Source organism: Mercurialis annua, linkage group LG2 (genome assembly GCF_937616625.2).
Source record: "Mercurialis annua linkage group LG2, ddMerAnnu1.2, whole genome shotgun sequence".
In the NCBI taxonomy this organism is placed as follows: domain Eukaryota; kingdom Viridiplantae; phylum Streptophyta; class Magnoliopsida; order Malpighiales; family Euphorbiaceae; genus Mercurialis; species Mercurialis annua.
The window spans coordinates 38,015,737-38,087,825 of record NC_065571.1 but is presented as its reverse complement, the minus strand read 5'-3'; the positions used below and the strand labels follow the sequence as shown (position 1 = coordinate 38,087,825).

Genomic DNA, 72,089 nt, shown 5'->3' with positions numbered 1-72,089 from the left:
TTTGACTAAATTGCAATATGTTAGAAGTTTATAAGCCAATTTGCAAGTTTGACAGGATGAAATTGACCATACCCTAGTCTCTAGGACCCTAGGAGAGTTTTTAAGAACTTTCAAGCACTAAAACAGACTCTTTGACACACTTTGCTTAGCCTTAAAGAATAAATCCGAATTTAAAAGAGGTTCCACCTAATCCTAACACTAAAAGAGTTATCATTTCACACACATGAACACTCCTGACCAAAATCAACCTCTAGCTAACCCTAGGTCACTCGCCACCACTATAAATACCACCCATAGACAGCCTAGCCACATGTCGACAATTTCAATCCATTAGAGCATGCACGAAACCCTAGAAAAATAGAGTATTGTCCGAACCCCTATACACAAATACACAAACACCAGTCGATCAAACTAAGCTTGAACGCATTAATTATTCAGGAACAAGCTACTACGCACTAATTCGAAGCTGGATTCTACATCCACTTTGCTAGTTAACGAGCCAAGGACTCAGAACAGTACTTCTGAGGACCCTATTATCTCTAAGTCACTTTTTATCATAACTGTCAAATCATTATACATGTTTAGACTAATTTATTGTTTTGCTATAACTTCTATAACTACTTTGCTAATGTATTTGCCAAGAAATTGATTTAGAAAGAACATTTTAGGTCCGCCTTAATATTTCTATTCATTGAAATTCGAAACTGTCAAATTCTAGCACTTAGAAAGCATGTTAGAATTAAAACAACTTCTTTATATGTTCTTGATGAGCATGTCGTCTTTTTCATTACAATTGCCTTAGAAAAGTATGATTTAGGGTGTTTATTGCTCGTTTAATTACCTTATATCAATTCCAGAATGTTTGTATATCTATCTCTATGTGTTTAATGTCTTTTTACTGTTTTTGGCATGTAAACCGAATCGAAATGAATGAAAATGACCAAAATGTTGCCTTCTGACAAACCGGCGCCGCAACTGCAACCAGCGCTGCCGCTTGTGTGGACTTGCACCGTCACCAATCTGAATTGGCGACGCCGACACTGCAATCGCCGCCAAGTTTGTCGCTCCCCCTGTTTCTAGAATTGTTCCCGGATCCTTCTAGCTTCAATCCGAATTTGCTTTTAAGTTTCCGGGCTTGTTTGAGCTCGGAATTCGGTCCAGTTTGAACCAGATTTAGGGATTTTAATTTTCTTTTACATTCTGCTTTGTAATGGGCCAAACGAGTGTAATTAGGGCCTTGAAGCCCAAACTTGTAACTGATAGTATAAACTGGGCCCATGAGCCCACAATCGGCAAACCCAGCAATTTCTAGACCAGATTTCGGGTTCACCCGAACTTGGAATCAACCTCGGTTTGAACCAGTTAAACCGTACACGGACAACTTCCGCGTTCTGCTCAAGAACTGATTCTGACCACACCAATGGGAAATGAGGTGAGCATTAGACGCTTTAGTTAGCGAGGAATAAGAGTATTTCTCACCTTGTATGTTTATCCAACTGCAGATGAGCATGTCGATAATGTTTATTGCTTTCCAAAAGCATGCAAATCCAAATATTAGCAAGCTAATGTAATAACCATATAATTTAGAAATTAAATCAATTCCAACCAATCACCTAGACATCTTAGGATTGCATCGAAATTTTAATTAGATGTTGTATAGGTTTTTTCAAGAATAACCTAATAAAATCAATCAAACTTAGACATCCAATGTTAGGCTTTGTGCATGTAATCAATCTAGACCGACCAGACTTATTACTTGTTAGAAACCGCCAGGTTTAGGTGAATGATAGGAGTAATTGCTACTTGTTAGTCCAGATCGAGTCATATGCGCGTCCAACGTGTTTACCGCTTTCATAAGTGTTTACCGTTTTTATAAGTGTTTAGCGCTTTCATAAGTGTTTACCGCTTTCATAAGTGTTTATATTTCCAGCATTATATCATTTGAGTTGCAATGTATGTTGAGATTATATGGATGCATCTAGTAAGTAAAGAAAATAGAGGTTAATAAGTCAAGCACATAAGTCTCGATGAGGTCCACGAACCCGATTTTTGGTCGGCGTACAGTAATCTTACCCATAAGCGAGTAAGGTTATCGAGTCGATACAAAAGGCATTTCCTAGCTGAGCTAGGTGGCGACTCCACACTTATTTCAAAACCTGTCCAAAATAGAGTCTTACCATAAGCCTAGCGAACGGGAACCCTGAAACCCCCGCTTCCATTCACACCAAGGTAGGAAATGCTTTTTTCTACCGAGTAGATAGCCTCACTCGCTTATGGGTGAGATTATCGTGCATCAGACAGAAAAACCGGGTTCGTGAACACTATCAAAACTCTTATACTTGGCATATTGAATACTTTGAATATTTGAGTGACATATCCGGTTATATCATCTTAACACTCATGCAGATGCAGACCACAAGATATAGTGCTGAAATATAAACACTTCTGTAAGCAGTAAACAAGTAAGACGCACATATGGCTCGATTTGGAATGGCATGTGAGACATGTAAGATGTACTCCTAAACATTCATCTAATCCTTGTGGTTTTTATCATATAATATGAAGTGGTGGGTGTAGACAACTATTTTTCGGACAGGTAAAAAGTAATAAGGGACATAAGCGTCCAATGATGATTTCCAAAGAAATTCGTGTGGGCGACGAGCTATCGGTTTTGCTGTTTGAATACAAGTAGGCGAGATCAATGCACAGTTGTAAGCTTGAGGGGTTAAAATGTAACTAGCCATAAATAGCTCATAAAAATAAAAAGAAATTGTAGTCTAAGTCGGAAATTGAATTAATTGCAATATCTTAGAAGTTTATAGGCCAATTTGCAAGTTTGAGGGACCAAATTTTACTATATCCAAACCCATAGGGCCCTAAGAACTATTGTTAATACATTTGGGCACCAAAAATGACTTTTAACTTTGTTTTATTTAGCCATCAAGCTTATATCCGACTTTAATATAAATAATAGTGGTTTTAACTAATCCTAATACTTAAAAACCTATCACTTCACACACTTTCAACTAGCTAAAAACTCTAAAAATCCTAAACATAATTCACCTCTATAAAAACAACATTAAGACAACATTAGTGGGGCGTCGGCAATCTTTGCATGACCCAAATCTGTGAGTTAAGACCGGTGCTAAGAAATCAGAGTGGTAACTCTGAAACCAGTAGCAAGCCTAAAATCACTATAAACTTTTCGCTTTATAAAACGCATTTCCAGAAAATATCTTTTAACAACATAGTAATAAACGTAAAAATCATTTTTTGAGAATCATTGCTTAACACTTTGGAAATCAGGGTCTTACTCAAACATTTCATATCTTATGCATTGCCTAGATTTAACATACAACTCATATCATAAAAACTAGTATACGTTCAAACGGTTGTCAAAACAAAGGAAATTTTATTCAAACATAGATATCATATTAGAGTTAAACATAATATAAAATTTCTTAATACAGACTGGGTCAATCACTACTAACTACTACAGCTCCAGATAGGAACAGAAGCTTTCCATAAATACTTTAAATTGAGACTTTTGGAACAAAGAATGGAAGCTCAACCATTTTGAATCAATCTAAATCTGAAAGAGAAACATTGAGGAAGGGGGGTCACTCGACATTGAATGAGTTCGTATTTACAAAAGTTATTATAAATATAAATCGCACATACATAAAATATACATCAAAACAAACTAAATATTCGATCCGATAGAAACCTTAATCCTAAATCGTAACACAACTACTTCTACTAATACTAATTTATCATATCATATCCTATTTTATTCATATTATAAAAAATTAAATCAATCCATGTGGTACGGACCCGAGATAATTCCACCGAGTTAACTGATACCATCGCTTAATCCCAAGTTGTGAGTCTCGAGATAATTCCACCGAGTTAACTCATTAGATACAGGTCCTGAGATAGTTCCACCGAGTTAACCTCGTATCTATCATGCATAATCCTCTCTCGTTTTCACAACCGAAATCATATCGAACTCAGATTGAAATATAATCAAACATATAGACATATACGACTCATGACGGTACCAGTGATCACAAAGTCCTATTGACGCCCAATAGGTAACACGTTTTCTCGGTTCGTCACATCAAAATTACACTGTACAAACAAACTATTATATAACAAACATATCACAAAATCACATAATATGCAATATGTTTAATATGCTGATAACATAAAAAAAACAACTTATAATAATAATACACAAAAGTAAATTGCAAACTCACAAACACCGTTATTTCCAATCCACCACGTATATTTAAACTGTCAAGCTCCTGATCCGTTAACTAGATGACCCGTTGAATCCTTAGAATTCAATTCTCTAAATTTTGGAAAATCTACCCAAAAGATTTTTGAGATTAGAACGGCGAGAAAATCGGCCGGAGCACGACAAACCAAACATATCGTTTTGGGCTAAAACTTAAGTCATGGATTTGATCTATTTTTAGGCTAAACTTTGCAAACAGAACCAGTATATTTGAAGAGTACTTTGATAGCTTCCATTTGACATAAAGAACGTTGAATTCCATATCGGAGTAGAGAGATATCAACCAAACAAACTGGACGTATCAAAACTGCTTTTTTAGAGAATATATCGATCAGAGAAGAAAAATGTAAAACGTTTCCTATATATAGACAAATACATTATCACATGCCACTACGCATGTGAGCGACATGGGTCGCATGGCCACGTGTCGTTATGCATGCGCGCCATGTGTCGTTGTGCATGTGTGCCACGTGTCAATGTGCATACTCGCCGCATGTCTTCGTTCATGCATCACCGCGTGTCACCACTCCTGTATCCCCACGTGTTCATAATCGTTATCTTCTGTATCCTTCAATTTTTATGTCCAAAATTCTGTATTTCGACGTTTTAATTTCAGGGTTTTGTCTAAAAAATTTAGCTGTCCATTTAGAGATGCATATTGATATATTAATTTCTTAATTTTTCCGTAGTCCCACTCACACCCGTTTTAACAAATAATAAATATATTAATTTCTTAAGTTTTCCGTAGTCCCGCTCACACCCGTTTTAACAAATAATAATTTCCCAATTTAGAGTATTATTTTGCGATAAGTCAATTAGACCCGCTTCGGTCTATATCTTTAATATCTTAACTTATTGATGGATATAGAACCAGAAAAACACACAAGACCTACAAGATATACGTTGGTCACAGACTCAGAGACCAACCTAATAGGTCCATGACCCAGTACGCAGCAATAACTGTATTTGTATCTGATAAACCAAGAGAACCCCATTGTAATACCCTAATTATTTTAAAATAATTAAATTGTGCCACGAGTCGCAAAACCCGATGAATTAAGTTAAGACAGATTTAATTTAATAATATCGGAAGTTTAGAATAACTTTTATTGAGCGGATTAGCGCGAAATTTAGGAAAAGAATAGAGAAATTAATATAAAACAAAATATAAATCCCGTGATGGATATTATTTAGCCAAGGTCCGCGAAATGTTTAATATTATCTGTGGTAAAAGTTTCGGATCAATCGGAGACCTTTTAAAAATTGGACGCGAATGCGTTTTGGGCTAAATTGCAATTTTTGAAAAGTTCAAGGACTAAAGTGTAAATTAGTCAATTAAACCTCGAATATTGCAATTAAAGGATTATTAACGGAAAATAATAATTTTGGGTTTGTATTATTTATTGGATATAAATAATACGTATACGAAGTAGATAAAAGATTAATTGATTTAATTATGGACTAAATTGAACAAAATAAAAGTTCAAAGGTTAATTTGTAACAAAGAAAGAAAAGAAGGATCAAAACAAACTTTGAGCCAGGATATATATATATATATATATATATATATATATATATATATATATATATATATATATATATATATATATATATATATATATATATATATATATATATATATATGAATGAATAAGAAAGAAGAGAATTAGATGAAGGATCCAGAAGAAGAAGAAGAACGAGAGAAAACGTTCGATCGATGCGGTTTTGCCGTCCAGAGTCAGAATTGAGTGATTTTCGTTCCGTTCTTTTCAGAAACCCGACCTATATCAACCCTAAGCTACGTATCAAGGTAAGATTGACGTTTTGATTATGATTTTTAATAGTTTTGGGGATGATTTCGGTTTCGTGTCGTGATGGAATCGTAATTGCGTTTTTAAAGCCGTTTTTGAAGAGTTTTGATAGTGGGTATTGTTATAAATGGTATTAGGATCATTTTAGGGCATTGAAACGTGTCGGAAACAGCTCGGAATACGAATTACGGGGCTGCACGTCGGCAGCCAGCAGACTGCACGATCGTGCAGACTGCTGCACGAACGTGCAATACTGAAACTGCACGATCGTGCAGTTTGCTGGACGTTCGTGCGGTACTGAAACTGCACGATCGTGCAGCAAGTGCTGCAAGAACGTGCAGTACTGAAACTTCACGATCGTGCACCCTGCTGCACGAACGTGCAGCACCCTGCTACACGAACGTTTAGTCATTCTTGGAGGGGGGATTGAATCGGTTCTTACCCTAACGAGATCCCGATGCTTGACATTCAGACGACTTTATAATACAACCCAATCGGACAATGAAAAGGAAACTCGAACCCCGAAAACGTGAAATTTGGATATCAAACGTGACGTGTTCGATTAGAGTTTTGAAATATAATAAACCTATGTTTAAAAATCGATGAATAAGAGGTATAACAAGTATCTCGACTAAGTGTTAGAACACGATCAAAGTTAAGAGTCGTATATGGAATGCGATCGTGTTAACCTAAGTTTGTAACCTAGGATCTTAGCATTTAAGTTTGCGTTTATAAATTAAACGTACGGTAACTTGAATAGGTGACTGACGTACCGACGAGCTACCAGGCCGGCGAGCTGGAATGGCTACGAGATTAAATGACGTGTGGAACCTACGTGATTGCTTGACGATAATGCAGTTTTGGATAGCGGGTTCTGTGAATTGCATTTTACTTTCGCGTATTGTTTATAAAAGTTATTTTTGTATATTATTATTTTATACATCGCATTTATATAATTTGATTACTTGAATGATTGTTTTGAGCTGAAACTCTAGTATGCGATCCGAGGAAACTAGCTACCTATTGGGTGTCAATAGACTGTTTGATCACCAATATCGAGTCAGTCTAATGTGTTTACATATGATAAATGAGTTGATATACATGATATGATTATGAATATGAATTTCGAAGTTGGACAATGAATTTGATGCGAGTGAGCACTCGGTTACGGTGTAACATGGAATCCCTGTATCTAGTGAGTTGGACTCACACTTTGGGATCGAACGATTGGTCGCGATCAATGTGGTAGATTGTGAACACTCCCGAGTCGGACCATTTGGATCAGTATGATTTGAATATTCGTAAGTCGTGTCATATTTTATGATATTAGTTTTGAACGGATCAAGTACCTGTTTATATGTATTATTTTTATATTATTGCTTTCTTAAATGCGATGTTACGTTTTTACAATAACGTTAGTAACTTGCAAGCTCACTCAGTATTTTCCCAAATACTGACCCCTCACTATTGTTTTTCAGGTTATCGGAGTCGGATCAGATAGACCATCTCCTTTGTGTTGGAAGTCTTTTGACTTGCACAAAGTACGAGTCTTTGTAGGGCTACAGTAGTCAGTAGGTGTCAGTATAAAACTAATGATTGGTTTCAAACTCTGACATGATTTATAAATGAGATTTATTATGAAAAGGTGTTATATCCGTTTGAATTCGATACCAATTGCCACGAGTGGAATTGGTTATGATTGAGACTAGAAACAGGGCACTGCTGGATATGAGATATCGCTCGGTAAGACCCTGATTTCTAAGAAGCGCTTCGAATTTGTTATCAGAAAGTGAATACGAGACGTTGATATTTGTAATTATATTATTAAAGAAGTTTTCTGAAAACGTTTTATTAATAATAATATATTTCATTTGCGAAAAATTTATAATGGTTTTAGGCTTTCTACGGGTTCCGGAGCTACCACTCCCGTTTCCTAGCGTCGGTCGCGGCTCAATTTGGGTCGTGACACCCATTATCCCATAAAATCAGGGATAATGACCAATCTTAGCTATTCTCAACAAAGAGATAGTTCGAATCAACGAAGAGCACTCACACTACAATATAATGACTATGGAATATATATATATATATAGAAGCCTAAGCCATGTATGATATATTCACTTTTCATTATTCTTATCAAGACTCCATTCAAGGACTGACTTAGGCATCGGAGGGTGTTCGAGCCAAACACCGGCTCGAATCCTTCTAACCCGTTTGATCTTGATAGGTTGGAGCTTAGCCACAAAGACGATCATCAAAACCATCACTTATATTAGACCTCCTTAATTTTAATTATCGCAAATTAAAACACGTGGAATAACTTTAATACCTTAAACTATGTAATATTACAATTAGTGTCCTATATTAATTCATAAGAGATTAGCATAATATATTTTATTAAGTTATGAGGTAGTATTATTCATTTGGTTTTGAATAATACGTAAGAAATTGAGTTAAAGTATTTAGTTGGTCATTTTGGTTAAAAAAAAGCAAAAAGGATTAATTACAATAGTTAAATAAGTGAAGGATCGAAGAAGCAAATTGACCAAGGTACATATAGATGATGATATGAATTGGAATTCATATCCAAGAAACAAAACTTCATCACTTTTACATGCTCAACTAAAAAGCCTAGGGCTTTCTCATCTCTTGTTCGAATTGAGCGATTCTCGTTCCGTTGCTTTGATAATTCAATCCTTTGTCATCCTAGGGCTGTAAATTAAGATAAGAATCAAGTTTTGGTTGTGGTTTATTGAGATTAATGGGATGTTTTAGTTTATATTTCATGCGGTTGAATTGAATCTATCGTAACCAAGTTGTTTTGACGTTTGGATATGGTTTTGAATTGAGTATTGTTAGTATATCGATATTTGAGGGTTTTTAAACCTTAAAATGCGTTGGAGCATCTTGGAACATAAGTTCCAGGGCTGTGCGTGAGAACAACAGCGTTGTGGGGGCGCATAGTCACTGTGTGCGGGCGCACAACTAGTCTGTGTGGCTGCACAGTGCATTCTGTGCGACCGCACAGCGACCGAAAGGATTATTTAGGCGTTTTCTCCCTAATTAGTCCCAGGCTATCAATTTTTAGTGTATCAAACTACAAAATTTAATCGAGGACCTTCCGATTTAATAGAAGGACCACCGATACAATAATCAGGCGAGTAATCGATTGATTGAATTACGATTGGTTAAATTAAAGGTTTCATAATTGAATTATAGGACCATATGAGTTTGAGTTGTTAAGAAAACAATGAGCTAAATAAATTAGGGTTTCCGTGTTTCGAATGTTGATGAAAATACGGTAGAGTTTGTCAGTAGAGCTAGAGTTTATGAATTATACGCATTCCGACTTTGTATTATAACAGAGGATCTGAGGTAGTTACTAGACTAACAAGGTTGCTTATCCGAGGAATCGATCATTCGACGAGTATTATCTTTATACCTTCACGTAACGGTCACAATGAGTTTACATGTTACTTATGTGTATTATTATATAAAGTTGTTTATTATATGATATACAATATAAAACGCATTGCATGTTATAGGATTTTAGAGAAATGTTCATCGTATTGTGATTTGCTTAAAAGTATGAAAACTAGAGTATGATCCGAGGGAACGGGCTACCTAATGGGCTTCAATAGGACTGTGTGATCACCGGTGTTGGGTAAGTCTTAGATGTTAGTAACGATTAACTGTATATGATAGACATGAGGTTAAATGGTGGAACTATCATATACATGAGGTTAAATGGTGGAACTATCTCAGGACCTATGTCAAGTGAGTTAAACTCAGTGGAACTATCTCGGGACTCACACCTTGGATTCTAGAAGTGACATGAGTTAACTCGGTGGAACTATCCCGTGACTATATCACATGGTATAGGTTAGTTTGATCGAACTATCTCGGGACCTTATCGTATAGATTGAAGAGATTTGATAAAATACATTATGAATTGAGTTTAGTCTGTTCATGTTGTGATTGTAAGATTAGGGTTTCGGTTAAATCAAATACATGTGTTATATTTATAATCATTTTATTTATATGCAATGTTATTTTATATAATACCATTAGTAATTGTGCATTCACTCAACATAGTCTGACCTCATTGGTATTGAAACTTTCAGATACCTAGAGTTAGGACTGGCAAGACTTCCGCTCCTTGTTTTGGAAGTCTTCTTTTTGCATGTACATTATGTGAATTCTCAGTAGAGCTGCAGTAGTCTTTGGTAGACTAGTTATAGCCAGTTACAGCAGCGTGTTGATATGAGTTTGTTTTTATACCTATTGTTGTTTACATATCTTTTGTAGGTTGCGTTTATGATATCTATATTTTAATCTAGTTACACCAGCTTTTGTATATAGTTACGGTTGGGCTAGTGCGTACGAGGTTACAGAAGTGATACGCCCACATGTGTAGTATCGATAGACCCAGTGACATGTATATTTATGTATGTTTTATATATGCTTCTGTTTTACTTTGTTGTTCTGGGTATGATGGTTTGTGAATTTTTTTAATCGGTTTTAGGCTTACTACGGGTTTCGGAGCTACCATTCCCATTCTCATTCTCTAGCGCTGGTCGCGATTCAAGAATCGGGTCGTGACACCGAACCATGCTGGATAGTCACCCATTACACGGCTTAAACAATTTTAAATTAAAAAAAAGGGCGGGGCGCATCAAATACACAAGACATAATAAAAAACAAAAGAAGAGAACCCTAATTTTCTACCACCCTTGGTCAAACCATATACTACTCCCACACACACATCACATTCGATTTTACACAACAAATCAAGCTATTATGCTTCAATCAATCAAGAACACACTGCTGCACTTCGATCCAGAGTTGGATTCTACATCCGTATTGCTAGAAAACGACCCCAAGACTCAAAACAGTACTTTTGAGAACCCAAATCAGTCTCTAAACACAAAAGTATATTCATATTTTCATTTATATTCAATTTTGATTCATTAGGATGCATGATTAGTGTTTTTGACGTTCTTGAGTAGAATTGCCATATTGCCATGATTTTCATTTTAGAAACATGTTTTAAGATGTTTTTATCTGCTTTTGTGAATATAGTTTGAATATATTAATTTTCAGACCTTTAATCGCGCGTTTTGAGTTTTTGCATGTTTCTCGGACGAATCTCGAAACGGTTTGGTTTTAGAGTTTGGTGGCGCCACCGCCACTCCAAGTGGCGCCCCTGCCATTCCATCTGGCGCCGATGCCATTTCTGCTGGCACCATCATTTGTCGCCTCCAGACTCTTCCAAATCTTCTAGTTCCAAACTTTATTTTTATGTTTCGGGCTCTTTTGAGCTTCAAATTGGGACCCGTTTGAGCCCACAAATTTGTAATTAGTTATAAATTTATCTTCTATAATTCCTCGGACCCGATACCAATCAGATATGCCTACGACGTCAGAATCAGGGGTCTTGCCATACCATTATAAGCTTTGAAGCCCAATCCCGCCGAACCAACAACTTCTTTACCATAATTCTGGTCCGTTTGAATTCGGAATCGACCTCATTTGGGACCAACAGATTCATAACAACCAGAAAAAACTTTTGTGTTTTCCCCAAATCGTGAATTCAACTGTATAGATAAAAAGACGACAGACAACTACCAGATACTCCAGAATTAAAATTTAAAAGTATTTCTAACTTTATATATAGATAGATAGAAATATATAGTAAATTTTTTTTTTAAAATTTTGTTACAAGGGCAGAAATGTCTTTTGCATGTGCGGTGTTAAGTAAAAAGGGGCGGCGAATAGTAAAACCTTATATCTATCTATCTATCTATTTATATATATATATATATATATATATATATATATATATATATATATATATATATATATATATATATATATATATATATATATATATATATATATATATATATATATATATATATATATATATATATATATATATATATATATATATATACACTAGTACAAAACTCTCGCGATGCTTCGGGATAAATAAATTTTCAACTAAATAATAATAACTTTTTAAATAATTTAAATAGCAAAAAATAAACATTTGAATGTATAAACTAATCAAAGTTTAATATCTTATTATAATAAAAATATATAATATTCATGTAATGTCAATGCTAGCCGAAAAAGTAGATAGATCAAAGAAAATAAATGCTTTTCCCGTTTTAACTATCATTTTAGTAAGACTGTTAATATCACAAAGGTGAAAAAAATCGCTTGTATCTCTAACATAAAAAATTAAGTTTAAATTTGAATTTGATCTTCAAAAATTTATTAAATTGTTGAGTTGCTAATACAAATTATGTATTCATAGATATTAAATTCACCATATTTAAAAAAAATAAGAAATTGAAAATATACTTTCTAATTAGGTTTGTTTTAAAAATAATTATATTTTTTTTGGAACTAAGCTACTCAAATTTTCATGTAATTTGTATAATTTTAATATTTATTGATCAAATAAATAAAGTACTGCAATTAAAGGGGATGTTTTTGACATAGTTCTCAAGAAAATTTCTAATTTTGTATATCGAAATAAAATAATTTTCCGGCCATCAGAAATATTTACAATACTTTAAATTTTATATCTTTTAACATAATACTCAATTAAGTGTGGATTATTTTCCAAATACCTGATTTGGGTAAACTATTTATATCATTTTGGCCCATCTTTTCCTCTTATCCTATGTTATATAATGAGCTAACTTATTTACAAAAAATACCTATTATATATAAAGAAGCCTTATCTCATTTTAGGTTAAACCTTTTCATAGCCACCTTTTCTTTTCTCTCTCTTGTCTCTCTTCTTTTCTTCTTCTTTTCTTCTTCTTTTTTATTTGATTTTCAATTTATCTCCTCCGATTATTTTCCCGTTCGTCTTTTCCGTTCGTCTTTCCGGTCGCGCTTCCGTTCGTCTACTTCCGATGGATTTCTCGTCGTTTCCGGTCGTTTTTCCGTTCGTCTTTTCCGTTCGTCTTTTCCGTTCGCGCTATGGATTTCTCGACTCGTTTTTAGATTTGTGTAATTTTTTAGATTTTTTGTAATGATTTAAATATTTTGTAAATAAATTATTGTAGATCTATAATTTTTTATCTATAAAATTGTTCTATTATTCATATAATTATTTATTTTGTCTTCTCTTATTCATAAATTTGTTTATTGCTACTGATTTTGTAAAGAAAATATTGATTTATGGTGCATTTGTAATAATTTTATAATATCTTTACGTTTTAGTGTATTTTTGCTGTATTAATAGTGTATTTCTGTCGTTTTTTAGTATATTTATGGTGCATTTACAGTGTTTCTGGTGTATATGCAGTGTTTATGGTGTATTGGCAGTGTTTCATGGTTAAACCACAAAAACACTACAAAATGCAATAAATACACTACTTATACACTATATATACATTAATTTTACATTATATAAACACCATAAAAACACTACTGTTACACTATAAAAAAATAAAATAAAAATTCGAGGAAAAAAATCTATAAAAAATAAAAATTAACACTATATATACACTAATCTTACACTATATAAAAAAACTGCCGGTCGGTTCGGTCGGTTCAGTCGACCGAACCGAAAAAACCGAAAACCGAAATTGAAAACCGAAAAAGGTATTTATGAAATTAATAAAAAAAAAGGTATTTTTCGTAAATAAAAAAAGTCAAAAAAGAAAAGTCAAAACTTGCAATGTAACGTTGTAAATAAAATGTCAAAACATGTATTTTGAGAAATTACCACAATTAAGTGTTATTCGTAATGTTAGAAACCAATACTGATAATATAATAAAAATATAAAATAAATAATTTTGGAGTGGGTTTAAATAGAGCCCGCTATGCAAGCCTAGGCTGGTAGTGCAAGGGTATATAGGGCTATTCATTGTACAATATTTTTAGATTCTCTTTTATTATATAGCTAGTGCATTTACCGGTGGCCTACTACCCATCACATGGGATACGGCAGCGTTTCGCAATCAATGGCAACGGTAGCATTTTGCAACCAAGACGATGTGAGATGAACTGACGCATTGCCACGAATTACATCAGTTGGCATTCGATCTACAGCAAGTATGACTCACGCACACATTAACGATTAGAAAACTTTCGATTGGCATCTTCTTCATCCGGCCTTTCATGGAAAAGCCATGTTTCATCTTTAACCTAATTTTCTAATCCACCAAATTTCAAATTCCCTATCCCTCCCACCTTCTTTTCTCTGGCTACCCGTTTCCAGCCGACGCACACAACTACAGATCGTCTAAGAATCAACCACGCAATAGAAATTAAATCAAAGCCCAAACAGAAGTCTAATTTTGTTTACGTATTCTCGGAATCTCGGATCATGAAGTCTCTTAGCGCATTCGAAGCATGTTATGATAAGCTCTTAGCTTCCTTTCATTACAGAAACCAAACTGTAACTTAAGTGAAACAAACAGAATAGAAAAACGAAAGAGGTAAGATCTGTCAATCAATCATGGAGTATGAAATAATACATAAAGTGCATGTCAAAAAGTGCATGTGAAATGGCTTCTTTATGTCGCTTTGGACTCCATTCAAATTACTTGTTTGCAATTTGTGATTGTTCTTGATGTTTTGATTACTTTCAGAGTAATGGACACCCTGTTTTTTTCTAGAAATATTTTATTATTATGGTCACTCTCTGTTCATTGTTCTTTGAGTTGAGACATGGTCACTCTCTGTTCATTGTTCTTTGAGTTAAGACAATAATAACATTCTTGTTTTTTCGACAACCAATCTGGGAATTTTTTTTTTAACACCGGCGTTGCTGGATCTAACCATTATGTTTTTCATGAACTGTCTCATCTTATAACTCAGGCATGGAAAACAGTTCAAAGATATCCAACAATTTTAACATTTTCACTTGATTTACAGGGATCTTCTGAAAGGCTTTAAAAATGCAGTCTTGCTCATGGACGACAACAACAGGTGAGTAAATGTTATTTAACAATATCAGTGGTTACATGTTTAAACTACTCATTCTATTTTATTTTATATTTATTCTAAAATAACTCAAGTGCAACATCCATTATTATAATTTTGCAATATTAAAATGAGAAATGCCGTATACATGATCGTAATCACAGGTTTACCAAAACAATAAATGAGAGGTTTATCTGTGCAACAATACGAACTCACCTGAAATATGTAATGAAGTTTATTCAGTTATTATAAAAAATAAAGTAAATGAACTTGCCTATAATAAAAAAATGTACAAAAAATTATGTGAGCTGAAAAGAGCTTACGTTTTGTATCAGCCTGAAAGAAGTATTCACTGCATAGAAGAAATAAAACGATTGAACTTATTTTAGGAAGAAGGCATTAGTTGTGAAGTAGTTATTTATTTTCTCCAAGCATTAATTTATATTGCTGTGTTGTAGGGGCACATATGGATAAGGATAATAAAAATGTGTGGTCATAAAGAAAACACAACAGCTGCTCCAGTATCTGCACTTTTAGCCACTTAAATTGTGCCAAGTGTCGGGCATCCTATGGATGAAAACAGCTTTTACAAAGCTTCCTCAAGAAGCTGCTTCTTCAAGAAGTTCTTTACTCAATCAGTAACGGCATCTTTGTAACGGTGTTTAGAGCTGTTACTTGTAATTAACAGGTGTCGAGCAAATGAGTGAAAAGATTAAAAACAGTCAAAAGTACAGTTCAGTCCATAGAAACAATCAAGATTTACATAGCCATATGCATATTCATATATATATATATATATATATATATATCAATTGTACATAGGCATGTAAAACTTGTTTAAACATGTATGTCCAGATCCATTTTAATAAGCTTAATGAGATAATCACGCTGAATTAGCTTCAAGTTAATCAAATTACATAAAAATCTTAGAAGTGCCATGAATTGTGAGTATAGTCATCCAAGATGACAAAATTAAAATCAATCTCACATATACATTCGGTTTAAACTTTATGCATGTTAATTAAATGAAATTCACTTCTATCTGGTATATGTTAGAAATTCCAGGATTAAATTCTTGTTTAGGAGTATTTGATAAATACTCACATACAAGTCTAGATAAAGTCATATGCGTGTTCTGCATGTTTATTTCCAGTCTTCCATTTTCCATTTTTTAAATTTTTCATATTGTTTACTTTCCAACACTATATAATTTGGACTGTCATACTTGTTAAAATGAGACATTCTAAAGGTCTAATTACTTAAAAACCACTCACCTTATAACTTTTTTTTATTTATAGACCTAGGAAATTTTTAATTGTACCCTATTTTTAATTTTTATGTTTCATCTCTACCATATGAATTGAATTGACCTATTTTTCTTTAAAAAAGAGTTTAAATTAGTCCTTCATTTGTATTTTTCCAAGTAGAAAAAATTATGATATAATTCTTCTATTTAATTTTTTTAATATTTTGTAATACCCCAAAATATTTTAAGGTAATTAAGTCGTTCCACGTGTCGAGATTTCCGATAAATTAAATTAAGGAGAATTTAATTTAATTATATCGAGAATTTAGAATAATTTTTTATAAGTTAATTAACGGGATTTGAAGAAATAACTTCGAAAATTAATATAAAATAAATTATAAATCCCGTGGCAGATTTTATTTCGCCAAAGTCCGCGAAATAATTTATAGTATTTATGGTAAGAGTTTCGAATCGATCGGAGATCGTTTAAAATTTGGACGCGGATAGGTTTTGGACTAAATTGAAACTTTTGAAAAATTTCAAGGACTAAAATGCAAATTAACCATTTATATATATTAAATGAGATGAAGAGAAAGAAGGAACCAGAGCCTTCTTCTCCTTCCTCAGTTTTTTTTTCTTTCCTTCGACGATCATCACCGTTTCCGTCGCACGATTCCGTTTCTCGTCCGTTTCCGACGTTCTATAACTCGAAACGATCGTATTTCAGTGGCGTATCACGGTAAGCTTGACGTTTTATCATTTAAACAGATATATTTTAAGTTATATCGATTCAAAGTTTTAGGCCACGAAACGATTTTATCGTTTTAACGATTTTAGAATCGTATTTAGATGTTTTGAAGTTAGAATAAGCGTTTAGGATGCGTTTGGAGCGTTTTTACGCTAGTAGCAGGTCGGGAGCCCCGGAAAACGATTCCGGGGGATCGTCCACGATACTGCACGATCGTGCACACATGGTGCACGAACGTGCACCCCCCGATCTTCGTACCCCCGATTGAATTAGTTTAATACCCGTGTATGTACGCGTGTTAAATTGGAAATCGAATAGTAATTGATCAATTAACGTGAATAGTTAACCTAATGAGGTTAAACGGGATATGCGTGAGAAGCACGACGGTTAATGAGAGTTTAGTGTGTCGAGTCTTGAGTCTAGAGTCAATCTTAGAATAGGGATTCTGATTTGAGTCAAATGTTTTAAAATTTGTTTTAGATCCAGCGAGGCAAGAAGCAGCTGGACCAGGAGTTCGGGAAGCTTGATGTTTCTAAGCCCCGACGTATTTTTGGATAAGCATTTTCAGTGAGTTTATACATTTTGCTTTTAAAGTATTTATTCAAGCAATTATTTTATATTGCTTTATGTTTAAATTGCATGCTTTATATGCGAAATTTTTATATGAATTGCACATAGGCTTGATTTAAAACCAGTATTGATCCGATGGAACGTGCTACCTATTGAGCGGCAATAGGACTGTGTGATCACCAGTTTTGATTTGATACAGCTGTGAGTTTGATTATAAATATGAATTTCGAGGTTGAATATATGAATTTAATATGAGTGAGCACTCGGTTACGCTGTAACCTGGAGTCCCCGTATCTAGCTGGTTAGACCCACCAGTGAGTTGGGCTCACAACTTGAGATTAATGTTTGGGTTGGGCGATATATGATTAGTATGTTTGAGGATTAGGGTTTCAATCAGATCCTGTACTAGGCTGCATACGCTTTGAATGCTATGGCATTATTTTATGTTTTATTGAAATACTTATTAGTAAACATATGAACTCACTCAGTATATTTCCATATACTGACCTCTCACAGATTTCCTTTCAGGTTAAAGACGCTTTGAAGTAACGGACTTCTATCCTACTTCCAGAAGTCTATATTTTTGAAAGTATGTAAAGAAACAGTACTTTACTCTTAGAGCTGCAGTAGATAAGTGTTTTGTAAATCAGTTTGGAATGTATAGTTTTATGTAAATATAACTTTAATGTTTTAAAGTTTTAAATGTTTACGCTTGCTGCGTTTTGATATTTAAAACTGTCAGAGGATATGTATGCCTGGCAGACGTGTTTCAGCATGACACGTGTTTATGTATGTCATGCATGACGATTATATTTGCGAAAAATTATTTTATGTTTTTAGGCTTGCTACGGGTTTCGAAGCAACCACTCCCATTCCCTAGCGCCGGTCTCGGCCCGTGAGATTGGGTCGTGACATATTTTCATTCTTACATTAATTAAATTATCAAAAATTTTAATTTTAGGTTACAGATGAAACATAAAAATCGATAAAAGGGTATAATTGAAAATTTTCCTAGGTCATGGTATAATGAAAAAAAGTTATAAGGTGTGTGGTTTTTAAGTAATTAGCCTATTTTAAATATGTCTTTTTGAATTGATTTAATCTGTTCAAAATGGCAATCCTAAGAAATATACCTTTTAATAGTCACAAAAAACACACCAAGAATTAACCCTCTTCTCTTTCATCGTTGACTACTCCGATTAAAGTTCATCTCTCTCTACAGGGTTATCCTGTCCTCTTCATTCTCCGGTGAACCGGGGCCTTGACTCTTCCCGTCGTTGTCTTTTCAAACGTCCTGTTCTCCGATACTATCACCTTTCCCCTCTCTGTTTATCTCTTTCTACACTCAACAACCCAAAACTATGTCCAATACCTTCTACATTCAGGTACTTTCAATCTTGACTTTCTCCTTTACCTCCCCACTTTTGGTAGCTGGCTAGCCTCATCATGTTTCCCACACTCAAGCTGCTAGCTACCTTAAATCAGATCACCTTTTTCTTTCCCACCGTTATTTGCAAGAATTCTCGAGGCTACTGCTGTAACAATAAGATAGTTGACTCTACAACTCCCTCCTTTGAAGCTGTCATCTTATCCTCACATTCTTTTACTAAAGGGTTTTCTCTTGGTTGCTTGATCCCAGTCAAAGAACCAAACCCTAACTTCCACTTATCTGGTTCCCCCCGTGCAATACCCCTTCTATTTATTAGGGCTCAGTACCAGCTCCAATATCAGTTTGCTCACTTTCATTACTATCCTCATAGCAAGTATTAATTATACTCTCTACCAAACCTTCATTTACTATAACCCCCACCTACTTCTTTCATTTACTCCCACTTTTCTTACCCTCTTTTTCACCATGTCGCAACAACAAACCACTATAAATGACCTAGCCATTTACACATCCAAACTGCATGTCACAGAACCTGCCTTCAGCTGGAAAATAGGAATGTGGGAGGTCACCTGACTCTTGTGGGCAAATTCTGGGAAAATAAAACCTTTTATCCCTCTTCGGTGAAGAAAACTCTGATAAAGTCATGGAGAGCCTTCAAAGGTCTCACGGTAAGACAGGATGTTTCAGGGGTGTTCATTTTTTTATTTCAAAGTAGAAGAGGTTTTGGTGAGGGCTTGGAAAGAAAGGCCTTGGTGTCTGAGTAATAATCTCCTGGTCTTACAACGATGGGCTCCAGACACTACAAAATTGTGAAGCTAAGGGGACGGGATAATGGGACGACTAATAAAAAAATGTCCCCGAAACTATTCACTTAAATTATTTGGGGAAGAAAATATTAATCGTCCCCTATTCTCTTAAAATTTAACAATTGGGGACGGATGATTAAGGCAACATCCCATATCTTTTTGGGGACGATCTCAGAAAGATTCCAACCCTTCAGAATTTTATAATTTTTTTGTTTTGGTCTCAGTTATTTCTCTCTTACAAATTAAACTCTAGTCCTTCTGAAGTTATCCAATAGAATAACATTAGAAAATCTAGATATCTTAATTTAGAATTAGCAGAAATGGAAGAGAAGAAAGGTTACGTCTCAGATCTATAGAGAATACTATCATTTGACCTCTCTTGCTCACGTCCTTTGAGTCATCATTCTTTTATTTTTCTCTAATCCGGGTACGTATCTGCTTATAAAATTACTTCAGAGATTTGAACTTTTTATGATTGTGATAGGTATGTGTTTAAGTATTTGATTATTGGTATTATTTGGTGACATTGTTTTGTTTTTTCTATAAATTTAAAACCTGTATTACCACTATTGTTTTCTATGAAAAGTAAAGCACATGAGAAGTGAAAATTGTTACTATAAATTTGACATAATTTTGGTATTTATGTGATGTTTTTATAAATTGAATATTTGAGCTTGATTATGTGGAATTTGATAAGTATGATGTTATTATGATTTGGTTGTTTATTTAGTAGTATAGTTTATCAATCTCATTGTTTTTTTGTTAAATAAAATTCTACAATATTGCTCTCTACGTGTTTGGTGGAAGTCCTCAATGAAATTTAAAGCACATGAGATGAGAAATTGTTGCTGTATATTTGACATCTTTTAAAAAAATTGACTGTATATATGATATTTCTATAATATTGGCAATGATCTCCATTAGTTCATCAAAATCTAGCTATCGTTGATGATTCTCTCTTCTATTGTGGCTTGTGATTCTGTCTTTTTCATTTCCTTTATTATCCATCCAGCTTAACTACACAAAAAAATATGATGTTTATTGTTTATTTTGCACCTTAGTACAGTTCATCTCTATTGAAATGTGATAAGGAATATTGAAACTACTCGAATTTTTTATTTTGAAGAATTCCCTAAAAGAGATAAGGTAATAGATTATTGATGAATATTCAAATTTATTCTAGTTCTTTCAAGTGGAATTAGAGAGACTATTAAATTGAATATGAAATTTTGTAAAGGGTTTGCTTGTTGTTTATCTATTGCAAGTAACCTACATGAATTATATACAGGTCGTTTAGAACATGACTACAATCAATTCCTTCTTGCAAATGGCGTTGATTTCGCACCACCAATGGGTATGTACATTGAAACATTTATATCTTTCTGCATAATTATCAACTTTCCTTTCCTTACTCTTAAGTAGATATGACTCTGTCAAAGTTTGATGAATATATGATAGTTGTTTTTTGAGTTTTAATTATATGGTGTAGCTAGTGTCACGACCCAATTTATTAAGCCGAGACCGGCGCTAGGGAACGAGAGTGATCCAGAACCCGTAGCAAGCCTAAAACCACTATAAATTTTTTGCGAATTAAATATATTATTTTATATAAAACACTTTCAGAAAATCTTTTTAAACATTACTATTATAAATATCAAAATACCTTTATTGCCTTCTGAAAACCATCGCGAATCATTCTTATAGACTAGGGTCTTACCGAGCGACATTTCGTGTCCAGCACTGCCCTGTCTCTAATCATAAACGTAACCAATTCCACTTATGGTAATTGGTTAAAGAAATCAAACGGTTAAAATAGGATCTTTATAAATAAATAATATATATACTTTTATATCAAATCAGAGTTGCCCATTTAAATATACCGTTTGAATATAAATCTTACATCAAAACAGACATCTACCGACTACTGCAGCTCTACGAAGAAAACGTCCCTGACATACTCTTTCACCATTGTGGACTTCCAGAACAAGGAAAGGAAGTCCGTTCTTTAAAATGTTTTTACCTGAAAGAAAGACTGTGAGGGGTCAGTATATGGGAATATACTGAGTGAGTTCATACATTTACTAATAAGTATTCTTATAAATCATAAAACAATGCATTAACGTTCAAACCTCATGTAGCCAAGTATAGGATCCAATTGAAACCCTAATTCTCAAACATACTAATAATCAATCGAGCCACCCAATCGTTAATATCAAATTGTGAGTCCAACTCACTGGTGGCCCAGTCACTAGATACGGGGACTCCAGACTACACTGTAGCCGAGTGCTCACTCGTATCAAAATCATATACCCAATCGTAAATTTCATAATCATCAGCTCCCAGCTGATTCACATCAAAACTGGTGATCACGCAGTCCTGTTGTCGCCCAATAGGTAGCACGTTCCATCGGATCAATACTGGTTTCAAATCAAGCATATGCAATTCATAAAAAGTATTCGCGTTGCAATCATGCAAATCAAACATAAAGCAATATAAAATAATTGCTTAAATAAATACTTTATAAGCAAATCGTATAAACTCACAGTGACCGCTTATTCCAAAAATACTCTGGCGCTCAGAAACGTCTAGCTTCCCGAGCTCCTGGTCCAATGGTTTCTTGCCTCGCCGGATCTAAAACTATTTTAAAATAATTGACTCATGTCAGAATCCTATTCTAAGATTGACTCTAGACTGGAGATACGACACACTACTTTATCGATTATCGTGCTTCTCACATGTATCCCGATAAACGATATCTAATTCGTTTACGGATCGAATATCCCTTTTTAAATAAATTCTCTTTTAACCTCGTTAGGTTAAATAATTCGAACTGATCGATTATTAGTCGATAAATTAATCAATTCCGATAATTTTACGCGAGAACGGGTAAATTCCCTAAAAGGTATCATCGGCCAAACACTGTGCGAGCGCACGTCTCACTGTGCGTTCGCACAGTCCCTGACTGTGCGTTCGCACAGTTCATGACTGTGCGTTCGCACAGTCTCTCAAGACTGTGCGTTCGCACAGTCCTGCTGTGCGTTCGCACAGCACTGTGCGATCGCACAGTGTGCCGTGCGTTCGCACAGTTGGACCGTGCGGCGCACAGCTGCGGGTTTTCACCCCGGCTCCGTTTCCAACGTACTTGATATAAAAACGATCCTAACGCATCCAGGACGCTTAATCTATAGTCAAAACATCCAAATTTAATCCTAAAACTATTTAAAACGAATAAATCGTTCCGTGGCCTAAAACTTTAACTCGATATAACTCCAAAAATATCCATTTAAACGGAAAAACGTCAAGTTTACCGTGATTCGCCGTTGAAATACGATCAATTCGAGCTATGGAACGTCGGAAACGGACGAGAAACGGAGATCGAGCGGCGGAACGGTGATATTTGACGAAAGAAATGAAAGAATGGAGCTTATGAGGGTTCTGGAGCATTCTGCTCATTCATTCCTATATGTATATTTGGCTAATTAGCAACTTTTGTCCTTCATTTCTTTAACTTAAACCAATTCTCTATTAAACTTTTTATTTTAACTTAACGATTAATTATTTACTTTAACTAAATTACATACGTATTATTTATATCCAATTAAATAATACGATTCCAAAAATTATTATTTTCCATTAATAATCTTTTAATTTCTATTCTCGAGGCTCAATTGGCTTATTTACACTTTAGCCCTTAAACTTTTCCAAAATTACAATTTAGTCCTAAACGCTTCCGCGTCCAAATTTTAAAAGGTCTCCAATTGACCCGAAACTTTTATCATTACAACTATAAAATATTTCGCAGATCTTGGCAAAATAATTCTTATCTCGGGATTTATAATTCATTTTATGTTAATTTCCGAAGTTATTACCTTAATTCCCGATATCATTAAATTAAATCCTTTTTAATTTAATTTGTCGAAATTCACGACACGTGGCGCGACTTAATTATTCTAAAATATTTGGGGTATTACATTCACCCCCTTTAAAATAAATTCGTCCTCGAATTTAAAACTTTTGCCACGTATCTAAGATAAACTAATACGAATATTCCTAACTCATATCTTCTTCGGCTGCTCATGTGTACTCTTCTTACGGACTAGCTTCTTCTAGGAGCTCTTACCGTAAGTATCTTCTTTATCCGCAACTTTCATACTTGCATACCGATGCTCTTTACTGATTTTTTTTTCATATGACAGGCTTTTTGGTTATTTTCGTCACTTGCGGTTGAATTATTCGAGAAGGATTTGATACCTTTTTCTCGGAATCACTTGCCTTTAGCTGGCCATTCTAATAAACTGTTATTAGCAGAAATGTGTTCAAATGTTATGTCATCCGTTGCATTGCACGCCTACTCCTTTTCCATATATTTGACGTCGTTTAAATACGACTCTCACTAATCTTTTTGGCGTACCGCGGTCGTTCTTTTACTTGAATTACTAAAAATCTTGTTTTTATTCTCTTATTACTTTACTCGCAGGTTCCGACACTTAATCTCTTATGGATATTACAAATTATCGTCCTTTTAACCCCTCATGTTCTTTGAACTTCTGTGTTTGTTGTTTCTTAACGGCTTACTACTTACTTGCATGTAGCAAGGTTATTTGCTTGCATTATTTAATCCAAAGTAATTATCTTCCATATATCCCTGCTAATTTTACTCAAACTTGTATCATCTAAATCCTTATTTCCTTTTCACACTTTCATGATTTCTTAATCTCATGAATTTGAGTGCATCCTTGGCATTACTTGATATGTTTAGCATTTGCTTTCCCTGGCGTATCTTATTTCTCGATCCTTTGACTTCATTCACTTCTCTGGTTAGTATTACTTTCTCTTCATTTGAGATTCTATTCCTAATTTCCAAATTTGTAGACTAGTCTTGTAGCCTATCCTTGTCAATAGCTACAAGCATTCTCCACGTTGCTTTGATCTATCTCTTGAAGTATCGTTGCTCTTTCATATTCTTCTAATAGTTTCTTATCTTAGTAACTTATTGTTTTCATTAGACGTTCCTTATCTAATGATACTTAATGTTAATCCGATCTTAATCTTCACATGGTTATACTCTCGTGTCATTACTGATCTTATAGATTCTTGAATAATCCTGGTTCGATCTTTCATTAACTTTTTGGTTATAAGAAGGTGTTAAACTTAATTAGTTAATCTAGCTATTCATCTCTCTATTACTTTCGATAGGTAATTTACCTCTTTTCTATTCACGTCCTTTGTTAAAACCATTCGCTTCACTCTATATGAATTCTTGGTTTCCTTCTTACACTTTTCCTTGTACTTGAACTCTTTGTAAATACTTTTATTCACGATTTATTCTTATTGCAACCCATTGCATCTTTTTATATCCCTTAATTTCATTCATTAGTACTATCTTTCTTGTAGCTTTCATAATTCTTTCCACATACTTCTTTATCGTTATTCTCCTATTCCACTTTTCGTTGTCACATTTCTAATCATTGATGAAAACCTTAAACGTTACTTCCTCTAAATCACGTTAACATCCAATACATTTGTATTCACTTATACTTATGAGATGCATCCATTACTGACATTTGTTATGTCAATGAAACTAATTTCAATCTTCTATTTTCACATTCCTTTAAGATTTCTCGATTCTTCGAGTAAAATCCATGTTGAATCTTATACTCGACCTTCGTAACACTTTTCAAATATTTTTCTTATACTAGTCATTCTCCCATCCAATTACCTTAATATATCATAGATGTCTCTTGAAACATTCTGATGCTTAAACAAACATCATTGCCACTACCATATTTGATCTCACTCTATCGACCTCTTGAAAGTCGAAATACCAATCATTAACGTTCCACGTATCCTTCCTTTTTATCCTAATTACTTATAAATCGTTAATAATCTTTGGCCATACTCCAAAATGATTTATATCATCATTTGCCCTTCCAATCTAGGTATAGTTAATGTACCTCTTAACCTTGAAACTATATGATGCCAAACTCATCGTTTCGCCTGTTGATACGTTGCTCTCCTTTTATCTTCAAATTAGTATACCTTGAACTTCGATCAACGTCCTTGAATTACGACTTCACTTTTGGTATTCTAATCTTAACTATTCATTCCTCTTCTTTAACTCGTTCGTAATATATCTTTCTATCCACTTGCTCATTTATATCCAATGGATGATACTTCTATACACGTATGCCTAATCCATCGTAATATTCTTCATTCGTTGTCACTTCTCGTATCAAACTTCAGGATCTTTATGTCTTTATTGGCTATTATATCTTTCTTTCTCTTTTGCTTCTATTATAACTTAATTTTCTTTTATACATTAATGTCTTGCTTTCATCATTTGTCATAATATCTGTATTTAGGTATCTTCGTTCTTAATAAGTTACACATCTTAAGTGTTAATTCACTCTGACTTCTTTGTCAGCCCTAATATGTTGAACTCTTAATTTATATATGTCTGGTACAATCTTCATCATGAAGCGTGTGCCATTCTTCCACATGCAGCGTTCATGTCCTCCTTTAAAAATTGTTATCAAGCTTGCATAGCTGTCGTACTATGCTCTTCGCGTTTCATCCTTCTTACCCTTATCCCGTGACCTTATACTTTGTGTACATGTCCTTATCCTTCAATTGGTTGGTCAAAATGCCCAACCGCACAGCTCTTTACACGGATTTCTAACTCCTTAACATATTCCATGCAACATACAATCTGTCTTTTACTTTATTAATCCTATGTGTCACCCCATTCACATCTGACACATCTCTTACGTCCTTACTTATTACACTCTCACAGTGTGTTAGCTAGATTGGTCCTTTCTAGTCGTATTAATCCTCCATCAATATTCTCATGAAAGTTGTTGCTTAATCCTCCGTTCGACGATCGCAGCAGTCAACTCCTAGTCAATCTTCTTAGGAATATTGTACTCCGATATTAAACTGATCTGACGGTTCAATCAAAAGATATGTTGGTTTAACAATCTTCTGACATTGCGTAAAACTTGCGTTATCCATAGATAGAGATTGTCTTCACATCTTTAATATTCAACAATTAATAGCTTTCTAAGTTCAATCATTCTCTTCCACACTTCTATCATCTTATATCACATGGTTCTAATCTCTTTATTCAAAGATAAAGACATCTTAGCTCATCATTCAATTTATTATATCCAGTTATTCCAGCAAATCTTATATTCTAACCTTACAATAGGTCTTAGACCTACGACTATCTTCCCAAAGCATAACTTCTTGTTCGTGTTTTCGTACACGTTCTCTGTACCTTCGAGACTTGCTTGTAGGTAGATCTCGAACATTTCCCCTTCGTTACAGAGTTCCAGTCTAGGTCTACTCACATCAAAACAATTATGGTTGCAACCATTTCGAAATCCTTGAAATCCCAAGAAACTGACTCTTTTACAAAATTCATATTTAAATTCTTTATGTTTTAGTATAATTGTGCACTAGGGTGATGACGTCTCTCATCCCCAAAGAGTTCCCATAACTTACCTTTTATCTGAACATAATGCATATGATGCATGTCCTACTAATGTATGAATTCAGTTATATTCTTTTCATTTAATGTATATGTAGTGATGCAATTCTATTCATGTCAATAGTATATTATTATATCGAATTTAGGCACAATTACACTTTCAAAATCATTAAAACAGCTAATCTTTGTAAATCACAAATCTTTCACCTTGTAAGTTCTCTAAACCTTAAACACTGTAACTTAGGAAATTCTTCCATTTTTCTGAATCCACGCCTTGTTATCTATCATCTCTTAGCGCTTATCTCGCGTGACTTTGATGGTATCGTTATACCATACGATTCTTAGCACGCTAGCCCCGTCGTCGCGTTGCATAATGTCGACTATCCACCTCGTACGTGATCATACGCAACGATCATATAATTCATCGTTCATTCTTACGTAAGCAAAATAATTTCGCAAACGTATATCGTTTAGCAATCCTATCGATCATCCTAACAGACTCAGATCGTAGGGAGGAGAGTTAAAATCTTAAAATCAATCGAAAACTGATCAAGACATGACTCGAATCCCTATGTGCTGCAGTAGTTTCTAGGTAGACACGCACACAAAACAGTGGTATTCTGAACCAACTGTTTGAAATCACATATTAGCAGAGGTAACCGGACCAACTGCTCTGATACCACAATTGTCACGAACCAATTTATTAAGCCGAGACCGGCGCTAGGGAACGGGAGTGGTAGCTCCGGAACCCGTAACAAGCCTAAAACCACTATAAATTATTCGCGAATTAAATATATTATTTTATATAAAACACTTTCAGAAAATCTTTTTAAACATTACTATTATAAATATCAAAATACCTTTATTGCCTTCTGAAAACCATCGCGAATCATTCTTATAGACTAGGGTCTTACCGAGCGACATTTCGTGTCCAGCACTGCCCTGTCTCTAATCATAAACGTAACCAATTCCACTTATGGCAATTGGTTAAAGAAATCAAACGGTTAAAATAGGATCTTTATAAATAAATAATATATATACTTTTATATCAAATCAGAGTTGCCCATTTAAATATACCGCTTGAATATAAATCTTACATCAAAACAGACATCTACCGACTACTGCAGCTCTACGAAGAAAACGTCCCTGACATACTCTTTCACCATTGTGGACTTCCAGAACAAGGAAAGGAAGTCCGTTCTTTAAAATGTTTTTACCTGAAAGAAAGACTGTGAGGGGTCAGTATATGGGAATATACTGAGTGAGTTCATACATTTACTAATAAGTATTCTTATAAATCATAAAACAATGCATTAACGTTCAAACCTCATGTAGCCCAGTATAGGATCCGATTGAAACCCTAATTCTCAAACATACTAATAATCGATCGAGCCACCCAATCGTTAATATCAAATTGTGAGTCCAACTCACTGGTGGCCCAGCCACTAGATACGGGGACTCCAGACTACACTGTAGCCGAGTACTCACTCGTATCAAAATCATATACCCAATCGTAAATTTCATAATCATCAGCTCCCAGCTGATTCACATCAAAACTGGTGATCACGCAGTCCTATTGTCGCCCAATAGGTAGCACGTTCCATTGGATCAATACTGGTTTCAAATCAAGCATATGCAATTCATAAAAAGTATTCGCGTTGCAATCATGCAAATCAAACATAAAGCAATATAAAATAATTGCTTAAATAAATACATTAAAAGCAAATCGTATAAACTCACAGTGACCGTTTATTCCAAAAATACTATGGCGCTCAAAAACGTCTAGCTTCCCGAGCTCCTGGTCCAGCGGTTTCTTGCCTCGCCGGATCTAAAACTATTTTAAAATAATTGACTCATGTCAGAATCCTATTCTAAGATTGACTCAAGACTGGAGATACGACACACTACTTTATTGATTATCGTGCTTCTCACATGTATCCCGATAAACGATATCTAATTCGTTTACGGATCGAATATCCCTTTTTAAATAAATTCTCTTTTAACCTTGTTAGGTTAAATAATTCGAACTGATCGATTATTAGTCGATAAATTAATCAATTCCGATAATTTTACGCGAGAACGGGTAAATTCCCTAAAAAGTATCATCGGCCAAACACTGTGCGAGCGCACGTCTCACTGTGCGTTCGCACAGTGGACTGTGCGTTCACACAGTGGACTCTGACTGTGCGTTCGCACAGTCCTGCTGTGCGTTCGCACAGCACTATGCGATCGCACAGTGTGCTGTGCGTTCGCACAGTTGGACCGTGCGGCGCACAGCTGCGGGTTTTCACCCCGGCTCCGTTTCCGACGTGCTTGATATAAAAACGATCCGAACGCATCCAGGACGCTTAATCTATAGTCAAAACATCCAAATTTAATCCTAAAACCATTTAAAACGAATAAATTGTTCCGTGGCCTAAAACTTTAACTCGATATAACTCCAAAAAATATCCATTTAAACGGAAAAACGTCAAGCTTACCGTGATTCGCCGTTGAAATACGATCAATTCGAGCTATGGAACGTCGGAAACAGACGAGAAACGGAGATCGAGCGGCGGAACGGTGATATTTGACGAAAGAAATGAAAGAATGGAGCTTATGAGGGTTCTGGAGCATTCTGCTCATTCATTCCTATATGTATATTTGGCTAATTAGCAACTTTTGTCCTTCATTTCTTTAACTTAAACCAATTCTCTATTAAACATTTTATTTTAACTTAACGATTAATTATTTACTTTAACTAAATTGCATACGTATTATTTATATCCAATTAAATAATACGATTCCAAAAATTATTATTTTCCATTAATAATCTTTTAATTTCTATTCTCGAGGCTCAATTGGCTTATTTACACTTTAACCCTTAAACTTTTCCAAAATTACAATTTAGTCCTAAACGCTTCCGCGTCCAAATTTTAAAAGGTCTCCAATTGACCCGAAACTTTTATCATTACAACTATAAAATATTTCGCAGATCTTGGCGAAATAATTCTTATCTCGGGATTTATAATTCATTTTATATTAATTTCCGAAGTTATTACCTTAATTCCCGATATCATTAAATTAAATCCTTTTTAATTTAATTTGTCGAAATTCACGACACGTGGCATGACTTAATTATTCTAAAATATTTGGGGTATTACAGCTAGAATAGCTTGAACCACCTTCAATACTTTGTTGATGAGTGGTTTGTTAAGACTACGGCTATAATTTAGAAATTTTTTGTTAGTTTTGTTTTGCAATGGTCTTTGTTTATTTGTCCTTTTCCATTAAATAAAAAAACTTGGATTCTATCACAAACACCACTATGAATCTATGATTAATAATTCTTACAACATAATGAGCAAACTCAGTTCTTTGCATTTATTATACCACTACAAAATTAGAATAAATTTTGTATTTCGTAGTTCTATTCTGAAATTGATAAAAGAAAGAATAAAGTAATTGTACTATAGGCTATTTCATATTGTTTATTTTTATAATCTTTCAATGAAACTGACAAAATGCTTATAAATTAACCTGCAGCCCATCAATGAGGGTCGATCGAGATTCAATTATTTGATTTATGAGTTGAATAAAATAAAAGATTGTAGCATGATTTCACGATTTGCTCCCATTTTCAACAAGCCGGTTCATGTACATACCTATATTTCTGGGAATCTTAACAATTTGCTAGTGAAGACGGACTCATATTGGACATATTTGAGAAGATATATTCTGATAGCGTATGACTCATCTTATCTTGTCAGAGTGAAGAAATATGTGAATTGGTTAGAAATGTTTTATCTCTTAACACCTATTATTTGTACTTTGTTGTTGAACTTAGATGTGTTGGATTTATTGTAGTTCAAGATATTGTATTATTAAGTGTTTTTTTACTTGTTTTGCCATACTTCTGTATTTTGATCTCTATTTTGCAGATTATTGCATTTGATGTGGTTTTACTTGGTATAGTTATTATTTTTATGGCGGTAGGGGTGAAATTTGATTTTTCTATTTTAATCATAATTCTTTTAAATTTTAATATACTTTTATGCTTAACGCATAATATTCTATTAAAATTAATAAAAATTATTATTAAAATAAGAAAAATTAAATTTCATTCCTATTTTTTATTTTTATTTTATAATCATTTGGGGACAATTATTGTCCTCTATTTTTATTGAATTGGGGACCAAAATTATCCTTATTATTTATAGACAGTATTTTTCCTCATTAAATGGATTAAATAGGGACGACATTGATCTGCATCTAAGGGGACGATTTTTGTCTCCAAAGTTGAGGACAACAATCATTCCAAAAATGGGGACAATTTTGCTTTTTTGGTCCCCTAAAGAATAGGGGATGAAGGCAATATGGACAAGTTATGGGGACCAATTTAGTTGTCCTCAAAAGAATAGGGGACTATTTTCTAAGGATTAGAACACCATTTTTTTAGTCCCCTTATCTCTCATTTTTTTGTAGCGAGATGTTGCTGTGGGGAACATTGATTTTACTAAAACCCTGTTCTGGATCCATGCAGTGGGCCTTCCGGCTTCTCAGGTTACAAAATACAATGATGTGCTGATTGAGAACTTATTTGAAGAACTCCTAGCGATGGATTTGTTAGATAACTAGGAGGGCAATATTTGTGGCACCATGAGACTTAGAGTGATGGTTGATGTCTCCAAACCCTTTCGGGAAGGTTTTTTTTCATCGGATGCTAATGGTAATCCCATCTGGATACCGTTCATGTATGAATGTATGCCTGATTTTTGTTTCAAGTGTGGCTTAGTGGGGCACTACTGTGAGGAATGCAAGGAGGTTTTGGAGAGGTCCAAAAAAGACGGATGTCCCGGATTATGGATTGGATATGAAGGTCGGATATGCTCCGAGAAGTTACAGGGCTGTTCCACCAATAAGGTCATCCCTCCCTCCCAAAGTGACGATCGGTGAGAATTTGCCTCAACTCAGGCAAGATGGGACAAGCGATGGGAGACCGGTTCAACTCAATCAAGCTGGAGAAGGAAGTAGTCAAAATGTGCTGGCTATTAACCAGTGGGTCGATAGAGGGAAACAGAAAGTGATTAGACAAAAAGACATGAGAAAGGGAAGTTTTGGTAGGTACGAGGTGCCCTTTGCTCTAGGTCAAAAAAGTATTTCTTTATGCCCATTGGCAAACAAATATAGTACTATCCTGTCACTAATCAAGGAGAAGTTGAAGGTTAAGACAAGTCCACCTGTAGAAAGCACAGAGGGTAACACTGAACCTATCATAGGTAACCAAACCCCATCTTCTCCTAAATATCCTGATATCCAAAATGTTTGTCAAGCCCTAAAAGTTTCTGGCCATGCACAACCTCTCCTGAAAAACCCAGCTACGTACAAAAAATTTCAGTTCGATCCTAGAACTTTTGCATGCGCAACCAGACTTATCCAGTGGTCCTCCTAATAGTATCTTATGCAATCCCAGGGTTCTGGAAGAACTGGGACTTCTTCATTTGTTTGTGAAACAGACTGAGAATCTTGGTAAGGTCTCTCCTTCTCTCAACCAAGCTAATCGTAGGTTTCCCATTAATCTGAATAAGCCATTCTTTGATGGACAACTTGCTGCCCAGCAACCCATGGTTATGGTCCCAAATCCATCTTACACTCAGCCTCTCATGAATCCAGAAGTTACTAAGCCTGAAGGGTATCGCAGTATCCCACCTCCTCCCCCTTCTTCTATTTTTCCTCCTTATGAAGGTATCCCAATTAACTCTAGCCAAAACCCATTGGGGAATACTGAATTTGGCCAACACAATTATGTCTTCACTACGGGTTCTGCAGACCCTATTGTAGTGCATCCTCTCATGCGAACTCGCCGGAAGGTCCAAGCAAGACAACCTCGTCCAGCAGATAATGAGATTACTAAGAAGGCTACTGACAGTGAAATTCCAGTGGAAAGGCCGGCAGAAGGATCTTTTGACAACTTTTCAAAACGAGGTCGACAGGAGGAAGCACAGACTATGGCTAAGAAACAACATTTTGTCCCGGAATCCAAATCGGTGGAGGGTACCAGCCTTAATGGACCCCAAACTGATATATGAAGATATTGAGTTGGAACTATGAGGGTGTGGGGAATCCCTTGACTTTCCAAAACCTGAAAGAGATTGTGAAGTCTCGTTCTCCCGACTTAGTTTTTCTCTCTGAAACCAAGAATAAGGAACCGGAAGTGCAAAAGATTTTCCGTAAGATTGTTTGCGCAACCTCATAGTACATGAACTGATTGGTATCTCCGGGGATTAGGCTTTGGCGTGGAATTCTAGTTGTAATGTTATCCTTGTTTGTTCGAATGTTTTATTTTTTCATTGTAGTGTGACCAATTGTGATGATAATTGCGTGTGGAATTTTATCGGAATCTATTTGGCTGATTCTTATTCGGAGCGTGTTCTTTAATTTAATTTCCTGCATAATTACGTTTTAACTCTTTCCGGTCCTGTTGTGTTAGGAGGTTATTTCAATTGTGTTAGTAACAGTAATGAGAAAAGAGGAGGGAACAATTTTTGTTCTAGAAGAGCTGAGTCCTTTAATGAGTTCATTTTGGATTCAAACTTAGTGAATATGGGTTTCAAGGGATTTCCCTTTACCTGGAACAATAGAAGAGTTGGCCCAGATAATATCTTGATGCAGTTGGACAGGTTTCTTGTTTCTATGGATTGGTTGGCCTCTTACCCTAGAGGAGCAGTAACCAACCTCGAAGAACTAGGGTTAGATCATCGTCCCATCTTGTTAGAATCAGCCCCATTAACCCGGAGGACCAGAAAGCGTTTTCACTTTAACCAACGCTGGAAGAATAATCAAGAGGCAAAGAATATTGTTATGAATGGGTGGATGGGCAATAACATAGGGGGAACATGAAGCCTTGAGGGAGTGCAACATAGTTTAAAGGTGTGTAGACAAAGTTTAGATCAGTGGAGACTGCCAAGAAGTTTAATGCTTGGAGAAACATCAATTCAGTCAGAGATTAGATTGTTGACTTACACCAGCGAAGGTTTGAGTACTATGCAGAGCACATTAAGGAGTTAGAAGATTCCTTATCCTTGGAGTACCAACGGGAAGAACAATTTTGGGCACAAAAGGCGAGAATCAGTTGGTTGAAGGAAGGTGATCGGAACACGTCGTATTTTCATGCGACAATTATTTAGAGAAGGAAAAGAAACAACATTTTGCAACTCCATGATTCCCGGGGTCATCTTTGTATGAATGAAAATCAGGTTGCTAATATTATGGTGGACCACTTCAGGCATATCTATACTTTAGTTAATCCCACCAATATCTCGGCAGCCACATCGGGGATGGAAAGGAAGGTGACAAGAGCTATGAATCAAAGTCTTATCCGTAGTTTTTTAGACGATGAAATACGCAAAGCAGTGTTTGCAATTGATCCTAACAAAGCACCGGGCAAGATGGCTTAATTGTATTATTTTTTCAAAATAACTGGGATGTGATAAACAGAGATATTTGTGTTCGCTTCCTCGTAGCCTCAACCATACTACTATTACGCTTATTCCAAAAGTTAACTCACCATCTTCTATGTCCGATCTTCGCCCGATCAATTTATGCCCAGTTTTTTATAAATTATTTCAAAGATTCTCACAAACAGGTTGCAGCCGCTGATGCCGCATATTGTTGGGGAAAACGAGAGCTCTTTCGTTAAGGGGAGGGCTATATCGGATAATATCCTATTAGCTCATGAGGTGATACACCATTTAAAGATTAGGCGAGGAACTTCCAAATTTGAATTAGCACTCAAACTCGACATGAGTAAAGCTTACGAAAGAGTAGAATGGTTGATTGTTAAGCGAGTTCTTCGAAAATTTGGTTTCCATCATTCTTGGATCCGATGGACGATGAGTTGTATATCCTCAGTCACGTATTCGCTGAATCTCAATGGTGCCACTCATGGGTTTATTGAGCCGTCTAGAGGCCTGAGACAAGGCGACCCATTGTCTCCTTTTTTATTCTTATTATGCGCTGAGTGTTTTTCTTCACTTCTATCTCAGGCTGAATTAAATGGTTCTATAACAAGTGTTCAGATTGCAAGGAGGAGTCCAAGTATTTCACACCTTCTTTTTGCTGACGACTCGCTCTTATTTTTTCAAGCAACTGAATGTCAAGCTGTTCGGGTTAAAGAGATCCTTCGGTTATATGCTTCAGCGTCACGCTGATAGGTGCATTTTACACCTATATTTAGGAGTCATTTTCGCATGCTTTTGTTATATTTTGATACGCTTTTCCCCGTGTTTGTGTGCTTATTGTGTGTGTTAGCGTTTCAGGTAAAACGGAGCAATGCGAGGTGTTTTGGGCTTAAAGAAGGAACAATTCAAGTATCGGGAAAGAAGCGAGTCGAAAAGCGAAGGAACGAGCAAGATGCAAGGAATTAAAGGAAGGGCTCGATCGAGCCCTTCACTTATGAAGAGGGGCTCGATCGAGCCCCATGCATAAATGTGTCCTGAGAATTCCCCAAGGCATAAGGCCCGATCGAGCCCTCACTCTTAAGTGGATGGCTCGATCGAGCTCTCTAAAAAGAAGCTCAGAATTTTAATTTCGAGACAAGACAAGACTCAAGGCTCAATTCCATTTTAGGCCCAACACTCTTTTAATGGGTGTCCTTTGTTTCCTCTTTTGTAACCCATATAAATAGCACTTTATCTCATTTTAGGTTAACGACAAGTTTTAGAAGTTTTTGAATATTCTCTGAGTTTACCTCTTTTAGCTAGAGCAATCATCTTGGGAATTTGGAGATTCCTCAATTGTTGGATATTTGAAGCTTTTTAATATTATTGAAGTTTTATTATTGAAGATTTTTATTACCCATTTCATGTTCTTGCTTTCTAGATCTACAAAGGTAACTAATTCTACCTTAGTAATGTTTGTTGTTCATTTAATTAGTATTATTGTTATTTTTATTATGAGTAGCTAAATCCCCCATGTTTGGGGGTTGAAATGAAGCTTATGAATGCATGATTTGGGGTTAGGGTTTTGGGCCTGTTGTTGTTGTTCTAATTGATATTCCTAATACTTGTTTTAGTTTAGCTACCTAAAGCATGATTCTAGGTTGGTTAACACTTTGAGAGAAGGTTAATTAATTGGATAGATTGATTATGATCCTAATTGATGACACCATGAGAGTGGGTTAAAGATTAGGAAACCTTAGATGGATTGTTAATCGCTAATTGGGTTGTTAATCGTGTTTAGTTCCACGAGAGTGGATTAGGCTTGGTTGGTTGGCTTGGTTGGTGGTTTTGTAGCTCTTTGAGACTCGAGAGAGCGGGAATTATGCTTTAGAAATGCTCGGTTCACGTTTTGAAGCCCTAGACCCGAAACCATTGATTGCATGACCTAAGTGGAGTTTTGACCTCCAAACCTCTTCTATCATTTGAATTCTCGTTTATCGTTAATCGCTTTTAGTCTTTTACAATTGTTAAATTAGTTGTCAATTCTAGTAATAGTTGCAAGTTTGGTGTTAGTTGAATTGTTAGTGTTAAATTGATACTTGAATCTAAATCCAATTGGTTGTTGTGCTAAACGAATTGAATAGCAACTAAAATTCATTCTCATCAATCGCTCTAGATTCACTCCTCGTGGGATCGATATCCGACTTCCGGATTATTACAAGTTGGGTTTTATACCAACACACGCCAGGAAGTGAACTTAGCAAAGTTTTCGCTGCTCTTCAGCCGGAATACGCCACCATTATTATGAACTCAGTTGACATCAATTCTCAACGTTGCAAGCATGGGCAGTCAGGATAAATACTTAGGAATCCCAGCTCTCGTTTCCAAATCAAAGACCGAAACCTTTCGCGAGATCAGTTTAAGGGTGAGACAAAAAGTAGCCAGTTGGAAGGGGAATTTGATATCTTATGGAGGGCGGGAAGTTCTTATCAAGAGTTTAGCCACGACTGTTCCGGTGTTTTCTATGTTGTGTTTTCTTTTACCGAAAGGGATTCATAAGGAAATCAATAAGTTTATTTCTAACTTCTGGTGGGGGAGGAAAAATGAAGAACGCAAGATGCATTGGGTATCATGGAAGAATATGTGCTTAACAAAGGAAGCAGGATGGTTGGGTTTTAGGGATTTGGAGCACTTTAATTTGGTTTTATTGGCCAAACAAGGCTGGCGGATCGTTAACCAGTCAAACTCGCTGCTAGCTAGAGTACTTAAGGGGAAATACTTCCCACATGGCTCATTCATGGAGGCTGAGCTTCATTCGAACAGTTCATTGGCTGGAGAAGCCTATTGCAAGGCAGGAATGTGCTCCAACGAGGTATGAGATTGCAAATTAGATTTAGGAATTTGGTTCAGCAGGTCCCATGGTTGCCTATAAAACCACCGTTCACAGTATCTCCTTCTACGATGCTACCACATAATATTCGTCGGGTCTCAAATTTACTAGCAACAGATAAAAGGCAATAGGATACGGGTTTAGTGAATTCATTCTTCAATAGGGATGATGCTAAGGCAATTCTGAGTATTCCTATCAGCTGTACGGGACATAATGATAGGTTGGTTTGGCACTTCTCCAAATCTGGCCAATTCACAGTTAACTCGGCATATCACCTCTCTTTTGGCGAATCGAATAATTCTGGTACTACTCCGGAGCAGGGTGCTTGTTGGAAGGTGTTATGGAAACTTAAACTTCCTCCAAATTTAAAATGTTTCACGTGGAAGTGTCTAAGTAACGTTCTGGTTTGTAATTTTAGTATCCACAAGCGACTCCCGAATAAATCCAAGCTCTCCGCGATGCTATCATGCTGAATCTATTGAACACCTTTTCTTTTTATGCCCTTTTGCGGAAGCATCTTGGCTTGGTTCTGATCAGTATTCACTGATGGCTGACCTTATGGATTTCCCCATAAAGGATATTTGGTCCAGCTTATTTGTCAAATTGACAGGAGGAGAGAACAGGAATGAAATATTGACAAAGGTAGTATGGATGTTGTGGTCTTTGTGGAGAGCTAGGAATGCTATAATATTCTAAGACAAGGACACCTACCCAATAGTAGTTAATAGGGATGCTTCTGAACTACAATGTGAATTCTCTTCAGCAGTTAGACGGGAAGACGCTGAGATCAGGAGGGCTAACAACTCCCCGCCGTTGCCGAATGCTATTACAAGGACACCACCTCCACAACATATTGTGAAGATAAATTGTGATGGGGCTTTTAAGTCTGAGCTTTTGTGCGGGGTAGGAGCTTGCGTTGCGACACGCCATCAAGGTAAAGTTATTGCATCAATGGCGAGGAAGTTTACCAACATCGCATCTTCCCTTATGGTCGAAGCTATGGCTTTCAGAGAAGCCATTCAGTTTGCTAGGAGAATGCGAGTGGATAACCTAATTTTTGAAGGGGACGCCAAGAGTATTATCGGTTATGAACTCTGCTGGTGCTACCGAATTAAATTGTGTTGTCATTATTAAAGATTGCAAAACTCTTTGTAATAGGTTTGGCTTTAGTGTTTCAATTTGTTAGGAGAAATTGTAATTGGGCGGCTCACTTAGTAGCTAAGAAAGCCCTTAGAGAACATGTTTTTTGTACGAATCCTCTAGCCCAAGTGATGTGGCTAGAATCGAGACTTTGTTAGTCGATTATCAATGAAGATTAATTTCTTTCCCGGTAAAAAAATTGATTTAATCAATAAAACGCATGTCAAGAGTAAGTGGACGTCCACGAACCCGATCTTTTATTCCGATGCACGAGCGCCCCCGAACCCGCTACGCTCATTAGGGGTGAGCACGGTTCGGGGAAATCCGGGGATTGACAAATCTCCGAAACCAAACTAAAAATCGGGGATATCAAAAATTGGATCTCCGGATCCGTACCAATAATCGGTTCGGTTTGGTTCGAAAATTTTATTTTTCGGTACGGTTCGATACGGGCCTTAATGGTTCGGTACGGTTCACTACGGATATCATTAGAACCACGGATATTGTTTTATTTAAAATATGATCTCTACTATATTTATATTATTTTGTTTTTTAAAATTAATTAGCTACTCATTCATTTTTTTTTATATTTTCAACTATCACAAATAGATAATCATCAATAAAATAAAAAGGCACAATATGTATATTATCGTTCGATTTACTATTAATTTTTTTTATTTGATAAAGGTACTTTTATCTATTCTCAAATTTAAAACTATATCATTTTTTGTTAAAACTATATAATTTGGTCAATGAATATGTAAATTGTTCATATCAGTTTTTAAAAAATACTTTTAATAATTATTAAATAATTGAAGAGTTCATATACTTATCATTGAAATATATAAGTAATTTTATTTTTATGTAAATTGATAATTTATATATATACTAATTTTTTTAATATATATTATTTAATTTTATAAAGCAATTTTAATATTTGGTAATTTAAAGTTAAACGAATATAATAATCCAATTAAAAATAATATATATATATATATATATATATATATATATATATATATAATTTCGGTTCTTCGGGTATAAGTTCGGTACTTCGGTTCGGTTCAGTTCGGTTCTCGGTATGGGTAGTTATAAAAGATCTAGAACCGTACAAATAAATTTTTTGGTACGGTTCGGTTTAGATAAAGTCAATGGTCAATGGATATTTTTCGGTCCTGAATATTTTTAATCCGGTTTTCGGTTCGGTTTTGGAGATATCCAGGATCCGTGCTCACTTCTGCCGCTCATAGATGTAAATAAACATTAAATGTTTGTAACTACTTGAGCTAAGAGACACGCCGCTACAAACAAGGGTTTGGGATACAAAAAATTTAAATGTTCCCGTTTACTCGCTCATGTCACAAGATTCAATGCCAATTTGCTCATGAACTCTAATGTTAGGGATGAAATTGCACCCTTTTCCAAAAATTAATCCTTTAACCTAACGACGCTGTCGTTTGAGAAGAGAACCCATGGTGGAAGCCTGTTTTCATATGGAGGCAGTGGAGTAAGAGCCAAATTCCGTTGTTCGTCTCTTGAGAGTGATTAGATCACAGAAGTTTGATTGATAAAAATGAAAGTGAATATTTTGATATTGGTGGTGGGAGTGTTGGGCATTTGCTCCATCGCTAAATCAGGCGTCCCCAGTGATCCATTTCTTGGAATTTCTCCGCAAGGTTCTTTATTTTCCTTCTTTTTCTTTGATTTTTCCTATTTGAAGGTTTTAATACGTTTAATGTTTATACCCAGATGAGAATTACTACAAGACATCATCAAATAGCATAAAATGTAAAGATGGATCCAAAATATTCAGTAAAGCTCAGCTTAATGATGACTTCTGTGATTGTCCTGATGGCACTGATGAACCAGGTCCATTTTTACTCACTCACCTTCTTTTTCAACTCAACCTATGTGTTGACTGTGTTATTTTTGTGAACCATAGGTACATCAGCTTGTCCACTTGCAAAATTCTATTGTCGAAATGCCGGACATTTTCCGCTTACGATATTTTCTTCAAGAGTCAATGATGGACTCTGTGGTAAGTGTGACATTACCTTGAGTCATGACTTCACTCTATGTATGATTCAAAGAGAGGGCAAGAAACATCTTCATTAGTAGTTGAAGTTGCTTAATACAGTATTCGAAACAATATGTCCACACACTAGCATTGTATCATCTTAGTAACCATCAGGACTTTGTTGCATTTTTGTTTTCATGCTGAAACTAAAGATGCTACAGAATCAATCTAGGACCACAGCTTGATTTTCATTTTCTCGTATCTTCAACTAATTTTTAATCCTTTGTTTTTACATGTGCTTCTTTTAGAAGGAATTTTCCGTTCTTTTGGTGGTGAATGTTTATTAATCTAGCTTCTGTCTAGTTCCTTCCATTGTAATCTCATCTATGAGCACAATAACAACAGGGAGCTCCTGTTATATGCAAAATAGTTACCATCTGTTTCACTATTGCAAATGATGAAGATTTATTGGTTCTTGATTTTGAGTGCTGCATATATACAGAACATGCATGTATTGTCATTTTATAGCACTTAAACATATCTTTTAATTTTCCATCCTTTGTTTGAATTTGGGTGAGAAGAAAAAGAATTTGTGGAAATATTCATGTTTAATCATAATCATATAATTTAGATGTCCCCAAATGTCTTGTTTCAGTTACTGTTTTGTTGCTGGATACAGTAATGATCTCTCTGATATAGTCCTCAGCTGTTCCCTCTGCTCTTTGTTTTATTTCATTCTGTTGCAGGCACATGATGCGCATAACCTTTTTCTGTTTTCCCTTGCAGACTGTTGTGATGGGAGTGATGAATATGATGGGCAAGTCAAATGCCGAAATACATGCTGGGAGGCTGGAAAAGTGGCTAGAGATAAGCTGAGCAAAAAGATTGCCACATATAAGGAGGGGATGGCTTTCAGGAAGCAGGACATTGAAAAGGCAAAACAATCAATTGCAAAAGAAGAGGCAGAGCTATCAAAGCTAAGAAATGAGGAGAACATACTGAAAGGGCTTGTTGACCAGCTTAAAGGTATTATTTTGGGCTTTGTTTTCTCTTCAACAGCATTTATAACTAATCTTCTTAATCATATATTATCCTTGTAATCTTTTAAGTCTGTAAGCCACTGACTTGAGCTGCATGTGGTGACTACATTCCTATATGCCTCAATATTCGCAAGATTGAAATGCAGCAATAAGATGTGAACACAAGAAAAGTTGGGTAGATACATGAATATAGATACGCAAGCTCTATCTACACATTACATGAGAATTCATAAGTAAAGGTGATTCTTTACTCTTTGGTTATGTAGAGCTAACATATTTGCTTTGTGCTTCAACTTCCATGTAGAGCGTAAAGAACAAATAGAGAAGGCAGAAGAAAAAGAGCGCTTGCAGAAGGAAAAAGAAGAGAAAGAGGAAAAGGAAGCTGAAGAAAAGGCTAAGAGGGAAAAAGGAGAAATTGGAGAGGACGCCAAGCAAGAAAAAGGACAGGATGTTGAGAAAACCAATGTTGAAGATGAATCCTCAGAAAGTATCCATGAAGATGCAATTGGTGTTTTGGATGATTCTCCTTTGGATCAGGTTAATGATCACTTTTGACACTCCAGCATTTCCAACTTATACATGAAAATGTGCATGCATAGTCTCAATTATTTTGTGATTTTGTTATAGTCTTCTGCATGTTGATTAGTACTTTGGAATTTGGATGCTATTACTTTTGTCTTAAAGATATATATAGTTAGTCTTGTGAAATTAGCATACCCTGACTGCCTAACTTCTCTGAGAAATCAACCTAACTAAGGTGGAGTTTGGTGAGACGAAAACTAATTCAGTATAAAATTAAGCTCTGAAAAACTAAGGTCCTTAATAAATTTAATTTCTAGAAAAATTTAGATCTTGTATAAGCAAAAATCAAAAATCATGGAGGAAAAAAAGGTCTATGTAAAACTGTTTACATGAAAGATGCAACGGTGGTCGGTGTACATCACCGGAAAAATCCTGATGACGCATACTTCAATGCTAATCGTTCTTAGCCTATGATCCGAAATCCATTCACCACAAGTACATGCAATAGCCATCATTTTAAAAAATGAAGACGTTAAACAGATAAATATTCTAAAATTATTGGTAACTTATTACTAATAACTCCATTCTTCTATTGATTCTTATGTAATGGGACTAATGATGATACTGAAAGTTGATTTCACATGCTAATAGACTTTGATGACATGGAAATTATAAAGCTCACGGCTGAGGCATATGGCACAATTCATCATCATTGATAGATTCCATAATCAGAAAACTGAGAAAATAAAAGGAAAAAATTCAAGATTTTTGTTCTTTATTGTTGCTTTGTATTATTGCTTTAGTTGTAAGGCACACATGTTGGCATGCAATTTGAAACAACCCTCAAAAACTTTGTAATACAAATCCTAATTGAATAGGAAACTAAAGGAACCAGGGCTCGTAATGTTGAAAGAAAAGTTCTTCCTCGTGCGCATATAGGTCCCAATTGAATAGACACGTTTGTAACTTCCTGCATATATAATACCTTGACAGAATATTGTTGATTTTTTTTTTTGAGCTTGTTTAGACTTTTAAGAAATGAATTTGTTCATAACTTTTATAGGGTGTGGCAGTGTTGTTTAAGGCGCAAGGCGCTCTCAAGGCGAGATAGCCATATATCGCCCGAGGCGAGAAGCGCTAAAAAAGCGCTCGCCTTATCGAAGTAAGGCGCCAATACCTAAAAATATTAAATATATATATTTATATATATATTTAATAAAAAATCATAAATCATAAATATAAAACTCTTAAATTTCTAAATTTAAACCATAATCATAAAGCTAATAGATCTATAATAGTAGTCCTAACCCTAAATACTTATCATCCAATACCAAAATCAAAACGAGTTTCAACTTTCAACAAAAGACGATCTTACAACTAATCAGAATAAGGAATTAAAGTCAATCACTAAAATATCCATCAACATTTTCATCAAATTCAGCTCCACCACCACTCTCATATCCTTCAATTTCATCCACATCTGAATCAATTTCATTGTTGATCATATGGATTTCCATCCTGGATCATATGGATTTCCATCATTTGCAAGTAGTTGTATTTCCATCCTGGATCCTTCTTCTTTTCAGTGGGTGTTGAACCATCAGTGCATGGTTGAGGTTGGCTATCCATGGCGTGAGAAAAAAGAATAAAAGGCTCTGCTCTTTTTTTTCTACTGAACGTATATTTTAATTTGAAGTTATTGTGTTTTACTTAAACCTAAACACTTAAATAGAGACTTGAATAGACTTTTAGACTTCCTAAAAGACTTTTAAATTTCCTAAGTTAAATCCATTTAAAGCATTAATTAAGGCATTAATTAAGGCTATCAAATAGGAATGTCTAGATTAGAGTAAAAGTCACCTAAAAAACGTAAAAAAACAAAAATTCAATAAAGCGTGCTTTTTCCATCTTCCAAGGCGAGCCAAGGCGAGCGCTTAAGCAAATAAAGCGCTCGCCTTACTGAAGGCGCCTCGACTGGAAGGTCTGGAGGCGCCATCAGTCTGTGGCGCCTCGCCTGAGCGCTTTAGGCGCTCAGGCGAGCGCTTTTAATAACACTGGGGTGTGGCTAATACTTTTTAATATTCACCACATTTTGTAGGATAATGCAGGGGAGTATGTTAGTCATGTAGCTGATGCTGAACCAAGCGATACTTCCAAAAATGAAGGATCACAATTGCATAAAGTGGATAAGGTAAAAAATGGACAGTGCGTTTGTAAATGAGACTTGCTGTCCCTGTTAGAGTGCTGTTGTATTGCTGAGTCATTTTCATGATGTGACAAAAAAATTGCTTCTTAATTTAGCATGTCGTAAAGGAGGAAGAGCCTGTCTTGCCAAAAAGCGTAGCTGATGCTGGACAAAGTGATACTTCGAAAGTTGAAGGATCACCAGCGAGTGAAATACAGAAGGTAAAAACTGGTCAATGAATTTGTTATATGTCGTCTACATTATTGCATTTTCATGTCATGATGTGACCAAGTATTCATTCTTAAAATAGGATGTGGTGCTAGAGAGTGAAGAGGCTGTCTTACCAAAAGGCAAAGATGACTCTGCACTTGTGAGTGACACAAGTCACGATGTTGGTGAGGTATCTGGCGATCAAGCTGTGAAATTGGTATTTCATTTTCCTAACAATTCAAAGATAAAGAAAATACTTGAAATCACATTAGTTTTCTATTCATTTTCTCCAAAACGGATTGAAGCTTCAATCTTAAGAATTTGCTCTCATCTATTTCTTAAGTTGGTAAAAAAAACGGTGTACTTGTTTAGAACATCCAGCTGAAGCCTTTTTTTCTTTTGTAATTTTCTTTCTTTTAAGGCCCTAGTGTTTACTTTTTTCCCTAGAAATTTTATTTGGTTTATCACCACCAATCTATCTCTTGAAAAAATAAGGCTGATAGCTGTTTGTATAAAACCTAAGTAATTTAAATTAATCTCGTAAAATTTAAAAATCTTTTATTAGTAATTTAATCTCGATAATAATTCAAATATTGCAGTACTAAGAAAAAGGCTGCATTTCTAAAAGTTGTGTGTTTTAAAATATTCAGTTAAGACTAGAAGATTATAATTCTTTGTTTAGATTTCAGACCTCTAATATGCAGCTAAATACTCCATGCGTCCCAAATTGATAAGTATATGATAAGTATAATTTCAAGTTTTTTTGCCCCAAATTATAAGCACCCAATTATTACTTAAATAATTAAATATCATTTGTACCCTTATTAATTATAGTAGTGTGCATTAAAAATGAAAATAAAAGTCACTAAAAGACATAAAATTACTAATTAATTGTGATTGTGATTTTTTTAATTAATTAGATCATTTGATCTAGATAAATTAAATTTCTTAATTCTTGTATTCGTCTTTGTTAAGATTATAAAATTACTGCTGGAGCCTCGCCCCACAGTTTGAGCTTTTTGGAATTGATCATTTGACAATATTGCATATCATATTATATGTAAAATAAATATATATACTATATAAATAATATTGATGATTCATTCAATATAAGTAAAATAAGAAGCTCAAAAGAAGTTTGGTTTATTAATATTAATTCCAATAATAAGTTTTAACTCTTAAACATTTCCGATTTGTCCCCTCTTTTCAACTGTAAACAAATGTTGGGACACTTGTTTTGTCGTGTCCCTACTGTGTACCTGCCAATGCTCTCTCAAGATTGTGTCTTATGTGTCAGCTTTGAGGTAGTTTTTACCATCTGGGAAAATATTCTCTGATTTGGAACATTTTTCAAGTTTCTGAAATGTTCTGAAATAACATAAAAACTTTATAGTTTTACTGACATCATGATTTATAGCTGTCGTTTGTTCTTTCAAATGCTTCCTACAGGGAAATAGTGCATCTGAAAATACTGAAGGGTTATCAAAGGAAGAGTTAGGCCGCCTTGTTGCTTCTCGTTGGACAGGAAATTCTGAGAAGCAAACTGATGGAGATGATAATGATCATAAAGAGCACGAGGAGATGCCACCAGACATGCACGATGAGGAATATGATGGCTATGCTTCTGGAACCGATGAGGAAACTGAAAAATATGACGATGACAGGGGACAATATGATGATGTTGACACAGAAGATGATGTCGATGAGACTTATGAAGATGATTCTAACGATGATATAGACTCTTCTTACAAATCTGAACCTGATTATGATTTAGACTTATCAGGTCTGCACCTATATGCCTGTTTAATTATTTATCAGTATCAAAACTCAGGTTGTTCTTAACTAATTTAATATGTGCTGGACTTTTTCCTTTGAACCATCTGTATTGCTAGATACAACCTCTACAAGTAATCCATCTTGGTTGGAGAAGATACAAAAAACTGTACGTAACATTCTACAAGCTGTTAATCTTTTTCAAACTCCAGTGGACAAATCAGGTATTTCACAGCATCTAATATTACCATTTTAATTGTTAAAAGTGATAAATGAGTGTGTAGAGGCCTGGTCACCTATTGCCTTTTTTGTATTTTCAGAGGCTGCTCATGTACGCAAGGAATACGAGGAGTCCAGTGCCAAGTTGACTAAAATACAGTCAAGGATATCTAGTTTAACGCAAAAGTTAAAACATGATTTCGGTAGGTGTATACAATTTCTTCATATACAGTTTGCTGCATTAACCTGCTTGTGGCTGAGCATAATTTTTATATTTCAGGGAAAGAGAAGGAGTTCTATTCATTCTATGATCAATGTTTTGAGAGCAAACAAAACAAGTTAGGGCTACGGGCATAAGCTAGTTTTTGAAGTATCTATTTTTATTGTATTAGACAGGCTACGTCTATTCTCACTCCATAAATGACTTCTTTGTAGAAAAGTGCAAAGAATAACTCTATATTGGAGTTTAAGAAACCATTTGTGGAGTGTTAATAGTCGTTGCCTATCAGGCAACCTAGTTATTCTTTGTTTATCTTATCTTTGGTAATTTTAATATTTGTATCAGGTATATTTACAAAGTCTGTCCATTCAAACAAGCTTCCCAGGTGGAGGGCCATTCAACAACTCGTTTAGGGTAGGTATCAACAGATTCATTTTGTTTCTTTTATTAGTCTTATGTCCTTATTTTGCCTTCTGATTGCTTATTTATTACCATCTGAAAAAGGATCAAGTTATCAAATCATGTTTATGATCATCCTCATCTCTAAGTGCTGTGCCTATTAGTTTAAATGTTACATCAGCTAGTATTCATAAATTAGGGTTGAGTTGCTACTAACTTTGACGATTTCATTGTATTTTTCATGTTTTTTATCCTGACAATTCTCATTTAAAATTATTCAATGTAAATTTGATGATTGTATTTTGCTTATTCTTCACATGAACATGATAATTTTGATTTAAAATGTTTATAAGTTCTCCCAGTGTTATTTTCTGTCTTTTTACATACTCAGTTTTAATGTAGTGAATAGCGTATTATTTTTTTATCTCTAAACTGTGTTTTTTCAAATCTCAATAGCCGTTGGGACAAATTTGAGGATTCGTACGGTGCTATGATGTTCTCAAACGGCGACAAGTGCTGGAATGGGCCTGATAGAAGCTTGAGGGTAAATGCACAATTTCACATCTAATAGACATCTACTATGGAACTTATTTGTGTAGTGACGACATAGGTTCTAGTGTGTTAATATCCTCATAATCTGTTATATTCTAGCTGGGTGTTAATGATGGCAAGGTTATAGAAAAGTCGAGGGTGAGTTTTTTTTTTAAGTTTATAAATATTCCATTTTGATTTGAGTTATAGTTATTATGGAAATATATGGAGTTGCAAGATCCATCTACCAACTTTAGTCCAAGTCATCTTAGGTTTTCACACATCTGTTTTTGTCCAGTGACCAATAAGCTCGACTTATCATACTGAATCATTTCTTAGACATCTGATCCGCCGATGATCACCAATGTGTACCTCCTACCCTTCCTACAAAATGCACTTAATTGTATCTAGTTCTTCATATTTATTAAACAGCATGTTTGTTAGCAGATCTGTTTTTTCGTCATGCAACAGATGCTTCTGTCAATCGTAGTCATTCAAACTCATAAAACTTTCCCCTTCAACAACATATTCTAACATTTTACAGTTTTTCATTTCCTACTATAATAGGTAAGGCTGAGATGTGGATTGAACAATGAGGTTACTGGAGTAGATGAACCAAGCCGTTGCGAGTAAGTGTCTAGCATTTATGTTCGCTGGTGCATGCTTGTTCTTTGCTCTTATAAACCTCTCTAATTCGTCATTGCAGATATGTAGCAGTTTTATCTACTCCGGCTCTGTGCCTGGAGGAAAAGCTTAAGGTAATAATATATCCAGCTCTACTAAATTGGAGCCGACTCATTTTGTGTTTAAAGTTTTTACTGAAAAATGCAACAGGAATTGGAAAATAAACTAGACGAACAGTCGCATAGCCACGATGAACTATAAACTAGCAGCATCAGATAGTTTAATGGACGTTGAAGGCCTTCAAACATTCGAATTTTTAGAAATATACGAGGGACTCGCTAATTGCGCCTCCTAAAACAGGTATTTAGAAATTTTTTGAGCAGCATATTGAAGTGAGGTAAATTGTATTAACAATTGTAATTCATTGTTAGATTGAGAGTACCGATTTTGGAGTGGTTGATACTATAAAGAAGCAAACTTTAGAAATATGATAATAATAATAAATAATGATTTAGAATCGAAAAATTGGAGATTGTGAGAATGAATTGTAACGAAATGGAAAGAAGGTTTTGATGGAAATAGAGTATGGCTTGGGTGGTACTGCCAATGTACCACACAAATATTAATGCTTCTATTTTATTAGAATAATTATACAACGCAACGGTTGCGCCACGTCATTTATGCAACAAAGCAATGAGGCGTTAGCCATGTGTAAATGTTTAATGATAAAAAAATAAGTAACAAATAAAGATTCTCTATTGCAAAGTCTTATTGGCTTGTTGTAAAAATGACATGGCACATTCGTTGTGTGAGATAAACACTGTTTTATTTAACATGCACTTACAGCATTGCAAGCCACTTGATGCTCATTCCTTATTCACTCTTTAAGTCACCCTCACATTTTAAAAATATAAAATTTTCCTTCCGATGTTTGCTTTCGCTAACACGCCTCTTCGTTAGTTATTGGTGTTAGCTGACTTGGTCAAAGGATTAAATTGTTTCAAATAAATTTTATTTTGATCCCTAAAGTTATTTTTCTTCCATAAAATTTCAAAAAATTATGAATATCAAATAAATTTCTAAAAATTATTTATATGTTGATAATTACTTTTATTTGTACCAAATAAGAATTTTTTTTTTATATTTTGTATCTTATGTATTAATTAGTGACTAGATTATTTTGTCATTTAATATATTTATTAATAGAACATACATTGACGAGTAAATATATTTAGGTATGAAAAACTATTACTAATATTTTATTTATATTGTTATATTCCTTAATAATAATAATTTATTAGAATTTAAAAAATTAAAACAAAATTGTTAAAATAATAAAAAATTAAATATTTACTATTTTTATAAAAATATTCAAAAAATAAATAAATTTTAATTTTTTTTCATTTTGTAGCTTATATTATTATTATTAAAGAATAGTAAAATATTATTATTTAAAAATGTTAGTTTAAAATTAAAATAAAATTATAATTTTTGAAGTTTGTTGAAAGAAAAATAAGTTCAGGATCAAAATATACATTATTTTAAACAATTTAATCCTTTGACCAGGTCAACTAACACCATTAACTAATGGACGGGAGTGTTAGTGAATTTGAGTAAACCTTAGAGGGGACATTTTAAACTTTTAAATGTGAGGGGGACCTGGTAAATTAGGCCATACTTCACGTTTTTAGTAGTTATCCATAGTTTATTTTATCCTAAATCTTTTAACATATAGTTTTAAATTTCTGTGTTTTGTCTTTAATTTTTACAAACGTTTTAAAAATTTAAATTTTATATTTCTAATTTATTTTCGTAAAATTTATCATTTTAATGTTTTAAATTTGAGGATTTCAGTTTTCATACTATGTAATCTTCTTATATAAAAGGAAAAAAATATAGTTGGGTTCCTGTATTTATCCACATTTTAACACTTAATTTCTGTACTTTTATTTGTCAACATTGAGCCTCTATATTTTAAATTTTGTTGACATGAAATCCATTCGTTATATAAAGTTGATATTTTATGTGACCGGCGAGCTTAATGTTCAGAGAAAATTAGGAAAAATACTATTTTTTTTGAAAATAATATGATTTCTTCTCTTAATAAGGAAAAAATAGAGAAAATACCTTATTCTTTTAATATATTTATTTTTTTACTCTAAAACATGTTTATATTAGGCCAAATGTTGTAAAAAGGCCAAACCTTTCACAAAAGTTTCACAAAAGTTCCGACCTTTCAATTTTGTCGATTTTGGCCAAAAACTGATTATTTGGTTTCACAAAAGTCCTGACCTTTCAATTTTGTCGATTTTGGCCAAAAATGGATTATTTAGTTTCACAAAAGTCCCGACCTTTCAATATTTGGCATGCCACATAGGCGCCAAATAGGCGTCACATAGGCAAATTGAAATCAAATTGAGAGTTGACCACAATTGAAACCAAATAATTTGTTTTTGGCCAAAATCGACAAAATTGAAAGGTCATGACTTTTATGAAACTTTTGTGAAAGGTTTGGCCTTTTTACAATATTTGGCCTTTATATTATAATTATACCTACTCATTAATATTTTACTCTAATCATATTTATTTTATTCTAAGTGACACCTGTCACTTTTCTTTCTTTTTCTCTCTTTCTCTGTTTTTCTCTTTCTTCTTCTCTGATTTTTTTTCTTCTTCTTTAATTTTCTTCTTCTTTTTTTCTCTATTTTTATTCTTTTCTTCTTCGTCATTTCTCCGTCGCTCCGCCATCTCGTCGTCCTGTCATATTTGATTTTAGCAATTTTTTCCTTAATTCGTGGTGATAAATGCAGTTTATTTTAATTTTCAGATCTAAATAAATTACTCTTGCATTTTTCAACTTTAGATCTAAAAATCTGCATAAGAAACGATATTATGATGAATAAAATGATTTTCTAGACAAAAAACGTTTTCAGCAAAAACAAAACAACATCTGATTATCATATAATTATCATAAAAATGAAGAGAAAAATATTTTTTTATAAAAAACGTCTAATTATCATAACATTATTATATGATACCGAGATGATAATATCTATGGTACTGAGATGATAATATTTATGGTATCTATATGATTATGTTATAATAGTATTTATGATAATGTTATGATAAAACAGTGTCTGATTATCATGTGAGTATCAGTATATTATCATGTCGTTATCATAACACTGCAGTATGATAACTAGATGATAATAAAGTATGATAAGGTTATGATAATTGGATGATAGCGTACGTGAAAATATAATTACAAAAAGATTCATGATACCAGTGATAACCAGATGATAATAGTAAAATTATGATAATATTATGATAATATAATACCTATATGAAAAAAATACATATAAAGTATGATAACGAGATGATAATATGAAGAAAATAGTATGATAAGGTTCTTATTGATAATAAAATGATAATAGTATGATAATATGATACATGCATGAAAAAAAATTATAGAAAAATTATGATAACGAGATGATAATAATCTGCTACATATGATACTGATAATGGCATGATAATAAGATGCCAATGCAATATGATACACTAATAGTTACATGCTAAGGTGAAGTTGTGGTAATCATATGATAAGGCGATACAGTGATAATCATATGATAATGTGATACTGTGATTTTGTCTAATATGATCTAGCAGTATCATCACGTTATCATATAATAATCTGCTACATACGATACTGACAATGACATGATAATAAGATGTCAATGCAATATGATACACTGATAATTACATGCTAAATTGAAGCTGTGATAATCATATGATAAGGTGATAATGTGATTTTGTCTTATATTATCCAGCACTATCATCACATTATCATATAATAATCTGCTTCTTACGATACTGATAATGACACGATAACGTAATTATAATATTACGATATTGTGATAATATGTATGGAAGTTTATGATAATATTTATGATCTACTTGAGTCTAATATATAAGTTGAGGGACTACAATGAGCATTTTCTCAATGAACAATATCAACAGCACTAATAACAGCGTCGTCTCACTATCGGGCATTGCCCAGTTTCCCCTCCTATAAGAAAGATAATCGCAAAAGAATTTTATTTTAATTTTCAAATAGTAGCACATAATTTAAATTAAAAGAAATATTTGATATTTTAATTAAAAAATATTTATTTATAATTAATTTAAAAGACGAAAGATATTTGAACTAATAAAAAAGAAATATTGATAGGTAATTCAAAGAAGAACAAATAAATTTCAACGGGTAATTAGAAAAGAATAAAAAATATGCCAACAAATGATTTTGAAAAAAAAATAAAAGATTGATAAAAAAGGAACAAAAAAATTATAGCATGCACAAAAGAAATGTGGCATGTGCAATCTATCGGGGAAAGAGGGAAAAAGAGAGAGAGAGAAAAAGAGAGAGGAGAGAGAGATAGAGAGACAAAAAGAGAGAGATAACACTTGTTATATTGTCAGAGTAAAATTATAAATATTAAGACACTGAAAGTATAATTTTAAAAGAGCACAAATTATGATGTATTTTTGTTAACTTTTCCTTATTAAGGTATAAAGTCCTATTGTTTTTATATTTTAGGTAAATTCCTAAATCGCTCTAATGCCTATAAATTTAAGAAGAAATTACATGGTATACGATAATTAGAGAATATATTCTTAAAAATAACGTACATATTCTATATTACAATTCTAATTTTCATACTTCATAAAAATATGGTATCCGTTTTCGTATTTACCAAAATATGTTCCATCTCTACCTCCCACATCCACAAACACCATATCCACATGGTATACGGTAAAATTATTTTTTAATTGAATTAAAATTAAACAGATTGATAACCCATTTCGCACATATTTATAATGCCGATAGTGAATTTTTAATAAACTTATAATAAAATTATTTTTAGTATTACCGTTAGTAAACAATCAATAAACTTATATATAAATTTATTTTTTGTATGACCGTTAGTAAATTTAAATTACACATATTTTGTAAGCCATATTTTTACAAATCAAAATCTTATTTTTATAATAGTTTTTCATCAAACCGTAATTTTACAATATTTTTGGTCAACCTGTTATTTTTAGAATATTTTGTTATATTATGGATATTTGTAAAAAAAAAATCCTTAAATTAAAAGGGGATCTTTTGAAAATTATCCATATAGGTGTTAGTAGTATGTGTCATAGGATCATTTGATCATGTATATTTATATAACTAATACCAATGATAAAGATATATATGTTTCATTTGAAGTAAGTGTTTCTATCAGCTAAGTGTTCATTTAGACATTGTCATCACATTATTGAAAGAATCCATTCTTAATTGTTAAGGATATGATTAACATATTCTTTTATACAACACGATCGATGAGGACCTACGAATAACGTCATCTCATTATCCCGAAAAGATCATCATCTCTGTTTATTTTCCCGATTAGTAAAAAATTACTAATGATTGGAGGTATTGAGTTTCATACTACTCGATGGAGATTGAAATAAACATGTGGACATTTAATGGTTGAGTAGGTCGAACAAGTGACGCTAGATGACTTATACATGACATTTAATATAAGTCCATTTGATGTCATCTACTTCATGATTGTACATATGTCCTTAGACTTGAGGTGACAATATCTCACATATATGTGATTAGAGTTTGATACTCCTTATCCCTAGATCTTTCATGGTCTAGGGTCGCGGGATGTATTGGCTCTAGTTAGTTGTATATGGAGATAGGTGTTCAGATAAGAGAGGATCCATTACTCCGGATGAACGAGAATAAGATTCTATGCTATCTCGAGATGTTCTTGATGGATGAATTCCTGACCAATAGAATATGACTTTAGAAGAGTTCAAATACTAAAATTTTGTTTCTAGTATGTTATATATTTATTAAGAATTAGGATTGAGAGATGATGTCATATAATCGATACATTTAGTGTTTGACTACCCGTGAGACTATTCGAGATCGAAATCTTAAATGTAGGGAATTTGAGTGTACGCTAATCATTAGAATGCATCGAAACATTCATTTCTATTTGGAAGTCGCGATATGTTACTAGATGTCACTCACGATTTACAATAGTTAATAATTAAATGGGATTTTAACTATTAAAGATAAGAAAGTCATTTCTTATGTCTCTCATTTCGATCTAGATATGAACCTAGTTAGCCACACACAATAGGATATGAAACCGATTGTTTTACGAGACATTGATTTTGAAATAAATACTAGCATATCTCGAAATTGGATTTAAGTTGTAAACAAAGTTAAAATTAGGGACTAATTATAAAAGTTATAAATTAATAGGAACCTAATTATATTTTAGCCAAGTTTAGTGGTTAGGGGATTAAAAGTGATTAATTAGTGGAATTAATCACACTTAGCACTAATTGAAAGTTAGTGGAACAATTCATATAGGATTACCACTAAATACATGATGAAAATGAACTTGGACTAAATGTTAGTCTAGGTACACATGTTCGTTACATAGCTACACATATGCATGATATGTGTCTTATGGTGGCATAATTTACGCTAAGTGTATGACACTTAACCTAACAACTGTCTTAAAGAGAGAAAGATCTCATGCTTATATAAAGTAGATGAATTTGCTTTGATTAGGACGATTGATACAAAATGCTCTCCACAACATAAGCTTATGCTTGAAAGAAGTTAAGTAATTTAACTAGAGCTATATGCAAGAGTTTCAAAATGAAGTTTCTAGTTGTTGAGAGTATTCACTTGGAGTATTTCAAGTGGGAGCTTTGAGAAAGCTTAAGGTTGCTTGAAGGTGTTCCAGCAACAAGTTCATAAATTACTATAAACTTGGAGAAGTTTTCAAGCATCCGAGCGAAGAGGTGATCATAGCGAGAGTTGAGATTGAATATCTCATAGAGGAACTCGAATAGGTCACTTCGGGCGACGATTTAATTGGGAGCATACTCGTTGGGACGAGCTTGAGATCTCCGTACTTTTGGGAGCACCACTATATAAACTACCTTAAGACAACCTAGTCAAAAGTCGGATCGGTGGCACACAAACCTTAGAAAATAGACAGCAAAATTTGATCCCCTCCCCTAGAGTAGCTAGCCGAAATTCATACACCACACACACACCAAATCACACTAAAATCTTGTCCTAAAAACACCAAATACGTTGTAATTCTCCAATAACGCAACACAAGCACAACATTCGCAGCTGGGTTCCGCATCCACTTCTCCAGCAAAAGAGCCAAGGACTCAGACCGGTTATTCTGAGAACCCTCTTATTATGTCTCTTTGATTTTCCATTGATATGCATGTCATGATCACTATTAATTACCGATTTTACATGATTAGTGTGTATGTTAGCTTATTTTCCAATTTTAGCCATAAAATTGCCATGCTAGACTCAATAGCTAGATCAATAAATTGCCATGAAATCACTGATAAGCATGTTAATTATCTTTGGTTAACTGTTTTTATGCTCAAATTCAGAAAAAAAAATCAATTAAAACCTCTAGAATGCACGTTTCTAGGTGTTTATAGCTCTTTTTGCCATGAAAAATAGCTATTTTAGGTTGCTGTAAATCTGCAATTTATGGGTTCAAATCACTTTCAAACAATTCCAGACCATTATTATTGAATTTGTTTGATTTTATGCGTTTTGACTATTGTTTCACAAAAAACGGAGCTGAAAAGGGTGAGAACCGAGCTAAATATGGAACTGTAAGCTGTTGAAAGCGAACAAGAAACGTGTTGTTGTACCTGCTGCTTAGTGTCGCCACCGCCATCACCAGTTGCGCCATTGCCAAACTAGTGGCGCCGCCGCCAGTTACAACCGGCAGCGCCGCCGGTCCTTCACTACCGGCACCGACAGTCACACCAGCACCGAGTTCATCTCTTATGCCTCCCAGAATTTCATCCACGGATTCCACACTTTGATCCCAGAACTTCAACTTAGGTTTCCGAGCTCATTCGGGCTTAGTATTAGGCCCAATTCAAATCCACAAATAGGGTTTTTATGTACTTTTAATATCTTCACTGTAACGGGCCAGGCCCGATGTAAAACGGACCCAGAAGTCCAATAATATAATATAAAGTATAAACCGGGCCCACGAGCCTGAGGCCCAGCAAACTAGCAACTTTTAGAGTAGATTCTGGGTTCACTAGAACTCGGAATCGACTGCGATTCAAACCAATAGAACCAGATTGATGAGACGTAAAACTCTTGTGATTTGACCGAGAGCCAGTTTTGACCAGACCGATGGTCAAAACCCGCGTGAGTGCCAGGCACTCAAAGTTAACGAGGTTAAAAAGTATCTCTGACATTGTATGTATATCAACTGCACTTGGGCATGCCAGTAATGTTTAGCACTTTCCAAAAGCATGCCAATTAACTGGTTAAAGAACTAATCACATAAATTAGTTAAATGCATTCCAGCCCATCACCTAGACATCGTAGGACTTCCATGAAATGAGTAGTAACGGTTGTATAGGTTTTTCAAGATCACTTAATAAAATCAATCAATCAAAATTTGACTCCCGCTTTTAGGCTTTATGCATGTAATCAAACTAGACCAGCCAAACTTCTGTTATTTGCTAAAACCAGCCAGGTTTAGATGTATGCTTAGGAGTACCTGCTACTTGCTTTGCATGTCCAGTCCATCGAGTCATATGTGAGTCTATTTGTTCACACGCTTTCAAACTTGTTTATTCCGAGCACTATATCCTATGAACTGCTATCAAAATGTCGAGATGAGAATAAAACAAATATGTTTGGTAAATAAAGCCGGTAAAAAATAAGACAAGCACGTGAGTCTCGGGGAGGTCCACGAACCCGATCTTTTTGTATGATGCACGATAATCTTACTGGAGGCGAGTAAGGTTATCTAATCGGTAGAAAAGACATTCTTAGTTTAACTAGGTGCCGACTCCATGTTTTCAAACTACTTTCAGATCGAGAAGTCAACCATAAGTCTAGGTGAGCGGCCCTTCAAACTTGCTCCGCTCACAGTGGCGACTCCACTAGGGATAAAAAACAACTGTTTTAAAACATAAAACATAAAAATGTTTTCAAAATTATTTTTAAAAATGGTTTCCATGGACCTCAACCGCATGGCTTGCGCCTTATCGATCAGCGACTTTATTTTCTAGACATATTCGCACATGCTGCATCATATTGGGAATTTCTCTTCTCACCTACTCTCTTGGAGTCCCTATCCATCCCCGATACTCATTGCCGCTCACACGTTCTGGCGTTGCACTTCAACGTCCAAACGGAGTAGTATCACTCATAGCCCAATACCTCGGTCGTTTTTACTCTTGATTGAGGAGATCTAGCAAAGGTATATCAGTCTGTGGGAGCCTTAAACCGGTTATTACCAAAACCCATCGACTCAACCCACATGTATTCCAGCCTAGACACTACCCTATAGGAAAATACCCAACATAATGTTTGTATTTGAGGCATGCTGTCAATGTAATGATTCCAATTCTAAGTTTTTAAAAAACTACCATTTCAGTCTCAATCTTAAGTACGACCTTACAAATTTTCCAGTTTCAAAACTAGATTTCCAAAACATCTTGTTAGGCCAGACTTAAAAGAATCAGACCCGATCAAGTACAATTCCTTTGCTTGATCAAACATGCAATAACCAGTCTAGTGAAAACTCCTTTCACTAGATGCAGTCGCCAGGCTAAATCTATTTCCATAATTTCAAAACGGACTTCTACGTGCACCCTACATGTTTTAACTCCTTCCAGAAAGGGATTAAAGAACCATTACATGGACAAATGCTTTCTATCTGCCCTAGAATTGCTAGAAGAGAGCTTGCAGGTATATGTCGATTCTTGTATTGCGATGCGAGGGTCCATACCAAAATTCCTAGGAGCAAACCTTGCCCGGAACAGTGTGTGGGAGAAATAAGGTTGGAAGGAACAATTTGTCTTCGTGATATCAACAGTTTGCTTGTTACTTGCTACCTGTTAAATGTTGAAACTAACCCCTGCTTATCATGCATCTGCATATCACGCATCTCATGCATCCAGAATGCCTCACATCGTGTACTAACCCCTTGTGGAAGTAGCCATCCCTCTAACTACTCTATCAGGTGTCCAAACAACCTCCAAAATGTCAACCATCAGCCAGTTGCTAGATAGCACCAAGACATGGAAACATCCAGAAACCAAGAAGAAGGCGAGTGGACAGAGAAATGAAGAAGGATCAATAGACTCATAAGAAAGGGTGATCGATGAAGCGTTCCCCAACATCAGCAAGAACAATTCCGAAGATGAAGAAAAAAAACTCTGCTTCCAGGTTGGGACAACCAATCACTGAAGCTTTTAGAAAGTTAATGAAGGAGGGTCACATAGAATCGCTATCGTCGGAAGAGTTCTACGAATACCATAAGGAGAGAGGACACTCCACAGAACAATATACAAGCTTAAAACGAGCTATTCAAGATCTGATTGAGAAAAGAAAGACCGAAGCTCTATAGCGGCCATCTGAAAACACCGTCACATGGGACGAGCTAGCAGTTGTTAGAAACGACATGATGGCCGAACTAAGGGCCAAGATGGAAAATTTCAAGCGCTAGATAAGGAATGAAGTTACGACTATGTTCGAAACTATGAACATAAATCCTGCTGCACCAAAGTCTCCTATTAACATACAATATGCCACGCGAAAGAAGATCCTTAAAGGATCAAGCGTGCCAAAATCGCATCGCAATAATTCATCAAGTTCGAAGAACCTTTATCGGACATATTTGAAAGATTGAGAATTGTGAGTCTTATAAAACCGGTAGAAGTAAGGAGGATGCCTGACGCAAGTAACCCGAACTACATCGCGAACGCATACTGCAAGCTACACCAGATTAAGGGATATCATATGTTGTATCACTCTCCAACATAAGATTAAAGACTTGATTGACGGCGAGATCATTTCAGGGCTCTGAAAGGATGGAAGCAACGACATCGCTCGTGCTTGGGGAATTTTTGGAGATTTGTTCTCCTTAACTATCTTTACTGTTTTCCATTCTTATTTCAATTTTCCAGTATTTGAACAACTATGGACAATTTGCTTTATTTAATTTTCATTAAAAATCCAGAGTCAATGATGAAATATATTCTGCTCATTTATACGATGTCTTGCCTAATGAGCATGTTATTTTCAATCACCATACGTGGATGAGTGATAGAATCGAGCTGTTTATAACCAGCTCATGTAACTGGTACAAGGAAATGATGAAATTAATTTCTAGAGATAATTCTATATACATGGGCCCTACCCTTGATAAAATGTGAGTTGATCAGACTGTCTCAAAAAGGACAGCGGCTTGCTAGTAGGTTTCAGCCTATTAGCCAAAAAGATTTGGCCATAAAAAGTTTTACGAAGCGGAGGCACACGTCAAAACACACCGTCTAGCCCGGATAGGGCACCAGCAATGAAGTCCACCCTCCAGCAGCATCCTATCAGGCTATCCTGGAGCAGGACGATTTAAGTGGAGAGAGGAGTAGTTCACTAGAGTCCTTCTCGGATCATCGGTTACGATTGAGTAGAACACTCACATAAAAAATAATCAATTACAAAATCCGCAAGGACTGATTGACGATAGGGGTACAACCACTTGAAATAGAAAGTATCTCAATTGTACTGGATATACAATGAGCCAGTAATATAGATCTTCCATCACTCATGCACATTGACTATTGACTAGCACATGTACCTAGAAAGAAAGGACAAATGACTTTAGATTCTAAAAGCACAATCTTTGAGACAGTGGAAAATGACAACAATAATAATCAAATTCTTCAAGAATATATCTTATACACTTCCCAGTAGCGCCATGTAATTGTTGAAATGCGCATATACTTCAAAAATAGAAAACAGACGGGTCCTATAGGACCAAACCATAGAATCAAAGAAATCGAACAGAGTAGCCGGACTCTTTATTGGAACATTCAGTCACCCCATCAGAAAAACAAAAAGCTCTAATAAAGGAGAAAACCAAAGTTTAGAATGGAAGGCTAATGGAAAATATAGCCAATAATTGCAAACGGCAAAGCTCAGATATTCACAGCATACAATGTAGGGGCATCAAGGCCACCATGGCACTTCACGAGACAACGAGTTCCCGACATCTAGAACAATCGAAACGAAACAATATAGATTTCAATCACCTAAAGCAACCAAATCGAGCATCATGGAGTTCAAGAGCAGAAGAGGCTTCAATTAACCAGAACACCTGAATGGAGCATTAGAAATAGTAATCCATTCAAACAATACATTTTTCCAATATGTTTGTCCAGAAACGCTATTAATAGTCGAATGCGCATAAACTATCATGGAAACGCCACATCAGTCCGTCCATAATTACACTACAGGAGCCAAATTGAGCGAAGCAAGAGCAAGACTCTTCAATTAAATCATCCAATCCTTTGCCAAAAAATTGAATGCTTCAATAAGGGGACAATACTGGGTCTACAATAGACAAACTCAGCAAAAAGAAAAAATGGGCAAATGTTTGCAAATTTGGACACCCCAAGCAGGCCAGAAACCTCGAAAACCACAGGCTACAAGCTACTGCAACCCAGAACAGGCGTTGTGCCACTACTATCCCTAGACGGAAATCCAAATTGCAGGGAGCATCGAAAACCTCGGCACATGCTGAGGGCCTTCTACTCAGCCTAGGCGCTATACCTTTACCGTCATACGAAGGACATCCGTATATCAGGAAGCATCAAGACCCTCGAGCAGACTCTAAAGTCTCTATACTACCAGAAAGATCCAAACATGCAACGTGCCTTTACTACCCGGCGAAGGAAATCCGGATGACAATGGACGTTAGAGTTCTCTCCATAGGCTTCATTCCGACATGCCATTGCTGTCCTAAGACGGAATCCCATAATGTAAAAGGGACATACGAGTCCTTATCCCAGATGACATGGGGAATCACACTCTTCATCCTAGAATCAGGGGGCATCAAAGTCCTCACAACAGGCGCCAAGGTTTCCACTATGGAATAGGCAACGTGGCCCTATTATTAGAAGTAGCCGGAAGCAAGACAAGCTTCCGGCCTCCTACTCTAGAAGTATGCAGAAAAGGTGTCGGGCGATATACCTCTAATAGACAAGACGGGTTGCAGACCTCTTTCCTCCAGAAAACACAAAACATGCGATATACCTCCACTATGCAGAGATACAAATCTAGATAGCAGGGAGACATCAAAGGGGGTAGAAGACCACCTCAGCTAGACAGTAGGGGACAGAAGATCCCCATAATTCAAAATTGGGGACTTAAGGTCCCCACCACTCAAGAAGTACATAGAACAGTCACTGCGCCACTACTATTCTGTGACGGAAATACAGATTACAGGGGGCATTGAAACCCTCGTCATGGATTTCGAGCCTCCTACTCAGCTGAAGGCGCTATGCCTTTATCGTTCTACGAAGAACATCCAGATAGCAGGGGGAATCAAAGACCTCAGAACATGCTCTAAGTCTCTCTACTCCAAAAGTATTCAATACAAGTGTTGGGCCTCCTACTCTAGAAGTATTCAAGACAAGCGTTGGGCCTCTTATTCCATAAGTATGCAAGACAAGCGTTGAGCCTTCTTCAAGAAGTATTTAAGACAAGCATCGGGCCTCGTACTCTAGAAGCACCCAAGACAGGCGTCGGCCCTCTTCCCCCAGAATCAAGACGGGGTTTCAACCTCACTACTCCAGATATATCTAACCATCCTTAGACAGAAATTCGGATAGTAGGGGGCATCAGAATCCTTCCTATGAAAATCAAAAAGCCTTTGTTACTGGACAGTAGGGGGAATCATTCATGGGACTAAGGCCTCCCACGACTCAGATACGTATAGGACTGCGGGCTCCCAACTATGGCAATATCTCGGGATTAAGGCTTCCCATAATTCAATCATCATGGGACTACGGGCTCCTAAATACAACAATAAAGGTCAGGCTGTGTAATACCCCAAATATTTAAAATAAATTAAACCGTTCCACGTGTCGTAAGTTCCGACAAATTAAATTAAGATGGATTTAGTTTAATAATATTGAGGATTTAGAATAATTTTTATTAAGCGACAGTAGCGGGATTCGAGGAAAAGGTTAGAAAATTAATATAAAATAAAATATAAATCCCATAATGGAAATTATTTCGCCAAAGTCCGCGAAGTATTTTGTAATGTTTATGGTAGAAGTTTCAAGACAATCGGAGACTGTTTAAAATTTGGACGCGGATCTGTTTTGGGCTAAATTGCAATTTTTGAGAAGTTTAAGAACCAAAGTGTAAATTAACCAATTAAGTCTCAAGAATCGAAGTTTATAAAAATTTTACGGGAAAATATAAATTCTTGGATCGCATTGGATATAAATAATACGTATACGAATTAATTAAAGAATTAATCGATTAAGCGATCAATTAGTTAAAATAGAAAGTTTGAAAGAGAAATGGTTTAAGTTAAAGAAATGAAAGATTAAAGTGGCTAATTAGCCAGATATATATAAGTCATTTGAATCAACTGGAATCATCGAGAGAGAGAAGGAGAAGTATCAGGAAGGTAAAAATGGAGGATTTGAGTGGTTAACTTCGATTCGATGCGGTTTCTTCGTTTCTCAACGGAATCGAGCGATTCTCGCGCCGTTGGATCAAGAATTAAACCCTTTATCCTCTCCAGGCTTTGAATTGAAGTAATTTGATTGATATGAGTGCTGTAATTGAAGATTTGCAGGCTGTTGTATTGCGAGCGCACCCAATTAACCATAACTACGTCGTTTTTGGCGTTTTTGGTGATATTTGAAATAGGAATTGTTAGAATTGGTGTATAACTCATTTTTGGAGTGTCAAAGCATGTCAGAGTGGCCCGGATACGGATTCCGGGGCTGTGTGAAAGCACGACTGTGCGGTGCGTATGCACAGCATGGTGTGCGATCACACAACATGGTTTGCGATCGCACAGCATGGTGTGCGATCGAACAGCAGAGTGTGCGACCGCACACCAATGTGTGCAAACGCACACAAGGTGTGAGAGCGCACACAAGTGTTCGAACGCAGACCAATGTGTGCGAACGCACACAAGGCTGTGCGAACGCACAGGGTTTCTTGTGCTCGCACAGCCAATAAACACGCCTGTTGGACAATTTTTTCATCCCGTTAAGACCTCGTTTCCGACTTTAAGAGTGTCGGACATCAAAAAAGGAAACATGAACCCCGAAAACAAGAAATTTGAATATCGAACATAACGTGTTCAATTAGGGTTTCGAGGTATAAGGAACATGTGATTGAAAATCGATGAACAAGAGATATAACAAGTATCTCGACTAAGTATTAGAACACGATCAAAGTTAAGAGTCGTATTTGGAATACGATCGTGTTAACCTAAGTTTATAAGTTAGAATTTTAGCATTTAGTTTACATTTATGAATTAAACATACATATGATTTGGAACTGAGACTCTAGTATGTGATCCGAAGAAACTAGCTACCTATTGGGTGTCAATAGGCTGTGTGATCACCAGTAATTGAGTCAGTCTACCGTGTCTAGATTGTCATTAAGATTATGAAATACGCATATGATATGAATGTGGATACGAGAGTGAACTCGGTTAAAGTAACCTGAGCCCCGTATCTAGTGGGTTGGACCCACCACTTGGGATTAAGAGGTTGGTCGCGGCTGACGTGGTTGAGTTAAAGTTACTCCCAGGCCGGACCATTTGGATCAGTATGATTTGATATTCGTAAGTCGTGTTAAGTTTTAGGATTTTAGTTTCGAACGGATCAAATGCTTGATTATATGTATTTTTATACTAAAGCTTTATTTGAAATGCGATGCTATATTTTTATTATACCGTTAGTAATTGGCAAGCTCACTCAATATTTTCCCAAATACTGACCCTTCACTTTTGATGTCTTTCAGGTAATTGGAGTCGGATCAAACATACCATCTCTTTTGTGCTAGAAGTCTTCTGGGCTTGCACAAAGTACGAGTCTCTTTTAGTGCTGCAGTAGTATACGGTGATTAATAACGATCTAGTATAGGAAGGTCTTTTCACATAGGATATGTGCCTTAAGTTAGGCTACACTGTTTAAGATGATAACCCCTATGTACAAGTCGACAAGTGGGCTAGTACGTACGTGGTACGAAAGTGAGATGCCCTTGTGTATTATGTCGACTAATTGGTATATATATATATATATATATATATATATATGACGTTGCTTCCGTTTATACATTATATTTTATCGATTATTGAGAAAAATTTATTGTGGTTTTAGGCTTGGTACGGGTTCCGGAGCTACCACTCCCGTTCCCTAGCGCCGGTCTCGGCTCAATAGTTTGGGTCGTGATAGATTTGGTATCAGAGCAGTTGGTCCAGTTACCTCTGCCAATATGTGTTTTGTCAGTTAAGTGAACTAGGAACTACTGCAGCTATACAGTTGAGTTCTGTCTGATCCAAGTAGTTTGCGTTGTTGTTTTGTGATAAGAGTGATAGATTTGTTTGTTAGATGTTGTTTGTTTCACGGTGCCACGCTTATACGAGATACACACATGTGTTTTGTTTTTGTTAGGATGTGCATATGTGACATGCATATCTAGATGGAACCTCGGGAAAAGGTAATGTCCCTATGACTAGAATATAGTCGATGTTACTATGACTCGATAGTAACACGTACGTGGTTAGCATTGAATAACGCCAAGATGCTGTCAAATTCGATCGATCAAAGTGTCAAAAAGAGAATGAAGAAGGAATGCAAAATTACAGAAGTGGAAGAACTTGCGGGGTACAGAGTTTAAAGGTTTAGAGAACTTACAAACTCAAAGTTTATAACTTTTACAAGTTGTTTTGTTTAAACGATTTTGAAAGCATAATTGTGCCTAGATCTGTAATAGCCATTGATAATTGCCACGACATTGATAGAAATGCATCACTACATACATCAATACATGCATTAATAGGACATGCATCATATGCATTATGCTCAGACGAAACGGTGAGCAGTGGCAACTCTTTGGGGATGAGAGGTGTCATCACCCTAGTGCACAATTTTGCTAAGATTTAAATGGAATTTTGAATACAAATTTCAAAATGAGTCGTTTATTTGAAAGAGTTTTCAATGAGATCTGTTTTATGTGAGTATACCTAGACAAGAACTCTGTAACGCAAGTAAAATGCTCGAGATCAAGTTGCGATCAAGGCCACGAGAAGAACGAATACGTGTAGTCGCGAGAATAAAGGATTAATGCTTCTAGTATATGAACGTAGCCTTGCTTTTACAGACTAGAATACGATTAGAATAGCATACGTTTTCGGATAGTAATGCATATCCGTTTACCCATAAGATATGACGTAAACACCCTATTGATCGAAATGCTGAGGACGTCAAACTGCGAGATTAAAGGAGAAGTGTATATGAAGACATAAACAAAAGGTCGAATGTGTACGCAAATATAGCACGGTGTAATCGAATGAATGATAAGCGTATATTTTACGTCATTTAGAGGTCATTTATTTACTAGTTTTTAGTACTTTATGATGTAAAATATACGCTTATTTAGTTAATTTCACTTATTTGTTAAATTATATGAAAAATGTAAATATTTAATATTTCTGGAGTTTTTAGGAATAAAACAGAGTTAAAATGCAAAAATAGTCAGAGCCAGAAGGATTCGGGCCAAGTTCCAAGCCAAATCGGAACCATGTCGGCGTATTTCATGAGTTTTAACCCATTTGGAAGCCTTTTGAACCATAATTGGAATATAGTAGAATGTGGTGCGAAAATCTGATGAAAATAGACGCCAAGAGCAAAAATGCATACTTGTGAATCTGACCCCGCTGCAATGATTGAAAGTTTTGGAGTATTTAGAGACCTCAATTGTCTTTGTGTTCTTCATAAGAAATAAAGTAGACATCTTAAGCTTTCCATAGAATCAAGAATCAGATCATTCCGACGTGTCTACAAGGAGTTATGAGGTTTTGAAGTTAGCGTTTGTGCAGCTGGATAAAGTGTCACGCAGAAGCTCGGCCGGCCCTTGGCCGGCCCACGACTTCCGGGCCGGCCAAGGGCCGGCTGAGGCCTGGAAAATTTGCGTTTTTTTTCATTTTTGAAGGTTTCAGAAGTTTTGGTGAGCACTCATACACCTTCCATAAGCAACATATATTGGGTTCACATTCAAAGAGATCTTCCTTGGCTTGCACTCAAAGTATGAATCAAGATGAAATTTAATCAAGCTATCTTTGGAAACGAGATAAGTGAACCCTGATTCACTCAAGAAGGTTATGGAAGAACTTGCTCCCTACTCCGCTCTACATGGAAAGAAGAGATCCAAAGCTTGATCATCACTCAAATTCCATGAAGAGAATAGAGATTCTTGGCTTGAGCTCCACTCCTAGCAACTCTATAAATAGCTTGCATTTGTGTAGAGAAAATCATATTTCTTTTAGAGATCAATAAATTTTTCGGGATCTTAAACATCTTTGAGATCACCTTTGTAGTTTTCATCTTAGATCATAGACAAGCCTTTAGAGGTAGTCTATTTTAGTATCATTTTTACTCTATAGTTTGGGATTATTACGCAAAACATAATGGAATTCCGGAGTTAAGGTACAACATTATTGAGAGATCAATTACCGTTGTGTTCTTGTTAATCATGAATTCCATATATGTTATTGTTGAATTTCCTTTAATTATGAGTAGCTAAACCCATTTTCGGGGATTATTAATTGGACTTATGTTTACTTAATCATATTGGGATATTGGATTGTTATTAAAATGATGTGTTAATTAATGCTCATAATGCTTGAATGTTTTTGGCCAATTCATTCACTGCCCTATGTTTTAATTATGACTTGAGAGAGCTTAATTGAAATAGATCAGTTAATTAACAACGTATGAATTAATAACACGAGAGTGAGTTAATGAATACGTGTTCTTGAGGTTTGCTTAATAAATGTCATTTAATCACTTGATTTGGTATTTTATAACACGAGAGTGAGTAATCTGCCTATTAATTGGTTATTTGTATATTTTTATCTATAGCGGCTTGAGAGAGAGTTATAGATGCATTAGACTAGGCTGAACCATTAAATTAATAACATAATCCAAATATCCAATGAGATTAATGACATAAAGAAAATTAATAATCCCTGATCTTCCTTATTATTGTTTAAACCCATTTTTATTCAAAGCTTAATTGTATTCTAAATTAAATCTGTTTAATTCTATTTTATTAATTTTAAATCACTTCAACCAAATTATCCTTTTGACTATCCAAATTGAATATCGTAATTGGGTGTATTTAGTTGCTTTCCTTGTGGGTACGATATCTGGACTTCACAGTCTATATTACGAGTTGACACTGTGCACTTGCAGCAAATTTTTCTCAATAAATTTTTGGCGCCGTTGTCATATCTTTAACATCTAAGTTAGGATAGCTCGGCTTGTTTTAGTCTTTTATTTTCTTATTTTACGCGTGGGTTTTGTTGTTTTTGTTGATACAGGTACTCTTCTTGTAGTGTATGCATAATACACGTCGCAAAGGTCTACCTTTAGAAACATTTCAACCAGATCTCACAACTTTTGAGCGAAGCATCAGAAAATCAGCTCAAAAGAATCTAAATATGGCAGACGAAGAAGGTAATCCACTTGGATTGAATAATGAAGGGGATAACAGAGTAATCCCACAGAATCAGCAGAATCCACAGAATCTGCAGGGACAGAATAATAACAGGCAGAGACAACCAACATTGATGGAATTCTTCCAGCCGAATGTAGGAAATACTACGCATGGTTACTTTGCACATCCTGTGCGGGCAAACCATTACGAGATTAAAACCAGTATCATTCAGTTGTTAGAAGCCCGATGTCAGTTCTATGGGCTACCAAATGAAGATCCAAATGCGCACATCTCGAATTTCCTGGAGGTGTGCAGTACATTCAAGCTCAGTAACATGACAGAAGATGAAGTTTGGCTGCGCTTATTCCCATTTTCTCTGAGGGATAAAGCGAAAATTTGGATTCACGCTCTGCCTAGAGTTGGCATTAACAGATGGTCAGATTTGGCCAAGGCATTCCTGAACAAGTACTTTCCCATGGCGAAGACCGCAAAGCTGACTAGAGATATCATGCTTTATCAACAATTGGATGGAGAATCAGTGAGTGACGCATGGGAGCGGTACAAGGAATTGCAGAGAAAAGTTCCTCATCATCATATCACGAGAGAAAATTTGATCCAAAATTTCTATAATGGGTCAAATGATCAGACCAGGAGTATCATTGATACAGCCGCGGGAGGGTCATTGATGAGGAAGACCACTGACGCAGCATTTGAGCTGTTAGATAAATTGGCAGTGAACATCTGTTCTTGGCCAACTGAGAGGGCGAAGGCACCTGCTCAGAGAGGAGTGATGGCAGTTGCTACTGACCCAGTAGTAGAGACGGTCAAGTCACTACTACAGGATTTTCTCACAAAACAAGTTGTAGCACCCAACACTCATAGTGTTGTTGCAATTCAAAGTAACTGCGAGGTTTGTGGAGATCCTAGCCATATGGCGAATGAGTGCTATGTGATGTCGCAGCAGTTCAACGAGCAAGTCAACTATGTGGGAGGACAGAGACCAGGAAATAATCCATATGCTGCTACTTATAATCCAGGGTGGAGAAATTACCCAAATTTCTCATGGAAGGATAATGGAAATCAGACCCACAATCAGGCAGGTCCTAGTTTTCAAGGAGAACAAAGACCACAACAGAATCAGGGTAACTTCCAGAATCAAGGCAATTTTTACCATCAGAACAATAGGCCACAGCATCCACCTGGTTTCCAGCAGAACGAACATGGAGAGTCTCTACACAGCAAAATTGATAAGATGATGGAATTGATCCTAATGAAGGATGCAGAGACTCAACAAGCATTTAAGAATCATGCTGCTACTATTCATAACCAAGAATTGCAAATACAGCATATGGCTAAATCACTACAAAACCGAAATCAAGGTGGTTTACCGTCCACTACTGAGGCAAATCCAAGAGAGCAAGTCAAGGCGATAACACTAAGGAGTTCAAAAGTGTTGCCTAAAGATCATACAGAGAAGGTTATATTAGAGGCAGGAAAGGAGCAGCGTGAGGAAAAGGAACCTGAAAAGGTAGTCACTAAGCCTACTCCCCTACCTCCGTATGTACCAAAAATACCATTCCCACAGCGATTGAAGAAACCACAAGACACTTGGAAGTTTCATCAGTTTTTAGATACCTTCAAGAAGCTGCAAATCAACATCAGTTTGGCTGACGCATTACGAGAAATGTCGCACTATGCCAAGTTTTTAAAGGACATCCTTATGAACAAGAGAAGTTGGGATGAGAATACGGTTCCATTTACTGAAAATTGCAGCTCAATCAGCTTGAGCAAATTACCAACGAAGCTCGACGATCCAGGGATTTTTACTATTCCTTGTACTATTGGTGATTTGCAAAGTATTAATTGTCTTTGTGATTTGGGTGCCAGTATAAATTTAATGCCTCTATCTTTGTTTAGGCAACTACTTGGTGACCAACAGGTTAAGACCACCCCAATGATGCTGCAGTTGGCTGACCATTCGGTCAAGGAGCCATATGGGATCGTGGAAAATGTTTTAGTTAAGGTCGACAAATTCATATTCCCAGTGGATTTTGTCGTCCTTGACTATGAAATTGACAAAGAATTCCCATTGATCCTTGGACGCCCATTCATGAACACAAGCAGAGCACTCATTGATGTGAATGCAGGCAAGCTGACTCTGCAAATAGGGGAAGAAAGCGTGGAATTTGAAATGAAGAAGAGTGAGCAAGGCTTGAGCAATGAAGAAAAATGCATGAGAGTCAACTGTGTTGAGGAAAGCGGACACGACAACAAGAGGGAAGCTATGTATTTGTCCATTCCTGAGATATTCCAAGAAATCGACCCATCAAGCAAAGAGGGAACAATGTGCGAGCCCTTATGTGATAAACTTGCGCAATCAATAGAGAAGCGGGCACCTTCGAAACTTCCACTTCCTACAAAACCACGAAAAGGTAAACCCAAGAAATGGGCAGGGTGGAAGTTGAGACTCTGTCACAAGGCTAATGACATAGGACCATTACAGCCAGAAAACCTCAGTGATGGTAAGTTTGTTATGCTAAATACTTCTCAAGGATCTTGTGCAGGCAAGCTTATATCAAAATGGAGTGGACCATTCAAACTTCTGCGCAACATTGGTCCAGAAGTAGTAGAATTAGAGAGCGCGAATGGAGAGAATTTTAAGGTTCTTGGACAATGGTGCAAACCATGTCTTAGAACTTTTATTGATCAAGGACATGAGCGAGTTGCTCTAGTTGATCCTCCATGAAATTATTGCTATACGGTCAAGGCTAGTGACCTTAAACAAGCACGATTTGCCTTTAATTTAAGTTTTTAATTATGTTTAATGAATTGGGTTTTTAAAATAAATAAAATAAAGAAAAATTTCAATTTCAAAAATCGAAACAGCAGGTCAGCTGGCCCCCGAGTCAGGCCGGCCAAGCACCGGCCGATTATTAAAAAGACGAAAAAAAAAATGATAAAAAGCTGTCAACAGTCCTTCAGCCGGCCCACGATCAAAGGCCGGCCAAGGACCGGCTGATGGTCTGATTTCGTTTTTTTTTTAAAAAAAAGGATTTTGTGCATTTATTAGTTATCTTATGTTTTATTTTGTTTTCGCACTTATTAGTTATCTTATGTTTTATTTTGTCTTCGTACTTATTAGTTTTATTAGGTTTTAGTTTGCTTAGCACTTATTAGTATCTTATGTTATGTTTATTTGATGTAGCACTTTTTACTTCATTTTTTTATGTTATTTTAACAAGTTTTCTTTAGCTTTTATTTGTTGTCCAGCCCACCACCATGAGCTCAAAGCAGGCATTGTTATCAGTCGAATTCAGATAGCAGCTCTGTGGAAAATTTTGCTGCAATCTTCAAAAGGGAAGAATTTTTATTATTCTTCTTCTTTTGGTGCACTTTTATTTACATTGAGGACAATGCATTCTTTTCAAGTGGGGGGTGGGGAAAGAAGAAAAATAATAAAAATAATAAATAACTGATTAAATATATTAGAATAGATTATATTAATAAATAGTGTGAGGAGGGCTCCTAATTTTAAATTTTTACTTGTCATTTTAATGTTTTAGGAGTAGTTTTGAAATTTTGTCATTAATGGTTATCTCCCGGTCAATGAATGTCTTGAACGCATTTTCTAGTGTAAATAATTAAATGTTGATGCTTGCCTAATGAAATGCAATTTGTATGACATGTTTTGATGAGATTTTGGTGAATTCTGATGGTTGGTTGTATAATCTTGAGCATGATCAAAGTTATCTAATGCGGATGCATGATATGCGTTAAAATTGGTTAATTTTGAAAATCTTGGGCATGATTGACATGATTTCATAGGAGTCAAGTATGTGGCATAACATCACCCTATTTTGAGCGTTTTGAGCCTTATTAATTATTGGTGAGTGTTGATTGCATGCGGAATTCCTAGAACTTGCTCGGTGTCCGTTCAAGACTATACTGCTGAGTTTTTGAC

At 35.3% G+C, this 72,089-nt stretch overlaps 2 protein-coding genes and 1 non-coding gene across 5 annotated transcripts; 2 read left to right on the top strand and 1 right to left on the bottom strand.

The window, feature by feature from the left end:
- The first annotated feature begins 37,072 nt into the window (after positions 1–37,072).
- LOC126668466 (uncharacterized) lies at positions 37,073–38,919 on the top strand. The gene is made up of 6 exons (XM_050361658.1): positions 37,073–37,603; positions 37,645–37,745; positions 37,842–37,956; positions 38,198–38,263; positions 38,324–38,696; positions 38,780–38,919. Exons 1-6 carry the CDS (start codon positions 37,073–37,075, stop codon positions 38,917–38,919), a joined length of 1,326 nt encoding a protein of 441 aa, XP_050217615.1.
- Positions 38,920–40,244: 1,325 nt separating this feature from the next.
- Positions 40,245–49,121, top strand: LOC126668837 (glucosidase 2 subunit beta). Of its 3 annotated transcripts, none has more exons than XM_050362044.2 (17): positions 40,245–40,437; positions 40,511–40,630; positions 40,704–40,799; positions 41,565–41,804; positions 42,123–42,355; positions 44,439–44,531; positions 44,642–44,746; positions 44,836–44,925; positions 46,185–46,518; positions 46,628–46,732; positions 46,829–46,930; positions 47,008–47,065; positions 47,293–47,361; positions 47,803–47,890; positions 48,445–48,506; positions 48,584–48,635; positions 48,712–49,121. In XM_050362044.2, exons 1-17 carry the CDS (start codon positions 40,335–40,337, stop codon positions 48,760–48,762), a joined length of 2,001 nt encoding a protein of 666 aa, XP_050218001.1. In that variant the 5' UTR covers positions 40,245–40,334; the 3' UTR covers positions 48,763–49,121. The 3 variants fall into 3 exon arrangements, with proteins under 3 accessions (XP_050218001.1, XP_050218000.1, XP_050218002.1); XM_050362043.2 differs by having other exon boundaries at positions 44,836–44,952; XM_050362045.2 differs by lacking the exon at positions 44,836–44,925.
- A 19,497-nt stretch (positions 49,122–68,618) lies between these two features.
- Positions 68,619–68,725, bottom strand: LOC126670820 (small nucleolar RNA R71). The gene has a single exon (XR_007638815.1). It is a non-coding gene; the product is annotated as a small nucleolar RNA R71 (small nucleolar RNA).
- Between the last annotated feature and the right edge of the window lie 3,364 nt (positions 68,726–72,089).

Coding starts and splice junctions, on each gene's coding strand:
- LOC126668466 (XM_050361658.1), top strand. CDS start 37,073: ATGGGCAGTCAGGATAAATACTTAGGAATCCCAGCTCTCGTTTCCAAA. Junction 37,746..37,841: donor TTACTAGCAACAGATAAAAG/GCAATAGGATAC, acceptor ACATAATGATAG/GTTGGTTTGGCACTTCTCCA. Junction 38,264..38,323: donor GGAATGAAATATTGACAAAG/GTAGTATGGATG, acceptor TTCTAAGACAAG/GACACCTACCCAATAGTAGT.
- LOC126668837 (XM_050362043.2), top strand. CDS start 40,335: ATGAAAGTGAATATTTTGATATTGGTGGTGGGAGTGTTGGGCATTTGC. Junction 44,953..46,184: donor GCGATCAAGCTGTGAAATTG/GTATTTCATTTT, acceptor TGCTTCCTACAG/GGAAATAGTGCATCTGAAAA. Junction 48,636..48,711: donor GCCTGGAGGAAAAGCTTAAG/GTAATAATATAT, acceptor AAAATGCAACAG/GAATTGGAAAATAAACTAGA.